The 72089-nt window shown below is 42.2% G+C and overlaps 2 protein-coding genes and 2 long non-coding RNA genes across 6 annotated transcripts; 1 reads left to right on the forward strand and 3 right to left on the reverse strand.

Moving 5' to 3' along the window:
• Positions 1-12359: 12359 nt before the first annotated feature.
• On the reverse strand, positions 12360-26569 carry LOC145423278 (secretory phospholipase A2 receptor-like). Of its 2 annotated transcripts, XM_080295556.1 has the most exons (7): positions 26345-26569; positions 16339-21580; positions 16064-16160; positions 15651-15835; positions 14903-15098; positions 14428-14757; positions 12360-13889 (listed from the first exon to the last, which is right to left on the reverse strand). In XM_080295556.1, exons 3-7 carry the CDS (start codon positions 16095-16097, stop codon positions 13708-13710), a joined length of 927 nt encoding a protein of 308 aa, XP_080151682.1. In that variant the 5' UTR covers positions 16098-16160; positions 16339-21580; positions 26345-26569; the 3' UTR covers positions 12360-13707. The 2 variants fall into 2 exon arrangements, with proteins under 2 accessions (XP_080151682.1, XP_080151681.1); XM_080295555.1 differs by having other exon boundaries at positions 16064-21580.
• An 8213-nt stretch (positions 26570-34782) lies between these two features.
• On the forward strand, positions 34783-36243 carry LOC145423280 (uncharacterized). The gene is made up of 2 exons (XR_013904362.1): positions 34783-35095; positions 35725-36243. It is a non-coding gene; the product is annotated as an uncharacterized LOC145423280 (long non-coding RNA).
• On the reverse strand, positions 36244-37113 carry LOC145423281 (uncharacterized). Its single transcript, XR_013904363.1, has 2 exons — positions 36809-37113; positions 36244-36651 (listed from the first exon to the last, which is right to left on the reverse strand). It is a non-coding gene; the product is annotated as an uncharacterized LOC145423281 (long non-coding RNA).
• Positions 37114-46594: 9481 nt separating this feature from the next.
• On the reverse strand, positions 46595-60837 carry LOC145423282 (secretory phospholipase A2 receptor-like). Of its 2 annotated transcripts, XM_080295558.1 has the most exons (8): positions 60606-60837; positions 50574-55841; positions 50299-50395; positions 49886-50070; positions 49138-49333; positions 48663-48992; positions 48033-48124; positions 46595-47456 (listed from the first exon to the last, which is right to left on the reverse strand). In XM_080295558.1, exons 3-8 carry the CDS (start codon positions 50330-50332, stop codon positions 47337-47339), a joined length of 957 nt encoding a protein of 318 aa, XP_080151684.1. In that variant the 5' UTR covers positions 50333-50395; positions 50574-55841; positions 60606-60837; the 3' UTR covers positions 46595-47336. The 2 variants fall into 2 exon arrangements, with proteins under 2 accessions (XP_080151684.1, XP_080151683.1); XM_080295557.1 differs by having other exon boundaries at positions 50299-55841.
• Positions 60838-72089: the final 11252 nt, after the last annotated feature.

Below are 72089 nucleotides of genomic sequence, written 5' to 3' on the forward strand. Positions count from 1 at the left end.
TATACAGTCGGGCTCTTTAAACTTACTTACTTAGCGTGTAATATCAGCCTCGGATCCTGCCGATCGTCATTCATCGAGGAGAAAAGACAGACAGCTAATCCACAGGAACTTCCTGGCTGACGTCTCACATTCGATGGCGTCTGGCACGTTGGAGAGGTGTGCGCTTCACGGATGAATCATGGTTCACATTGTTCAGGGCAGATGGCAGCTGAGAATGTCCCAGTTCTTGCATGGCCAGCATACTCACCGGACATGTCACCCATTGAGCATGTTCGGGATGTGCTTGACCGGCGTATACGACAGCGTGTACCAGTTCCCACGAATATCCAACAACCTCGCACAGCCATTGAAGTGGAGTGGACCAACATTCCACAGGCCACAACTGACAATCTGATAGACTCCATGCGACGATGTGTTGCACTGCATGAGGCAAATGGTGGTCACACCAGATACTGACCGGTTCTGGGTCCCCAGACCCCCAATAGCGCAAAAAACTGCACATTCCAGGGTGGCCTTTTGTTGTGGGCAGTCTGAGGTACACCTGTGCACTACTCATGATGTCAGATCAGCATCCTGATGTGGCACACCTGTGAGGTGGGATGGATTATCTCAATATAGCAGATGTGCCCACTACCACACATTTGGACTGATTTGTGACCACTGTTTGGGAGGGATGGTTATATTGTGTATCTGGAATGAATTTTAGGTCTCTACGTCCATCCCATGGGGAATGGGAGCAAAAACAAAAGTGTTGCGTTTATATTTTTGTTCAGTGTAACAAACAAAACTCCCTAATGGTCCCTACGCTTTCCTACACAAAATGAAAACCAAACAAAAGACAATTCTCTTACCTAACTTTCTACATGAAAAACAGGAGAAAACTTAATCAACAAAAATGGCTTCTCACGCCTACTAGGCTGCTGATGGATATTAAACTCACTGATCAGATTCCTGTAGCCAAATCCTATAATGCGGTCCCATGTGCTCTCTATGATGAAGTAAAAAGTCACATTCAGGACTTGTTAAAAAAGGACTTTATCCGCTGTTGGGGGGAAACTCTGTTAAAGACCCAGGAGAAATAAAGACACAATGAGACAAAGTTACTTTCTTTATCAAACGTGTACACGGGTGAGCTGCGAACAACTCACAACGTGAACAGAGGCTTGGCACTTTTTTATAGGAAAGACAGTGAGAACAGGATAAGAAAATACAAAACAGATAAAATAAACAACTCCATATGTGGCGCTAGTCTCGTCAGCAGAGAGCTGTGAGAAAGCTGTGAGAGATAAAACAATCTAAAACAATATGTCCCAAAACAGTGTCTTTGCTGAGAAAGTCTAAAAGGATAATTCTAAACTAATCTAACCATAGACAAAGGGCATCTTTGTACATTTAAAAGAAGGTAAAGAAACATAGAATAATTTTTCCTGTAACATTCCCTCCTGTTTTAACTTATTTTAAATGTATACAACAATTGTCTGTGAAGGTTATTTATTAAGTATCTTAAGCAATTTTTAATTTTCAAAATGTCAGCATAGCAGAAATGTAAATCATTTTGTCTAAAGAATAAAACAAATAAAATAATAAAAAGAACAAAGAAAATCATAGTAAATGAAATAACAAGAGGAATAATCAAGAGAAAACAATAAAACTAAACTACAAAAAATAAAGGATAAAAACCTTATATTTAAAACGAAAACTACAAAAAATAAAAGGATAAAAAGAAAAGAATATAAACTTTATGTTGTACCTGCATAACTACTAATGTGTTAATCAGTGCATGATCACTTGACAAGTCATTTTTAATCACCACGTCATTTATTAGCAGCTATTACAAGTTCTCCTCTAACAGAATTGCAACGGGATGCTGTTCTTCTTGAGGCACGGCAACATAAGCAGTCATTGTAGTTGTTATCATCTTTGAAATCATTACTCTTAGACATGGCGGTGTAGCTGCTCCAGATGTGTGGTCAGTGCATAAATGTCTCCTCGATCAGCTTGCAAACTCCTCCTTGTGATGCTGTTAGCAGGTCTAGAGTCAGTCTGTTCTGCAGCACCATCGTTCTGATGGCCTTCTGTTCTCCTGCTAAAGCCCGTCCCAGGGTCTTTGTCAAAGTTGATGTGTCGTAGCAGAGCATATCGGTTGATCTCCACATGATCCCGCACCTCGGCAGCTCCAATGCCGGGGATCAAGCTCTGTAACAATTTCACTCCTCCTCAGATGCGAAACTCTGGTTCCTTTACTGCTTGGTGCCGTCCGTGCACATCCTGTCTGGTGCTGAGTCTTTGTTTGTAGTGGCATCCGGTAGATAGGTGAGTAGGCAGCTCCCCCACTGCCCGCGATCCATTGTTCATCACACATACTGGCAGTTGTGCTGCGTTCAGTTTGTTCAGTAGAATTACATCAGGCAGTGGGTCTGAGACTTGGGGCCAGGTCAGTAGGTAGGTCTGTCCGGAACAGTGCACATTCGTGAGTGATGATGACCTCCAGGTTGCTTTTGCTGGGATGCTGTAGTTGGCCTTGGACCAAAGAGTACCGTAGCCTGGATGTGTTGCCAGGCCCAACAGGCACCAACTGCGATCTTCAGGTATGCTGTACGGCCACAGGCCAGACGTCTGTGAGGATAGGGGCATATTGGTACATGCATAGCAGTCAGTTTTGCTATTCAAGTGAGCTGTAGTGTTCATAAACTGCCACCAGAAATTAGTGGCGTATCCATGGGGAAACTCGGTGTACTGTCCTTTGTCATACAGTGTCTGCCTTTTCTTCATATAGCGTGACTTGTTGTCCCTCACGGAAGCAAAGATGAGGAGCCCGGCCAGGGTCAGGGCCGCTGCAGTTATTAAGAGCCACCACCTCATGACGACAGGACACACCCTCCTGTCGTGAGTAGACCCCCCGGCCAGGAAAGCTGACCCCTCCACCGGGCGAGATCACAACAATTGGGCGAGCCTGTGTCAGCTGTGTTTAGATGGCTTCACTTACTCGCCTGCAGTGACTCTGATGGATCCAGGATGGTCGTTCCGCAATTTTGCAAGCGGTCGGTGTAGTGAGAAGAACTTGGTATGGTCCCTCCCACCTGGGTGTGCTCCAGTTTTTCCTTTGGAGCACCTTGATCAGAACCCAGTCACCGGGCTTTAATCTGCAAGACACTTGATAGACATCATTACATTCTTCGTTATTTACAATCATCTCTTTATTTTCCTACAACTTAGACATACATTTTGCTACTGAAATTGTATCTGCCTTTTTCACTGGGTAGATTTCTGGCCACTTTGAGAATACATCTATAACCACTAGGGCGTATTTTTACCCTTGGCATTCATTTAGCTCAATAAAGTCCATATGGATTGTGTGAAAAAGATAAGGTGGTGTGGGAAAACGGCCTCTTTTATATTATATTTTTGACACGTCATGCACGTTCTGACAAATTGTTTTGCTGAGGTTTCAAAATTTACAGTGTAGAATTTACAGTGTAGAAATGAGAGTTGACAATACTGGTCAGTCCCCCCGTTGACAAATGCGTACAGCCATGAGTCACTAATGCCGCCATTTTGTGGAGGAATTTTGGCAACACTGGCTTGCCATAACACATCATTAAGTCGTTTGTCAGAACTGCACCGTGTTTTAGCCATTTTGCCTGCTCGGCTGTGCTTGCTGTTTTTTGTTCATTTTTCAACACATCCAGTGGAATCTGATGTGTGTTTACTGCCATCAATGTGATGTTTGTCTTTTGTGCCGCCTGTTTTGCTGCTCTGTCAGCAAAGTTATTGCCTGTAGCAATGAAAGAGCCATCAGTTTTGTCTGCTGCACATTTACACAATGCGAGTTGTCGTGGTAGATTTATTACAGTCAGTAGACGTTGTGAAAGGCTGGCATGCTGAACTGGTTTTCCAGTTGATGTAATCATTCCACTGTTATGCCAGAGCTTTGCGAAATGATGCACAGCAGAGAAAACATACTGGCTGTCTGTATAAATGTTTATTTGTTTATCTTTGTTTATTTCACATGCACGAATAACAGCTATCAGCTCAGCGCTCTGTGCAGAATATGAAGAAGAAAGTGGTTTCGCTTCTATTGTTCTACTATCTGTGGTTACTGCGTAACCTACACAATTTTGGCCTGTGCTGTAAGGTCAAATGCTGTTCTCCTAGCTTCCACACTTGCTGATCATAAGGTGGATCTAGGCCTGGAGGTTGTTTAAATGTCAGAATGTTGTGATACTCGGTCGGTTTCTGGAAAGTGGATGTGGCGGGTGTCATTTAGCATGCACTCAGGTGTAATACCAGAAAAGAATGGCATGACTGCTATCTTAAGTTCTGTCAGAGCGTCTCTACCTAGCAAATTTACTGGACACGACGGGTCATATATGCATTTAATAAAGCACCTGCGGCCACTTGCTGTATGTACTAGTTCTAAAGGGGCAGTTAATTGTTGTACAGTTGTGTGGCCTGAAGCTGACTTTACAACTAATTTGTCCTTTGAAAACTGTAAGTTCTTAAGTGGCTGCCTCAAAACTGTTTTGCATTATTTCTCTGTGGCCTACTCCTACAATCTCGTGGGAAGTGACCTTCCTCTCCACGGTTCTAGCAGGCGTTGTCTCTATGTTATCTGCTGTTTCTGCGTGGCTGTCTGCAGCCTTGGTGTTTGTGACTTTGCTCGCCTCTCTGTTCCTGATAGCCACCTGCGAATTAGTGTTTTAGTCTATTGTCAACACGTCAGCCTTATTTTTAAGTTACAGAATGCTTCTTCTTTTTTTGTCTTGGTTTGGGAGAATAGGTGCAACACTACATTTTCACTTAAGGCAGTTTTAAATAATTTCTAGTTTGTCAAACAATTCATGGATCTCACACATTTCAAACTTTCAAGTTAGGGTTGTTTCCCATTTATACATATATATATTTAACTTTGCATTGCTCACAGCTCATAGCTCACAGCTCTAAACCTAGGCATTTTTCAATCATATGCCTAATCACTATGTGTCACTGTGACTCTCAAGTATTGTCACAAGTTCGTTTAAATTCGTTTCCAAAACCAACAAAATAATCAAACAAAAACAAAAACATAAACGTGTCAGGACACAAAAGAAAAAAGAAAAAAAAATGCTTTTAATAGCATGCAGCTTATAACATGGTAGACTAATGTGCCTGTGTTAATTCAGCTCCATATTATTGTGTGAAGTTGCACTGGGTTGGGAGTGGTTTTGTGCGTGTCACATTTTTGGTGAGCCAATGGCTGGAATGGGGTTGGACTAATTAGAGGCAGGTGTACTTGATTGCACTGATACACTGGTCTTCTTATAGCCCACACTACAAACACTGCTGTGTCGTTTTGTCTTTCTGTGCAGGTATGTAATGTGATGAAATCAGATATGTTTGGGATGGATGGGTTTTGCGCTATGAATTTTATATTAAGTGTGTCGTTTTGTCTCTCTGTGCAGTCCAGGGCCTATTATATGCCACAGCCTAAAGGCAGCAGAGTTGCAGAGGCTTGAGTGACCACTGACTATATGCTTGCAGGGTGGTGGGTAGTGATGGGCAGATGAAGCCCCATGAAGCACTGAAGCTTTTCATCCAATTGGTTCACCCCAACGCGAAGCTTCATGAAGCTTCATTTGCTCTAGCAGGACACCTACTGGACGTAAAAATAATAGCTGGCATGAATTTGAAGAGTGTGGCATTTTGCACACAGCCTGTAAATGTCAACAACAAAAGGAGTGTGTAAAACATGTATATTGTAGTGATGGCAGTATACTGTGTATATTTATACTGGCAGTATGGGAAATGATTATTTGGAAATGCTTGAAATGGAAATGATCATTTACTGTGAGGTGAGGTGTGGTTGGGGTGTGGACAGTAGTTGTGCTTTTGTAACGTTGAGGTATGGACAGCTACACACTGAGGCTTTGAGCCTCAGTCCTGCCTGTTCACATTTTATTCTGTAAAAACTAAATTTTCACTGCTTTTATGACCTTTTTAGTGGGGAGAACATAGCTAGGATTTAATGATTTAACAAATCTTTTGAATCCTTTGTCCTCCACAATGCTAAATGGCTGTGAGTCCTCAATCACCATGCTAACCAGGTCTTCATCTATTTGAGATTGTTCTCCTGAGGAAAGACAATAAAGACAAAGCACAAATATAAATATCACACACGTAACTTATAACAGTTGTATAATATTGTTATATCATTTAGTAACATTACTGCATGCTATATTATCATTGCATTTGATGGCTCACCTGGTCTTGCTCCACAATCGGTGTTCCTCTTATTCTCATGCAAAGCTCTGTAGTGCCTAAGCATGGATGAGGTGTTGTTGTTATATCCCAGCTCCCTGGCACATAGCAAACACTTCACCTTGTACAAAAGTCAAGACAGCTCAACATAAATTGTATTGCACCATCAGTATCATGACAATACATCTTCTGTAGAAATTTACATACCTTGTTGGGAGGAATAAAATCAAAATGTTCCCACACAGGGGAGGACATCCTCCTCTTCTTAGCTGGCTCCATTCTCTCCTGACTTTCTCTCCTCACTCTCATAAACCTCCAAACTGTCTCCAGACTCTCTCTAACCGCAACTCTCCATCAAACACCCACATTTTGAATGAAGTCTGAGGGTTTATATCGCTGTCATATCTCGCGGCAAAGTTCGAACCACTTCATGAACCAGTCACGTGGTACAGCCGGGCAGCGAGGCTTCGGACGTCATCATTTTCAGCTCCTCCCATAAATGAAGCAAGCCTCGATACGCGCTTCGCGGAAACGCCCCCTCCATTACTCGACACACGCTCCGAAGCCTCGATACAGAACGTCACATCACTAGTGGTGGGTCTCCAAGGACAACTTCTAACCCTGTTAAAGGCAACATGTGGAGTGCAACTTGGCCGTGTGGCATAGCTGGCTCTGGCCTTGGGACTGTGTGTTTTTATACAATTCATAAGTGGGACACTGGACTGTTTTATCTTTTATCTCTTGATATATTTTTCGTCAATAAATTATCTTTTAGAATTTTATTGACTGTCATCTTTTTGCCCACGACTGAGACGGTTGGTCAGACCTAGAGTCTTTCTTTGGGTGTGTTACAGCAGCTTCTGCTCTAAAAGAAACAAATGAATAAAAAGAAAAGAAAATGTGTAACATGCTCATCAGCTTAGCAGTGTCTACATATTTAATTCAGCTTCTCAATCCTGTAGTTTTAGCTGTTGTCTACAGGGTTTTGCTTATTGGTTGTTATTATAGGTGTGCTCTATATCTCAGCAATGTGTCATTCTAGGATGATAAGTTTCAAGCTGGTCAAGTGCCTCTATGCACTTCATTGGTTTAGTTATTCTCTGTATTGTCTTCATCTCACATGTCATTACACTGAGTTTCAGCAAACCTTAAGCTTGATGCAGACTACTGCTTAACAATTATCCACCTCACATCATAACCGATTAAGGTGCCTCTTCATATTAATATTATGTCATTGTTAATATTATCCTTTGTCTTATATAACAGTAATAGCATATTATATTTTATCAGTGTGTACCACTATACTACTACTGAGCCAATTTGATAGTTAGGATCATCTTATTCAGCAAACAGATAATTTTGAATTCATCCAATCTGCGGTCACATTTGTTCTCTCTGTTGCATGGCGGACCAGGCAGGTCTATTATAATGTATTATTTATATTTTATTTTGTATCCATCAAGGGCTTCAGATGACCTGCAGAATCACCATTTTCCCAAGGTGGAGACAGTTACCTTTTCACACACTGTCATTGGCTGAACAGTGACACAGCCTTAATATACTTTATTTATGTTATTAAAATATTTTCGTGTGAATTATTTGCTTTATATTCATTTTATACATTGTGGGCATGGTCATCATGCCAACTGTGCTTCATTGATAATATCACTTTACAGGTTGTTATCCTTGCTATTATTAATTTCAAATACTCTAAAGATCATTTCTACTGTAATTTTCCCTTTGTTTATCTTTATTTCGTACTTTTTATATTTATATCTACTCAGTGGGGTCTGTTTTCAACCCTTTTAAACTACTTCAAACTACTGTGATCTCTAGTTTTCACTTAATAAGGGATTATTATGTTCTTCCTGATATGGGTGTTGCTGCAGATGCGGCTGCAGGAGTGAGTGATGGTTTACTAAAAAGATTGTGGGGACTGCACAGTGTCTCGTCTTCTGGTTTTACTAAACTGGCAGTTGAGTTCTGTTCTTCTGACTGTTTATATTTTGTTTTCTTAAATCTCTCAGTTTACAGACACTGTTTTTGTCCGGCGTCTGGACTTTTCTTTTCTCACCACTGCTCGTCAGCAGGAGTGAGTTTTAATTTCACTTGCTTGATTACCCATCTTATTTATGTATTTACTTATTTTTGTTTAAGTAATATATACACGATACAGGTGCTATCACCTTCGCTGGTATTAGAAACGAGAGTGGTTGCTCACACGCCCTTCTACTTTCGGACTATTTCCAAAAGCGGTGTGAACTTTACGAGACGGAACTCGACCGTTCTCTCAACTCACCAGCACGTCAGTGAACAGCAGTAAAAGAAAACACAGTAGGAGCAGCTCAGTCTCTTATTGGACCGTGAAAATTCAGCTTGCTCCGTTAATTAAAACAATACACACACACAAACAAACACACACACACACACACACTCTGCTTCGACGCGCGCGTGACCGGAACCCTTATGATAAGGGGAGCTCCCAGAGCTACTTACTCCCTAGACCCAGTCTAGACCCAGCTGGGGGAGCTACCCAGAGCTCCAAAGCTACCAGTCGACGAGCTTCCAAAGCTTCCAGTCGACGAGCTACTTCCGCTATTTTAAATTCCCTGAATTCAAAATGCGCTTTTACGCAAGATTGTGTCAGTGTGTCTGTATCTACCTGGTCAGTGTCGTTGGGTCTGGTCCACCTCGATCGGGCCCCACCACCGTGGGTCGCTTTCTAAGACGTTGGCCAAGACCCGAATTTTAACGCTCTTGGTCTTTTATCACACACCTGGTGTGTGAGCTGTCGACAGGCGAACAACGTGGACTGGTCACGGAGATGGGACACGATGGAGGCGATCCGGCTCCGAAGGACCAAGAAATGTTGGGGGAAAACTCTGTTAAAGACCCAGGAGAAATAAAGACACAATGAGACAAAGTTACTTTCTTTATCAAACGTGTACACGGGTGAGCTGCGAACAACTCACAACGTGAACAGAGGCTTGGCACTTTTTTATAGGAAAGACAGTGAGAACAGGATAAGAAAATACAAAACAGATAAAATAAACAACTCCATATGTGGCGCTAGTCTCGTCAGCAGAGAGCTGTGAGAAAGCTGTGAGAGATAAAACAATCTAAAACAATATGTCCCAAAACAGTGTCTTTGCTGAGAAAGTCTAAAAGGATAATTCTAAACTAATCTAACCATAGACAAAGGGCATCTTTGTACATTTAAAAGAAGGTAAAGAAACACAGAATAATTTTTCCTGTAACATCCGCAAATCAACCTCACCATATGCCTCTCCAATAGTGTGTGTGAGGAGGCGGGATGGAGGCCTGAGACTGTGTGTCGATTATAGGGGCCTCAATAAAAAGACCATTCCAGACAGACACCCTATTCCACGAATACAGGAAATCCTTGATGGACTTGGCGGTAATACGTGGTTTAGTGTGCTTGACCAAGGCAAAGCGTACTATCAAGGTGAAATCAGCGAAGACTTGAAAATATATACCACCTTCACAACACCCTGGGGGCTGTATGAATGGAATAGAATTCCATTTGGACTCACCAATGCGCCTTCAGCTTTCCAATGTAGTATGGAGGAAAGTTTAGAAGGCTTGAGGGACAAAATATGCACTCCATATTTAGATGATGTTTTAGTGTACAGTCAAACATTTGAGCAGCATATTGAAGATTTGAGATCAGTTCTCAAACGTCAGCAGGCTTGGGGCGTAAAACTAAGACCTGATAAATGTGACTTGTTTAAAAATGAGGACGGTTACAAAATGGATGAAAAAGAGGTACAAGCAGGATGAGCTTTGAAGGACAACCCACCGACAAACATTAAAGAGCTGAGAAAGCTTTTAGGATACTACCGAAGCTATGCACAAGATTTTTCAAGACATGCAATGTGACTATATGATTTACTCTCAGTTGACCACACCCAAACACCAGCGCGGTCAGCCAAGGCGGGGCATGCTGCACCCACCCAAAAAAATCATATGGAGTGACAGCCACCCAAAAAGCACTAGACTATTTGGTGGATGTTTTGACTAATCCACCCGTGATGGCTTATCTCAAGTTTGAGGAACCCTTCATTCTGCACATCGATGCATCAGAAGAAGGCCCTGGTGCAGTTTTGTACCAGAGGCAGGACAGTAAATTAAGAGTAATTGGATATGGATCAAGAACATTAACACAAGCTGAGAAGAACTACAGGTGGCACTCAGGGAAACTGGAGTTTTTGGCACTAAAATGGGCGGCGACTGAGCGCTTTAGAGACTATTTGTTATATGTTTCCTCAGTGACAGTATACAGTGACAACAACCCTTTAACCCAGGGGTGGGCAATCTCAGTCCACGAGGGCCGGTGTCCCTGCAGGTTTTAGATGTGTCCTCGAACCAACACAGCTGATTTAAATGGCTAAATTAGCTCAACATGTCCTGAAGTTCTCCAGAGGCCTGGTAACGAACTAATCATGTGATTCAGGTGTGTTGACCCAAGGTGAGATCTAAAACCCGCAGGGACACCGGCCCTCGTGGACTGAGATTGCCCACCCCTGCTTTAACCTATGTTTTAGGCACAGGTAAACTGAATGCGACAGGACACAGATGGGTTTCCGAGCTGGCTGATTTTAACATAACACTGAAATACAGACCTGGAAAAAGTAACGTGGATGCAGACTTTTTGTCCAGAACACCTTCTAGTATGAACTCATACATGTCAGAATGTACTGAGCTGTGTTCGCCTGAAGTGTTAAGCGCAGTACTGAATGCCATTGAAACACAGGAAGAACAACAACTGGATTGGATATCAGCTATAACGTGCAATCCAGAAGTAAATAAAATACTTAGAGAAACTCAGCCAGATGTGAGAATCACAACACAGGAGCTATTACAAGCTCAAAAGCAGGACTCTGCCGTAGCTTATGTTCTCAACTTAAAGAGCACAGGTGCAAGCTTTGACAAAACATCAGCGACCAAAAATCCTAAAGTAAAACAGCTACTACATGAGTGGAAAAAGCTGTTTATTTCAGATGATGGGTTGCTGATACGAAAGATTGTGACTTATACTCAGATTGTGATTCCAGAATCGAACAAAGAACTGGTGTACAAACACCTTCACTGCGAAATGGGTCACTTGGAGGTGGACCGTGTGATGAATTTGGCAAGGAGTAGGTTTTATTGGCTGAATATGTACAAAGATATTGAGTTTTTCATCACACGTGTGCAAATGTAATATTCAGAAAAAACCTACAGTTCAGCGTAGCGCCTCCATGTGTCACATGCCGGCTACTGCACCCCTTGAAATGGTTTCAATAGACTATGTCCATCTCGAAAAGAGCAGGGGAGGGTATGAGTATATTTTAGTGTTACAGGACAACTTCACCAAGTTTGCTCAAGTCTACTCTACACGCAACAAATCTGGCAAAACAGCAGCAGATAAAATTTTTAATGACTTTTCCTTGAAATTTGGTTTTCCTGGTAAATTGCATCATGATCAAGGCAGAGAAAAAGTGATTTGATTTGATTTTTGAGAATATGAAAACCATTTATTCAAACAGCTGCAGAAGTACAGAGGAATAGCTAATTCAAAGACTACACCCTACCATCCACAGGGAAACCCAGTGGAAAGGTTTAATCGCACCGTGCTGTGAATGCTGCGGACCCTGGATGAGGAAAAGAAAGAAAACTGGAGTGACTATGTAAACAAAGTTGTGCATGCCGATAATTGCACAACTAGTGACAGGATACTCGCCCTTTTATTTACTCTTTGGTAGACATCCACGTCTCCCTATTGATGTAATTTTTGGACTGAGTGAGACAAACAAATGCAAATCAGGATAATGATGAGCCGGCCCATCTCATAATATTCGTGCTGTCAGCTTTAATCTAGTTAAAATGACGCTAACGCCATAACCGCACCAATGTGCAAATCTCCGTTAGCAAGTTCGCCCCGTGCGTGGGGCTGACCTGCTTTTGTGAAGAATGCGCCATCTTTACAGCCTCAATCAGCTTCTAATTCTGCTTCTACTGCATCAAACACTCAGTGGCTGTCTGTAAAGTGTGTTACGATTTCAAAATTGGGGATGGAGACAAGAGAAAAAAACCACAATAACAACACTGGTCCGGCCGGGTTAAGTCAAACGATGATTTTAATAGTCACACGCGTGGGAGATGGACACTGTATGCAGACAGCCTCAGATCTCAAAATGGTGGAGCATTGATCAAACTCTTATAGCCTCTGGTGCCCCCACCTTATCATAAAAGCCTAAACATTCACATGCTTTCTCTCACACGGCGCCTAAGCTACGACCTTGGCTCCCCGTTTATCTGCTCCTGCTGAGATGGGGCAGAAAACTCCAGCATATTCTGTTTTCTTCTAATCAGACAAATAAGGCGATGACTTTCTGCGAACAGTATTTCTTATAACTCAGCAGTATAATGCATCATAAAACAATATCATTCATCCACAATAAATCAGCAGTCTAATGTAATGCAAATCAGTTTAACAGATGCAATAGTTATCAGCTTCTTCTAATTCAGGAGAATAATGCAAACTAAAACTACATAATAATTCACAATCTTTAATTAGGGGTATAACATGGCATAAAATAATATTATAGTCTAACAAGTGCAACAGCGAAAAACCGCATGTATTAAAATTACAGTGAACTGTCACCAAATACCCAGCAAACGTCTTGTGTTTTAAATGTTAACAGGTAAGAATAAAACTATGTAAAACTATGCAAAGACATCATAATTAGATTTTTGTTTTGTTTGGATGATGATATTCACACAAAGCATAGAATAATATGATAATATGGCACAATAGCACTTGAAAGGTCAAAGGCGAAAGCAACAATTCTTGAACTATTTTCACACGATGCTCTTCTTCTTCGTTTCCTCGTCCTTGTGGAAGACCGATCCATCTGAGTGCTTCCTCCAGCTCAGTTTGACGTCTCCCTGTACTCCCTGCTCCTTCAGCTTCTGTTGGATCTGACACACACAAATACTTAACATTACTCAGACAATAATATACACTAAATTCTTCAGAATCTATTTTTAAGAGAAGATATTTAAATTTACCTGACTCAGCCTAAGGTACATGAGCTGAAGGAGGTGTTTGTGCAAACAAGCATGACAAAACATTTTGTGTAGACAACTTTAATACACAGATGAAATCATCTCTAATAGTCAGTGTTTTGAATATTGAAGAAAAATGTATTTATATGCTGTAATAAAGCACTTGTTTAGTGATCAAGTAGAAGTAATACGCTGCTTTAAGTTTGATTTGAGAAAAATTCTTGTTTCTATATTGTTGTGAAGCAGATACAGTCGACTGGCAGTTTCAGTGACACATCACGAGGACAGACCCAGAAGTAGTGAGAGTCTTAAGTTGTTCACACAGTCGTGCAACTGAATCCAGCCAGATTGTTAGGTCCACATTCAGTGTTGTGATAAAGCTGCAATTCAGTGAGAGCTTCAATTTTTAAATACATGCACACATACACAGATGTATGTGTGCATGTATAATCTCTCTCTCATGTATATTAATAAATAAACATGACTTGCCTGGTTCAGCGTGGCTACCATCACATCAGGGTGGGTCAGATCCAGACCGGAGTTTATCAGGTTCACTTTCACCACTTCCTTGTAAACAGGTGCTTTTAAAATAAGAACAAATTGTTACATCCTTCATCAGCTCTATCTTTCACTTGCATTTTCATATTCTGCTTTTAAATGCATAATTTACTTGCAATAAAAAACTTATGAGTGCCAAAATCTCAGATTAACCTTCCTGGTGTGTTGTTTGCTGTTTTAATTTTATATATAAGCGACAACCAGAAAACAGAAATGGCCCATTTGTTATGACCCATCCTGTCATACTAATATTCACAATAATTTTACAGTGTTCACTTCAAACCTCTGAACTGAACACAACGGTTGATGCAGCTTCCATCACAACACTGAATGTGGGTCTGGCAGAATAAACTGTGTGACCACTTGAGGTTTCTGGGTGACAAAATGTGAAGCCAGCAGCTAGGAGCTCACTGTACAGGACTGTTTTCTCACATACAGTTACTTTCACATATTGAGCAGCTGCCACCACAACAGCGGATGTACAGCAAGAACCTTTTACATTAGGGTGTAGTTTGTAAATTGTGACCAATAGCAGCCAATGATTCAGGTAGTAATGCTTACCAACATTGCAAACAAACTCCTTCTGTGAGCCACAGGCCCAGTCCTCCCAGTTTGCATTTTGTTCAAAGTTTGCTGCCACGCAAGGCTCTGGTCCATTGGGTTCATTTGTTTGCCAATATGTAAATGAGGAGTTACTTCCATCCATCCACTTCCAGGACTCTGTGAAAAGGCCGATCCACACCCTTATCCCTGGAGGTACCAGGTCATCTATCTCCTGGTTCTCTGTCATGTTCCTCACACTGGCCAGGTCGGTGTAATGAAGTCTGCAGTAGCTCTGGGCGTTCGCCCATGACGCTATAATGTCAATGAAGACAAATGTCCTAGTCGACCCTGAAAACAGACCATACTCAAGTGCTGTGTACAACTGTAAATGCATTTGTAAGTCTAAACAATTAGGCCGTTGTTGAAACATCAATAAAAGCACAGAACAGGACCTGTTTTGTTCTAAGCTTCTAGTTAAGTTGAAAATCCTCACCTGTGTTATTAGAGCAGACGAATCTGAACACATTCGTACAAGGGTCATAAAACCACGGTCCATCAAGCATAAATACGCAGTATTCTATAACCCATTGGTTATCTGGTTGTCCAGGTGACCAGTTTCTGAACTCACTGGTTTCTGACGTTGACCACTGCCAGCCAACGATGTCATCATACAGCCCGATCCAGGCTCTCTGAAAGCACCAGTGGGTTTGTTTCATTAGACATAAAATATATGAGTTAGGCTGTCAGATTATCAGTAAGCACTGATATATACAGTATAAAACATTTCACATCTTGTGATATTTTGTAATTTAGTTCTTTAATTTTTTCCATTTTTATTTATAAAGATTAATACAAATTAAGAAAATCTCAATTAATTTGTAGATTTTTGCATCACAATTTTTCTGTCAAAAACATTTTCCACTTGACAAAAATTATATTCAAATATTTGTAAGTTCACAAGATCCTAACGCTAACCTTATTCAATTCAATTCAAAATGGTTCATAATAATTCAGTTTTATTTTTATAAAAGCAAATCACAACAACTGTTGCCTCAATCTGCTTTATTATACTGTAAAGTCAACGATCAGATCACCCCATGTGAGCACTTGGCAACAGTGAGAAAAGAAAAGTGATCTTTCAAGAAAATATAGTTTAAATATAGTTCAGTACCATAAAATTTAAATAATGTGCAAAAACCTAAAGTCCTACTGTCACAAAAAAAGCCAGAAAAATAATTTACATTGCCGTTTGTCATGGTGGTCATTTTGCTTAAATCTACTGTGCTGGTCAGCATCTGCACATCCTGCATGTCGTCTATAGTAGCCAGGTCTATGTATTTGTCTCTGCAGTAACTCAGCGCTTCAGTCCAGTTCTTCTGTTCATAAACAAACTGGTAGTGATGTTTGGAGGCGATGGCACACAGGCCTGCAAACACAGTAAATAAATGAGTTTAGCTTCAATGCATTTCTGTGTAATCTATTCTGTTGGCAGAAAATTTGTGTCAGGAGTAAATATAACGCACTAATGCATCATCTTTTTCATTTCTGTGAAGAAAAACAATGAAAGTTGAAGTCCCTTAGAGTTACAGTAATAATCTTCATCACAAGGATCACACTTAAATATGATGATGGAAACGTAATAATTCAGACTTGCCTGATGCCGCTATGATGAACAGAGCTTTTTCCATTCTTGTATGTTCCCTGCTTTCTCCTTTGGTCCGACTGTTGTGACATGACTTCTCATCTTCATCCTCATGCAAAAGGATTATGCAAGTTACTTCCAAGGACGCGATGGATGCATGTGTGTGTGCAGAAGTCAATTCAAAACAAGTCAAATCAGTTTTCCTTAAAGTCAATCATTTGCATGAGGGCGTCCTAGCTAATTAGGACATAAAGGGGGCGATCGTGGCTCAAGAGTTGGGAGTTCACCTTGTAATCGGAAGGTTGCTGGTTCGAGCCCCGGCTCGGACAGTCTTGGTCGTTGTGTCCTTGGGCAAGACACTTCACCCGTTGCCTACTGGTGGTGGTCAGAGGGCCCGGTGGCGCCAGTGTCCGGCAGCCTTGCCTCTGTCAGTGCGCCCCAGGGTGGCTGTGGCTACAATGTAGCTGCCATCACCAGTGTGTGAATGTGTGTGTGAATGGGTGGATGACTGGATATGTAAAGCGCTTTGGGGTCCTTAGGGACTAGTAAAGTGCTATACAAATACAGGCCATTTACCATTTTTTACCATTTTAAAGGAAACCTACTTACACCCCATCTAGAAAAACATGGATGGAACAGAAGTAATAAGATTCACAGATATTTTATATACACTTTTATACCACTTCATGAAAAAGGTAAAGCCCTCAAATCACACAAGCACGAATATCATGAGATGGGCCGGCTCAAAACTGTGTTAAGGGTTCAAATATCGAGGAGGGATACAGGAGGGATTCAAAATCCCGTGTGGGGAGATGAACGGTCACACACTCAGCGTCGATCTCCACCCAATAATACACAAGCAGTTGTTTTTATAGCATCAGGGTATTATTGATGGCGCCCCCTCATGCGTCAAAGCAGATACAATACATGCATAACTTCCAAAACCACAAATGTTCTGGTAACGACTTTTGACACAGTTTGAGAAGAACATTTTCTTCACCTCCAAGCCAGGTGCTTCCAGCTCATATACCAATATAAACAAATAAAAGACAATAATGAATAACCTGGTTATTCAAATAGCCTCATCCAGACAGCTCCTCAAAATAACCACCAAGAAATGCACACTTTACAGAGAAAACAAAGACATTTCAGAAGTACACTTCCTGACTTATTCTGAGTCATCTGTTACCAAGCAAACTCAAACGCAGCAGGTTGCTGAATACCCTCAGGCCTTTATTCAGGCCAGTTTCTAGATTATATGTGATATATGTATTGTAAGCATGTATGCAATCCTTCCATAGCTCTAGGCCACTTTGCTCAATAGATCGGCCGGACATCGCGCCGGATGAAGCTTCTGACCATCAATTAACTGACCGAGCTTCAACTCTTTAACCCTTTAAGACCTACCATAGAACCAAGTCCATCAGAGCTTATATTATATTTTTACCTGCTGTGGAGCCATGTTTGGGAGCATTTCAAGTTGCTATACATCAATACAACCATTACAGCCTAAATTTTAATAATATGTCTGCATTAAGTGCATAGATAAATAAATAAATAAATAAATCGTTTTTTTTTAACATATATTTCTAGTTAGAGAAATTTAAGAGGCTTATCCCTCAAAACTGTAAATACAAAAAAGTTGCACAAAATAGTTTCCCACCACTTCATAGTTTTACTTTTGAAATACACCAATTATTATACACTGCAGGAAAAACGAAAATTAGAGTACCACTTCCCCTGCCGGTGGCAGACGCCCTCAGACGTCGGTGCGTTGGTGTTTCTTTGTGTCCGGGGGTGGGCGTCCAGGTACACACCGGCTCACTCCTTGGCGGCCGCTTATCGGGGCCTGGAGCCTGGGGCTCGCTCGGGCCACTTCGGGGGTGGGGTGCCCCCGGCCTCTCGGCCTGGGGCTCGGTCACTCAGGCACGGCTGGCTGCTGGCAGGGCTCACGGGCACGTCACTGCAACCCCCCCTGGCTTCTGCTCCGCTGCTGCTGAGTGAGCCCTCATCTGGGACTCTCCTCAGCTCTTTCCGGGACAGTGGCGCGGCTGCCCCTCTGTTGGTCTTCCTTGGTCTCTTGTGTTCTGGGGGCCTCTGGATGTCTGGAGTTTTGATCTCCTGCATACCTGCTTCATGCCCTGGAGGACGGGGCTGTGGCCCCCCCACACCCTCTAGCAGATCATTACATGAAGGAACCTTTTAAAAAAACAAGCGCGTCCATGCTCACAGGTGTACGCACCTTCCCCCAGTCAAGTCTGTCCCGTATTCAGCAAGTGAAAATAAAATAAACAATAAAGGGTGAATCAAATGGACCATTACGGCAAGGCTGGGATGGTCAATTTGGTAAAGTAAATCCGTTGGGCATCTTTCTTCACCTTTAGACAATAATTCTGATGCGAAAGAGCCAAACGGGACAGGCAAAAAAAAAGGGAAAAAAAAGGGGAAAAAAAAGATATTGAGTTCTTCATCACACGTGTGCAAATGTAATATTCAGAAAAGACCTACATTTCAGCGTAGGGCCCCCATGTGTCACATGCCAGCTACTGCACCCTTTGAAATGGTTTCAATAGACTAAAATACATCATGATCAAGGCAAGCAAAAAACCGCATGTATTAAAATTACAGTGAACTGTCACCAAATACCCAGCAAACGTCTTGTGTTTTAAATGTTAACAGGTAAGAATAAAACTATGTAAAACTATGCAAAGACATCATAATTAGATTTTTGTTTTGTTTGGATGATGATATTCACACAAAGCATAGAATAATATGATAATATGGCACAATAGCACTTGAAAGGTCAAAGGCGAAAGCAACATTTCTTGAACTATTTTCACACGATGCTCTTCTTCTTCGTTTCCTCGTCCTTGTGGAAGACCGATCCATCTGACTGCTTCCTCCAGCTCAGTTTGACGTCTCCCTGTACTCCCTGCTCCTTCAGCTTCTGTTGGATCTGACACACACAAATACTTAACCTGGGACCTGGGAAATTGTCAACCAGCGGCCGCTCAGGGTTAATTGATCCCTTACACTGACCACAGGAGCCCCTTAAACAACTATGCCCCAAGTGTGGTCCTTTGCTGGGCCTGACAACCTTGTTAGTTTGAGAACCATGAGTGACTGTTTTCAAATCAGGCCTTCTTCCCTTTCGATACGCTTTCCGCTTAAGTGCCAGTTTCACACAATCAGCAACCACATGGCCAGGCTTGTGGCAGAAGAAACACAGTTTTGTTTTGGGTCTCGAAACCACAACTTTTTCAGCCTTGTTAGCTGGCTCCCTCCTAGCTCTCCAAGATGTGTTACCGTGAGAAGGGATGTCACATTCCACCGCGTTTGTTTTATGAGTTAGGGTAAACCCATCCGCCAGTATGGCAGCCTGCTGTAGAGTGGAAACCCTTTGCTCACTTAAATAACACGAAATAGACTCAGGAACAGAGTTTTTAAAATCCTCCACAAGCTTGAGCTCACGTAACGACCCCAAACTGTTAACCTGGCTTGCAGAGCACCACCTACCAAAAAGCTTTGCCTTCTCCCGAGCAAAGTCAAGGTAGGACTGACCCTGTGCCAACTCCAAACCTCGAAAGTTCTGCCTATAGGCCTCAGGCACAAGTTCATAGGCTTGGAGGACGGCACTTTTAATCTTTTCATAAACTAGGCTGTCTTGCCTAGACAGACCAAAGCAAGCTTCCTGAGCCTTACCTGTGAATTTACACAGCAACATCACCCCCCACACGTCTTCAGGCCACTGTAATGCAGTTGCTATGCTTTCAAATACACTGAAGAAGCTCTCAACACTGGATTCACAGAAAACGGGAACCAGGTGGATGTTATTACTTACAAACGAGCTTCTAGGCACCTGTGCACTTATGGCTGCATCAGCCATTTTAGGGGCCGGAGAAGGGTTAGAAAACACACCCTAATTAAGACACAACCACACCTCTCTGCCAACTCACTCCAAAACTACACAACTTAGTTTAAATGACCAACTTACCTCTTACAGTTTACACAATAAACAAACACAACTTACCCAGTTCCTAAGCACAACAAACTTTATCTTCTGGAGCGTGCCGGGCTCGAGGCAACTTGAAAGGCGAAACTTCAGCGACTGGAGCCCTGAATTGCCTACCCCCAACAGGGAACTAATCCCCGCCCAGGATTACTCCGAAAATAAAAAAGGCAAAACAAAAAAAAGAGTGCCCGAAGGAAGAACTTAAAACAAAGCTCAGCTGGACACTCACCTAACTAAACTGGGAAGTTGAATCTCCAAAGGTAAAAAACAGCCAGATAATCAAAAACCAATTCCAACTCAAAACTCCCTTTTCAACGATCCCGGACGAGCCCCCACTTGTTACATTCCCCCGAGGGGTCTAGGCGGTGAGGGGGAAGTAACAAAAGGTGTCCAGGTCAGAAAAAGGAGTCAAGGAGGCAAAAGGGTTAAATTAAAGAGTTTTATTGAAGTAGCTCAACTAAGAGAGACGGACAAGCCGCTATCACCATTTAAGAAAAACAAACAAAACTCAGGCGTTGGTCAATAAAGCAAAGTCAAAAGGAAAGCGCAGCTCACTAGCTGCAATCACCACAAAACACAGACAGCTCACTAGATGCAAACACCACAAAACACACACAGCTCACTAGCTGCAAACACCACAAAACACACACAGCTCACTAGCTGCAAACACCACAAAACACACACAGCTCACTAGCTGCAAACACCACACAAAATGGCACTCTGGCCCAGAGCTCACCTTTCCCTGGGCTTAAATACTTTTAATTACTGATGTGAGTCAGCTGTGTTACAGGGAAAGGTGGCACCTCAGGCAGAAGAGGTGGTGGGACACGCCCACACAGGCACCTTCAGGAGGAGGCCCTGCTAGGGCCGTAACACTCAGACAATAATATACACTAAATTCTTCAGAATCTATTTTTAAGAGAAGATATTTAAATTTACCTGACTCAGCCTAAGGTACATGAGCTGAAGGAGGTGTTTGTGCAAACAAGCATGACAAAACATTTTGTGTAGACAACTTTAATACACAGATGAAATCATCTCTAATAGTCAGTGTTTTGAATATTGAAGAAAAATGTATTCATATGCTGTAATAAAGCACTTGTTTAGTGATCAAGTAGAAGTAATACGCTGCTTTAAGTTTGATTTGAGAAAAATTCTTGTTTCTATATTGTTGTGAAGCAGATACAGTCGACTGGCAGTTTCAGTGACACATCACGAGGACAGACCCAGAAGTAGTGAGAGTCTTAAGTTGTTCACACAGTCGTGCAACTGAATCCAGCCAGATTGTTAGGTCCACATTCAGTGTTGTGATAAAGCTGCAATTCAGTGAGAGCTTCAATTTTTAAATACATGCACACATACACAGATGTATGTGTGCATGTATAATCTCTCTCTCATGTATATTAATAAATAAACATGACTTGCCTGGTTCAGCGTGGCTTCCATCACATCAGGGTGGGTCAGATCCAGACCGGAGTTTATCAGGTTCACTTTCACCACTTCCTTGTAAACAGGTGCTTTTAAAATAAGAACAAATTGTTACATCCTTCATCAGCTGGTATACAATGTACTCACAATTCGAAGTTTTTAACTCCGGATCCGAGCTGGCCGAGTGAGATCTTGAGGGAGAACAAAGGGAAGCGGCGGCCTAGAGGGAAGCGAGCCGGCGTCAGGAACAGGCTGAGAGCTCGTGCACACCGCACACCTGTGCCTAGCATCCTGCTCGCCAATGTCCAGTCACTGGAGAACAAGCTTGACGACCTCAGGGCCAGCATAAAGTTCCAGAGAGACATTCGGGACTGCAATCTCCTCTGCTTCACCGAGACATGGCTGAACCCAGCGGTGCCGGACCACGCCATCCAGCCGGCCGAGTTCTTCTCGGTTCACCGCATGGACAGGACACGGGACTCGGGGAAGTCAAGGGGAGGCGGCGTGTTTTTAATGGTGAACAACAACTGGTGCAACAGTGCGAACGTTGTTCCTCTCACACGCTCCTGCACACCAAATCTGGAACTACTGTCCATCATGTGTCGTCCTTTTTATCTACCTCAGGAATTTACATCGGTCATTGTAAGTGCCGTTTATATTCCACCACAAGCGGACACGGTCACCGCCTTATGCGAGCTGCATGAGGCACTCACACAGCACCAGACACAACACCGGGACGCTGTGCTTATTGTGACGGGGGACTGTAATAGCGCCAACCTCAAACGCGCAGCGCCGAACTTTTATCAACACATCACCTGCCCCACCAGAGGTGAAAGGACACTGGACCACTGCTACACTACGGTCAAGGACGGCTACAAGGCACAATCCCGCCCTCCGTTTGGCAAATCTGATCACGCCGCCATCTTCCTCATGCCAAAATACAAACAAAGGCTGAAACAGGAAGTTCCGGTTCAGAGGAAGGTCGCGCGCTGGACGGATCAATCAGTGGCCGCGTTACAGGACGCACTCGATGACGCAGACTGGGCCATGTTCAGAAACAGCTCCGATGATGACGTCAACGTGTTTACGGAAGCGGTTGTGGGATTCATCGGGAAACTAGCGGACGATACCGTGGAGACAAAGACTATCACAATGTTTCCCAACCAGAAGCCGTGGGTGGATAAAACCATCCGCGACGCTCTGAGATCCCGCACCGCTGCCTACAACACGGGACTCACGACGGGGGACATGGACCCGTACAAAGCCGCGTCATATAACGTGCGGAGGGCGGTAAAAGAGGCGAAGCAGCGCTACGGGAGGAAACTAGAGTCACAACTCCAACAGAGTGACTCTATTCAATTCAATTTCAATTCAATTTTTCTTTATTGTCCCACAAGGGGAAATTAGTTTAGCAGCAGGAGGATAAGAACAACAGAACAATACTATAAAACAATAATAACAATAATAATGATAGAAAATTCAAGGACAATTATTTGCCATTAAGGAGACAAGACGCAGTAGGGATAAAAGAGACCTGGAGTCTTTTAGTCCTCCTCGGAGGTACTCTAAAACGGCGGCCGGAAGGCAACAACTCAAACTCACTGTGAAGTGGATGGTTCACACAATTAATAATAGAATGAGCCTTTCTAAGCACGTTTCTATTGTAAATGGCCAAAAGTCCATCTTGCCAGCGCCCTGAAATTTTGCTAGCGGTTTTTACCAGAAGTCCCAACCGATTCTTATTCTTCACCGTCAGGTTACCAAACCAGGCAGCGATACAAAAAGACATCACAGATTCGATAAAACTTCTATAAAACAAAGACAACATCTCAGATGAGACATTAAAAGATCTCATTTTCCTTAAAAAGAACAGTCTTTGTAGGAGCCTGTGGCGGGGACTAAGGACAATAACGGACTATAAAGCACCAACAACCGGTATGACGAGCGCGGCCGTGACTCTGGCAGACGAGCTGAACACTTTCTATGCTCACTTCGAGGCTGCAGCTAAGGACTCCAACGATGCTAATGCTAGCGGCGCTAACGGCTGCAGACAGGAAGATACTGCCAGCACCGGAAACGTGCTCGTCATCTCCGAGCATGAAGTAAGGAGAGCCTTCAAGAGAGTGAACACCAGGAAAGCAGCAGGACCAGACGGCATCCCAGGTCGTATCCTAAGAGACTGCGCATACCAGCTAGTTCCTGTGTTCACTGAGATATTCAACATCTCTTTATCTCAGTCGGTGATCCCCACATGCTTCAAAGAGTCCATCATTGTTCCTGTCCCGAAGAAACCCCACCCTGCTTCTCTCAATGACTATCGCCCTGTAGCCCTCACCTCAGTAGTGATGAAGTGCTTTGAACGCCTGGTCAGAGACTTCATCATTTCTTCACTACCAGACACACTGGACCCACTACAGTTCGCTTACCGTCCAAATCGTTCCACAGACGATGCCATCTCTCATCTCCTCCACACATCACTCACTCACTTGGACACTAGAAGGGGGAATTATGTTAAAATGCTCTTCATAGACTACAGCTCTGCATTTAACACCATAATTCCCTCCACACTCACCACCAAGCTGGAGCATCTGGGACTCAGCTCATCTATGTGTCAGTGGATCTCCAACTTCCTAACTGGCAGACGACGGGCAGTAAGGATGGGCGGACATGTCTCAGCCTCCACCACTCTCAGCACTGGAGCCCCCCAGGGGTGTGTTCTGAGCCCCCTGCTGTACTCTCTGTACACATATGACTGCGTGGCCACTACCAGCTCCACCACCATCATCAAGTTTGCTGACGACACCGTCGTGGTGGGCCTGATCTCTGATAACAACGAGACGGCCTACCTGAAGGAGATTAGGAATCTGGAGAACTGGTGCCAGAGGAACAACCTCCTTCTAAACGTCAGTAAGACAAAGGAGCTGATAGTGGACTTCAGCACTAAGCAGGAGAGGAACTACCAGACCCCTGTCATCAACGAGTGCCCAGTGGAGAGAGTGGACAGCTTCAAATACCTCGGAGTTCACATCACGCAGGACCTGTCATGGTCCTGTCACATCAACTCCGTGGTGAAAAAGGCCCGACAGCGTCTCTACCACCTCAGACGCTTGAGAGACTTCCAACTGCCCTCCAAGGTGCTCAGGAACTTTTACTCGTGCACCATAGAGAGCATCCTGACGGGAAACATCTTAACCTGGTTCGGGAACAGCACCATGCAGGACAGACGAGCTCTACAGAGGGTTGTGCGGTCAGCTGAGCGCACCATCCGCTCCGAGCTCCCTGACCTGCACTCAATCTACAGCAGGCGGTGCTGGACCAAGGCCAGGAAGATGGTGAAGGACCTCAGCCATCCCAACAACAGACTGTTCTCTCTGTTGAGGTCAGGAAAGCGATTCCGCTCCCTGAAGACCAACACAGAGAGACTGAGGAGGAGCTTCTTCCCGCAGGCGATACGGTCTCTCAATCACACCACAACACAGTACTGACCCACACATATGGTTCTTACACACACACTGGACTTTCTGGACATTGTTTTCACTTCATCACTTAAATCACTGCTGCTGTTATTGTGTATATATTTATTTTTACTTCTTGTGTATTTTGTTCATACATTCTTATATAGTTCTATATTGTGTATTTTGTTGTACAGTTATTTTATTTTCAATTTAATTTATATATTTTATCTTATTCTTTCCCAGTGTGTTGTACAGTTATTTCATTGTTAACCTTAATTTATATTTTATTCCTTCCTAGTTAAATTTACCCTTTTTAATTTTTCATATTTATTTCCTATCTTATTCATAGCCTTTTCCTTTTTTGTTTTCTTTAGGTCACGAGCAGTTGTCCAAGCATTTCACTACATATCGTACTGTGTATGACTGTGTACGTGACAAATAAAAATTTGAATTTGAATTTGAATTTGAGCTCTATCTTTCACTTGCATTTTCATATTCAGATTTTAAATACATAATTTACTTGCAATAAAACACTTATGAGTGCCAAAATCTCAGATTAACCTTCCTGGTGTGTTGTTTGCTGTTTTAATTTTATATATAAGCGACAACCAGAAAACAGAAATGGCCCATTTGTTATGACCCATCCTGTCATACTAATATTCACAATAATATTACAGTGTTCACTTCAAACCTCTGCTGATGTGTAATATAAACAACAATATAAGGTGGAACACAGCGTGTCTCTTTAGAAAAATGACTACACAGTAAATAGTGCTGGGTGTCGTCACTGATTTCTATAATCGATTCGATTCAGATTCAGTTTTGATTCAGTCAGAAATATTATAATTCTGATCATTTACCAGTACATATCCATATTTTTAAATCTGTGTATAAAAACAAAGCTGACACTGTGAGACTTCATCAGAGGCATCACAGCAGCTGCTTTTGTGTCAGAGTAACTGAGGACAAAATACAGAAAACCAAAGTTACAGAGGTTTTGTTAGAGACACAATTTGACATAATTTTAAAACGTTTACATTTCTTTGCTATTAAACAGCAGAAACGAGGCTTTCTTGTTAAAGGTCATTTTGGAAAAAAACCTTAAAATGAAACAAAGGCCAACAGCACTGAACACAACGATTGATGCAGCTTCCATCACAACACTGAATGTGGGTCTGGCAGAATAAACTGTGTGACCACTTGAGGTTTCTGGGTGACAAAATGTGAAGCCAGCAGCTAGGAGCTCACTGTACAGGACTGTTTTCTCACATACAGTTACTTTCACATATTGAGCAGCTGCCACCACAACAGCGGATGTACAGCAAGAACCTTTTACATTAGGGTGTAGTTTGTAAATTGTGACCAATAGCAGCCAATGATTCAGGTAGTAATGCTTACCAACATTGCAAACAAACTCCTTCTGTGAGCCACAGGCCCAGTCCTCCCATTTTGCATTTTCTTCAAAGTTTGCTGCTTCCAGGACTCTCTGAAAAGGCCGATCCACACCCTTATCCCTGGAGGTACCAGGTCATCTATCTTCTGGTTCTCTGTCATGTTCCTCACACTGGCCAGGTCTGTGTAATGAAGTCTGCAGTAGCTCGTTATAATGTCAATGTAGACAAATGTCCTAGTCGACCCTGAAAACAGACCATACTTAAGTGCTGTGTACAACTGTAAATGCATTTGTAAGTCTAAACAATTAGGCCGTTGTTGAAACATCAATAAAAGCACAGAACAGGACCTGTTTTGTTCTAAGCTTCTAGTTAAGTTGAAAATCCTCACCTCTGTTATCAGAGCAGACGAATCTGAACACATTCGTACAAGGGTCATAAAACCACGGTCCATCAAGCATAAATACGCAGTATTCTATAACCCATTGGTTATCTGGTTGTCCAGGTGACCAGTTTCTGAACTCACTGGTTTCTGACGTTGACCACTGCCAGCCAACGATGTCATCATACAGCCCGATCCAGGCTCTCTGAAAGCACCAGCGGGTTTGTTTCATTAGACATAAAATATATGAGTTAGGCTGTCAGATTATCAGTAAGCACTGATATATACAGTATAAAACATTTCATATCTTGTGATATTTTGTAATTTAGTTCTTTAATTTTTTCCATTTTTATTTATAAAGATTAATACAAATTAAGAAAAAAATGGTTCATAATAATTCAGTTTTATTTTTATAAAAGCAAATCTTCTATAGTAGCCAGGTCTATGTATTTGTCTCTGCAGTAACTCAGCGCTTCAGTCCAGTTCTTCAGCTCATAAACAAACTGGTAGTGATGTTTAACATCTGAGGCGACGGCACACAGGCCTGCAAACACAGTAAATAAATGAGTTTAGCTTCAATGCATTTCTGTGTAATCTATTCTGTTGGCAGAAAATTTGTGTCAGGAGTAAATATAACGCACTAATGCATCATCTTTTTCATTTCTGTGAAGAAAAACAATGAAAGTTGAAGTCCCTTAGAGTTACAGTAATAATCTTCATCACAAGGATCACACTTAAATATGATGATGGAAACGTAATAATTCAGACTTGCCTGATGCCGCTATGATGAACAGAGCTTTGTCCATTCTTGTATGTTCCCTGCTTTCTCCTTTGGTCCGACTGTTGTGACATGACTTCTCATCTTCATCTTCATGCAAAATGAATATGCAAGTTACTTCCAAGGAGGCGATGGATGCATGTGTGTGTGCAGAAGTCAATTCAAAACAAGTCAAATCAGTTTTCCTTACAGTCAATCATTTGCATGAGGGCGTCCTAGCTAATTAGGACATAAAGGAAACCTACTTGCACCCCATCTAGAAAAACATGGATGGAACAGAAGTAATAAGATTCACAGATATTTTATATACACTTTTATACCACTTCATGAAAAAGGTAAAGCCCTGAAATCACACAAGCACGAATATCATGAGATGGGCCGGCTCAAAACTGTGTTAAGGGTTCAAATATCGAGGAGGGATACAGGAGGGATTCAAAATCCCGTGTGGGTAGATGAACGGTCACACACTCAGCGTCGATCTCCACCCAATAATACACAAGCAGTTGTTTTTATAGCATCAGGGTATTATTGATGGCGCCCCCTCATGCGTCAAAGCAGATACAATACATGCATAACTTCCAAAACCACAAATGTTCTGGTAACGACTTTTGACACAGTTTGAGAAGAACATTTTCTTCGCCTCCAAGCCAGGTGCTTCCAGCTCATATACCAATATAAACAAACAAAAGACAATAATGAATAACCTGGTTATTCAAATAGCCTCATCCAGACAGCTCCTCAAAATAACCACCAAAAAATGCACACTTTACAGAGGAAACAAAGACATTTCAGAAGTACACTTCCTGACTTATTCTAAGTCATCTGTTACCAAGAAAACTCAAACGCAGCAGGTTGCTGAATACCCTCAGGCCTTTATTCAGGCCTGTTTCTAGATTATATGTGATATATGTATTGTAAGCATGTATGCAATCCTTCCATAGCTCTAGGCCACTTTGCTCAATAGATCGGCCGGACATCGCGCCGGATGAAGCTTCTGACCATCAATTAACTGACCGAGCTTCAACTCTTTAACCCTTTAAGACCTACCATAGAACCAAGTCCATCAGAGCTTATATTATATTTTTACCTGCTGTGGAGCCATTTTTGGGAGCATTTCAAGTTGCTATACATCAATACAACCATTACAGCCTAAATTTTAATAATATGTCTGCATTAAGTGCATAGTCATTACATAAATTGCAAAAAAGTGCAATAAACTACAAAAGAATTTAAAATCGTTTTTTTTAACATATATTTCTAGTTAGAGAAAATTAAGAGGCTTATCCCTCAAAACTGTAAATACAAAAAAGTTGCACAAAATAGTTTCCCACCACTTCATAGTTTTATTTTTGAAATACACCAATTATTATACACTGCAGGAAAAACGAAAATAAATATTATAGTGCAAATTTGCAAAAAAGCCGCATATGCATCAAAATAAACTATTTCCAGCTGTGCATTATGAGTCCTAAGCATCCCAGAAACGACACAGAAAGTCATAAAGTCAAAGATAACTTTTAAAAACACCAGTATAGGCTCATGAGGCCCTGATGGTAAAAAACTACATTTCTGCAAAAATGACATCACTTCCGGTTTTCGGGCAGGTAATGGTGGACATGCGATAGTTCATGCTGATGTCTATTCCAACATAGGAAGTGTTACAAACAGCTGATCGGCAAAGCGTGTTTCTGGAATATTATGTTTTTGTTGCTGCAAGTGCTTTTTATGCAGTTTTTGCAAAGCTATATGTGGAAGGAAACTGTGACCGAGGACAAGCTGATGGCATGAGATGTAATTACAGCTCCTCCGGTTTCATATGGAAAAAAATTATTGTGCTAGCTTACGTGGTTGCAGTGCTACTGGGATTTAAAAATAGTTACGCAAAACGGAGCGTGCCCGCTCTGATTGGTTTTAAAGGGTTAAAAGCACCAAAATGCAATGTGTATAAAATGATTACAGTTGCTCCTGCAATGAAAGATTATTATGTGATTATGCTAACACCTGAAATACAGACTTTAATGTAATATCAACAGCTCCAATAAATGCTTTAATGCAATGATTGTTATGTGGTTCTAATGCAATAATAATGACTTAATGCAAGGTTAATTAATGCAATGATAATACAGATAACAAGTAACAGTGAAATAATTTGTTTTATCCCACAACTGGAAGGTCCATGTCTGTAGGTTCAGCTGTGTCTCCCTCCTGTGTTTTGTTTCCCTTTGTGTATATAAGTGTGTCTTCTGTCGGGATGAGAATATTATTTTACTGTTACTATTCATAACCATTATTATTACTGTTGCATCACTTATGATTTATCATTTCATTAGAGCATTTATTGAAACTGTTGATGTTACATTAAAGTCTGTATTTCAGGTGTGAGCATAATTACATAACAATCTTTCATTGCAGGTCCAACCGTAATCATGTTATGCACATATTGCATTTTTGTGCTAATTAAAGAGTTGAAGGTCTGTCAAGTTAATTAATGGTTTGCTCCTCAAAGTACAGCTATTGAAAGGATTGCACGCATGCTTACAGTACAATTTACCACATATTATACATGCTGTCCAAAGATGGAATAAAGGCCTGTGTGCCCTGTGGTATTGAAGTTTGCCTGGTAACAGATGACGCAGAGGGAGGTCATGCACTAAGGTTAAAACACAGACACACAGTCTGCCTGAATACACATTCACAAATAAGTGAAGTGCAGTAAGTGATATAACAGGAAGCATCTGGCGGGTGGCGGAGGAACAGAGGAAGGAACTGTTCTTTTTTTAGAATATGTCCTTGGCAGAATTACTGGAACATGCATGTGTTTTTTATCTGCGTTGATGCATATTACTCGTCATCAACTATGTTATATATATGACACCCCATTTATTGTTCGGAGGAGATCAAGGCTGATGTTTTGCAGAGCTCATCTTCCCACATATATGTGTTTTAATAAAATCATTGTTTTGACGCACAATGGACCTTCAGTCGTATGTCTCTTTCCTCAAATACGAATCAGGACACTTCTCTCAGTGCTTGTTGTTGGTTCATCTGCTTTTCATGCCCTGTGTTTCATGTTTTCTTGTTTGTTTTGTTAGTTATCCCAGTTCAGGGGTCCGTTCTTCGTACCTCGCTTACTACATCCAAGATCAAATGACACATCCAAGATCAAATCATCGCGCTAACTTTGAGCTCGCTATTCCAGTTCTTCAAACACACCTGTTGTTGACGATTAGTACAGCTGGATGAAGTAATGTGAGATCACTGGGTGGCTTAACAGGGGCTACGCATCGAAAGTAGAAACATTGATCGGCAACCCTTTGATTGGTCGGCGAAAATGTCGAAGGAGCGCGCTCAGTATTTTTCTGCAGCAGAGGAAGAACTCTTGATTGAGGGATTTCAGGAGTTTCAGAGTTTAATTAAAACGCAAGGGAACACTGCAAAGGCTGCAGAAGCAAGGAGAGAGGGCTGGCAGGAAGTTGCTGACAAATTAAACTCGTAAGTAATTTAATAATAGAAATAATAATGGATTGGATTTATATAGCACTTTTAAAGGCACCCAAAGCGCTTTACAATACCACTATTCATTCACTCCCACATTCACACACTGGTGGAGGCAGCTACGGTTGTAGCCACAGCTGCCCTGGGGCAGACTGACAGAGGCGAGGCTGCCATATCGCGCCATCGGCCCCTCTGGCCAACACCAGTAGGCGGTAGGGTAAATTTATTATATTACACTATATTATATTATATTATATTACATTATATTATATTATATTATATTATATCCTCTTTCACATTAGAGCCACGACAGGACCCACTAGAACATGGGAACAAGTAAAAGTGGAATATAAGAATATTCTACAGAATGGTAATATCTCCAAATGGAAGTTTTTCCTCCTAGCAAGGAAATACAGGTGCAGCAGTCAGAGTATTGCTGAAAGGGATCTCCTGAGAAATCTTAAGAGATTTCTATTGCTTTTAGTCTCTTGAAAAGAGACCCTGAAATAATCTGTTTGTTTATAACAGCAACCAAGAAAAGGGCAGAGCAAAAAAAGACAGGTGGTGGTTGATAGGTTTGTAGCCTGAACTTATTCGCTGGAACGTTGACGACAATACAATTACACAACAAAGCAAGACACGAAGTAGGCAAAGTTCTTCAGCCGTTCCTTCGCTTGACCCCAGTTGCTCTCGTCCATTTTCCCGTAACACTGCTCTTTTATTGAGGTTACATGAATATGCATAGGTTCATTAACATATGACGTCTACATACACACAAAGAGTACCTTGCCTGTGTGTGTGTGTGTGTGTGTGAGGTCAAGATGTGACCCTGTGAAGACTCTCCAAAGCTGGTGCCAGGAGTCTAGCGGGTCCGTCTGAACAAAGGGCTCTTATACTTAAAGAGATGTACGTGTGTTTGCTATACCATATATCAATAAGAGAAGATACGACCTCTCCTAGGAGGTGTGTGATCTATGCCAGAACACTCTGTAGAGGAGTGAACGCACTCCCGTCTTCATGCTACACAGAGTTGTTACAGACCTCCTAGGATGAGACATTCTTTCAATCTACAAATGATTATATACTTCTAAGCATATATGAGTAAATATTTCTAAGCATAAATGACAATCAACAATACAAAACCTAACATTCCCCCTTTTGACAATTATGCTAGAAAAGTTCCCAGTTATGAATACCTCATGTCTGACAGTTTCAATACAAACCTTTTTATACTCAGCATATGTCAAATCACCCTAGATTACTGAAAAAGTACACAGTTTAACAAATGTGTTTGCAGTTATCCCATTCCTCATTGATCTCATCCAATGGCAAACTGCCATCCTCGAACTCCCTCTGCGCTGTCGATGGAGCTTGGCACGCTCCCCTCATCCTTCAGGTGTCCGTCTGTTGTCCACAATCTCCTCTGTTGGTCTCTGGAAATCCCCTTTGGCACAGCTCTCATTCCAACGCAGTTTCATGGTCCTTGCTGTGGCTCCAAAGTCTGGTCTCATGATGGGCCCCAACCAGCTCGACCTTTGACCTCAACCACTGCCTGGGCTGTCAGCTATGCCTGGAATGGTTCTTGCTTCTCACTGGGCCTCTTAAGATTTCTCAGGAGATCCCTTTCAGCAATACTCTGACTGCTGCACCTGTATTTCCTTGCTAGGAGGAAAAACTTCCATTTGGAGAGCATGTCAACAATCATCAAACCACATTTTTTAGTTCAGTGAACTTCACTTATAGGCCATCAAAGCCTCATCTGAACACGGATGTACGACTTGCATAGGTTTAATACCTGTAAATAAACGGTTAATCATAGAAAACATTATTTCATGTTAATCCTGGACCCCTCCTCTTGACTCATGGACACTCCCACGAGTCAACCCATCAAACCTGGATCCCTGTCCTAAAGAAAAAGGTTAGCTAGATCATGTCCCAGGCAACATCAGGGCATCTCCGCTGGAGTAGCTCCGTAACCCTGCAATAAAAGATGTTAGCGTGTTTTGCATATTAAGTTTGCTTAACACCTGGCTCTCCCAGGAGCCTGCATACACACCATCGTGGCCTGGAAAGCAAAATCTGGAAGTGAAATCAAACTTCACACTTGTAAATAATTGTATCATAAAAGTAATAAAGCATTCAACATCAGCAAGACAAGTGTCATGTGCAGGTTTTCCCAAATCAGTAAACTACAACTATTACCCTAATTTGCCTCAGACATGGATCATCCCATGTGCTCAGTTAACATTAATGTAATCGGTGACTGCCCTTAAGCAAAGTCACTCCACTCATATATTACTATGGGCTCAAAAGTGGCCAGCAAATGAGCCCATATTAAACTATCCCATAAACACTGCATCTCTTATTTGTTTTTCCTCATGTCACTTGTCCGCTTCTGCTGAATCCTCTACATGCATTCTTAGAAAAACAAACATTAGCAATACACATTGACTGTGGTCAGACGCAGGTCGACAGGTTCCAGAGGTGCCATAAAAAGACCATAAAGTTAGCCATCCATTGCTGTGGAAAGAAGTGACACTAGTTTTCAACACAGGAAATTTCTCACATGTTATTCACATCATCAAAGTAACCTTCACATTATCCCAACAACACAGTGTAACAGCACCACCACTCATGACCTGGAAACACAGTTTCTTCACATATAAACCCAGAAATCCTGTAGTAGGAAAAAACATCAACCAGTTGTCCTGGTATAAATCACGTGATCAAACCACATGAAGAACTGTAATGCTGTAGAAAAGAAAATGCAAATGTTAGCGCTGCGCAGGTGTATACACACTTTCTCACAGTTTCCTCTGTGAGCAACACAAGGTAGTGAATAACACCCCTGGTAGATGCACAGACACAGAAAGTGGCACTTAAAAGGTTAAATCATCACGCAACCTCGAATGTTGCTGTCATCTTTCTGCTCCTGTAAAAGGAAATACACATAGATTCATCTGCACCTTTGTCAGGTGGGGGTTAACTCCGCACAGTCGTGTTACATCAGTAAAGTCTTGTCAGCTTTTGTCAGCTTTTACCAGTCAGTCAGTCAGTTTTTTTTCTTTCACTCATTCATTCATACATTCATTCTTTCTTTCTTTGTTGATAGTCGAACCTATCGTCGCATTTAGTTTCCACTCTCAGCAAAATGACGTCATTTCAAAAGAAAAAGAACTTTAGCTCGGAATACATCGCTGAATCCTTTTTGGACAGGAACTTACTTTCTAATTGTCCCAAATAAGTGGCTTTCTCCAGAGCCCATTTTAATGTGGAGAAACTCGTAACAATTTCCTCGACGACGTGTCGTACAGCACTTTCTGTTCTAATCGTGCAGATCTGCTCAAACGACAGAGATTATCGAACAAAACTTTCAGTGCACTGTGAAAGTATCAAAATAAAAAAGCCTTGTTAAGTCATGACACAAGCTCCTCATCTCAGGAGGGTAAATCATACCATTAGCATGGTTTATCATACCATCATACTAATTGGCAGGCTCAACTTCACAACAAAAGGAAAAATTTTCAGCTAGATTCACTCCAAACCAACCATCAGCTGCACAACACACAACATAACCCTAATGTCCTATTAGCTATGAGTTTAATCCCCAGGTCTGTGCTCTTCACTCATTTAGGCCACAGATTTTATTCCGTTTTCCTTTTTCCCTTCATCCTAAAACATGTGACATGGTGTCATGAACTTCACAAAGGAAGTTTGTTCTGACGTATCCAGAATTGTGTATCTAGGTACAGGATTCACTCGCACATCAAAATAGGGCTTCGGAGTTGACGTCACGCCGCAATGCATTGTGGGAGCGCGGCGGCATTTTCGGGGTCTACGAATCAAATCAAACACACTGTGTTGGAACGACGATTACAAGATGCTTAAAAGCAGCTTAAAAGAGAATGGACTGTATAGAGACCGATTGCGTCCAGAGGCGAAGCGGCGGTACTTGCAGAAAATAGCCTGCATTGGAAATGTGGACCCGTATGAAATACGGCCGTGGAGTAGAAACCCTGAAGACCAACCGCTATTGACGTAGCCTGATATATTTCATACCTTATCTGTGGAGTCAGCGCGTACAAGTCGTCATTCAATCAAAGGTAAGTCAGTTCGAGTACAGCGAGTGAAATGCGTTTGATTTCCCTGCAAACATTCAGATTACTGCAGCATAAATTCATTCATGAGGGGAAATTACAGTGAGAACATGTGGAGACTGTTAGGTGGATAACATAGTGAGTTCAGTGCATTGATGAGACACTGTCCTGAAGGATTTAGTTATTCTCTATGGTTAAAGAAATTGCAATGATTTATTAATGTTTATTATAAATAATTCTAATTATACATCTTGCTTCCATATTTGTATCTTGTGTCACTGAAAATACATTTTATTTTAATTTTATACTTTGATTAATGACCTGCAGAATCTCCTTAACATATTAAGTGATTCATAATTGTCACTTTATGCTTTCTCCATCTCTAAAGTGATGACATCCTTGCATTACATACTTTAGGTTCATTTTCTGCAGGCAGGTTTCTGACAGAACAGACAGATTTAGACTATAACATGCAGCGTTCTATAGATGGACACATAAAGAAATGAAAAATGACATGTATGTGCTAACTTTCTTGACACTTTGTTACATTTATGATAAAGTAGATTAAACACATTTGTGTCGGCCTTGGCTCATAGTTCTTGTCTTTAAATGAACTTTGTCTGTGTGTGTTTCAGGTGCTGCACTCTAAGACTGAATGAACCAGCATTGCAGCCATGGGTCACTGTGAGCATCACAGGGAAGGTTGAAGCCGCCCGCTGCACCTGTATGGCCGGAGTCGCAGAGACCTGCACCCACGTCGCTGCTCTTCTGTCTAAAGTAGACGGAACAGTGTTGATCCGTGGCACAAGGACTGTTACAGATGAACCTGCATACTGGGTTTTGCCTGGTAATAATACCAAGATACACCCAGAGGTTGGCCATAAGATAGACGACTTCTCTTCAGCTGCCCAAAAAAAGGCTCTTGATCAAAACATACACAGACCATCTGTAGTGACGGGTAAAAGGAGCCGTCCTCAAAAAAGAAAAACCCCACCTGCTACTGTGGAGGAGTTGTCACTGCTATAATGCCATCATGTTTTATCTAGGGGTCTAGATGTATGCCTGTAGTGCACTGCTGTGTAAATAATTTGCATTTACTGAATATGTACTGACTGAGTCCCACTGTTCAAAAGTTGAATAAAGAAACTAAATTATTTTGCCTTTTTTTTTTTTATTAAAACCACTTTATAGAACATCACATCAGTAACAGTGTAGAATCCATGTCATTTACAGTTTACAAATGACAAAATGTTTACACCAAATCATGAGTGTTTACATGATATCACCCACTACTAACATTACTTTATTTACTGTATCTTTTGAAAAAATAACAGCACAAGACTTAAGAACATTTAACAGGAGCAGGTTTCATTCTTCTCTGGTTTTATTATCACACTGTTCACCAAACGCAGCAAACCTTCACCATCTTATCCAGAAGGGTCACCTCTTCACCCTCACATGGAAGAAGTAATCTGATTGGCATGGTGGTTTGTTTGAAGCAGGTCCCTCGTGTAGCGCTGGAAACCAGTCATGATGTTTCATCCATTTCATCGGCTGGTTTGCTGCAATAATGCCAAATAATTAGCAACTCTATAAATAGACGGTAGTTCTGCAAAATCACTCAGTAGGATGTTTGTTCTAATTTGCTATGAGCTCAGAGCGCATCGAAAATGAAACTAATAGGCTATAAAGAGAGATATGAACATATTTAGAACTTACCGGAATGAAACTGTCTGGAGCACCAACAGATATTTGGAGATGGAAGAGAGCTGCACGTCAGCTCGTCTCACAGCTGCTATCCAGGCTAGACGCCTTCGTTTGGTAACATCGATACACGAGCTGCCTCATGTCGCTTCCAGGTTGGGAAAGCATAAAAAGACAATCCAACCTTATTCCCGTGCCGGTCGTAAGATCGAACATTGCAGCCGAGCACACAGCAAGTACGAACCATGGCTATGCTATCGCTCCTAGCTTAGACCCCCAAAATGGTGAATCGGGCCAAAATCCTTTCCACGCCCACCCCCGTGACATCACGCTCCGAAGCCCTATAGGAAACTCAGTGTTTTAGAGTCTCCACTCAACACACAACAAACTCCAACACATCTCATTCACTCGTGCTAAAATTCAGTCACCTTTCCTTAATCTAAGAACGATCAACTAATTTGCATATCAGCTATTAACCCACTAAGTTGACAGGACAACAGAAATGCACGTTCAAAATGTTATCACAAAAATAGAATTTCCCTCATACAGTAAATTACTTGTGCTGCATCAATCAAGCAGCAAGCATTTCCCAATTTACTATATCAACGACTAAATTTATTGTCTGATCACTGGTTGGTCAAACCAGAATCTTTTTTTTTTTTCCACAAAAGTTAAACTGTTGTCCTGCAACCTAGAGAGTTAATTGTCAGCATTGGATAAATTCAGTATTTGATAACAAGTGTCTGTTAAATTCACACTATTTTAAACACTGACGAGAGATAACAAGCTAATTTTCATTGCATGTGTGTTTGTGTTATTAGGCAGGTTTAATCAATGTCTGTGGAGCTGCATCTCCAGCAGGGCATGTTCTTAAAGCTGCCTTTCCTACACACTTCTCTGCTATTATTTGACCATTTCTTAACTAATGTGCTATGAGTCCACTGGTCTTTGCATCACACGAGGTGACTTGGACAAGATGATAAACAGACTCACATGCTTAAGATGTTGTGTAATCTTCATGAGCTCTCTTGTGTTTGTAAGTGTTAGTAGGGTTAATGCATGTTCTGCTTGTGTGTGTGATTTTGTATATGTTTCTTTTTTTGCAGTGTTTCAGACTCCTTCACAATTTTCCAACTTAAGCAGTCAGTTTTCTTTTCCCCAGGTTTGCTAACCCAAATTTTGATTTCCCACATTAAATAACAGCATTCCTCTGTGTTTCCACTTACTCTCACTCTGTTGTCCTCTCCCACTTTGACAGTCCAACAGCCGGCAGTTCTCCTTCAACTTTGTCCTGTGTTTCACTGTCTCTTCTTGCCATTTTACTGCAAGGTGGCAAATGTCAAACTCCAACAGTCTCCTCAGTTCTCCTCAAACGTTCTTTTCACATGCACAGTGAATTTGCAGCTTCTTGTAAACACAGTGCCATTCATCCGATCAGGCAGGATGATGGGTTTGCTCTTCTTCTCCGATGCTGTTTGTCCACACTGCTGCTGCTTGCTGGGACTCTTTGCTCAGGACTTTGCTGCTGTCTCTTTATCTGCCATGTTATTGCTCTTTGGAGCTGCATTCCTTGTCTTCAGGGAGGAGTGAGAGCTTGCTTGTGAGGTTGAGAAACACATGGCGCTGTAAATAAGTCAGCCAGAAACTTGGCCTGCATGTTTCCAATGATGTTAAACTATAACTTTCTTCCGACCGCTGCATGTGGAAAATTGATTCAGGTCTGCTTTTCACCTGAAAGTGACAAACTAACAAACTAAGACATTTTCATTATTATCATCACTGCTTAATCAACACACATCTCTCTCTCTCTCTGTGTGTGTGTTTTTGTGAACAATCCTTTCTTAAAAGCAGAAAATGAAATTGTAGTTGTTTTTGGCTAATCAACACAAAACCTTTTTCCTATGTTTTTTTTTCATCTACAATACAAATTCTTTCTTCTTCACTCTTTTTTTCTTTCTTTACAATAGCTGGTGACCCGCAGAATCAGCGCTCTCACAATCAGAGGCAATTACTTTTACACAGCGCACAAAAACACTGTGACGTCAGACACATTCACACTCACTTTGTCAGTTGCATAAATAAATCATATGGCTGATGATATGTGCCATGGTGATCCATAGGCAGGATCACAAGTTTATCTAATTATTTTTAACTCAACAAAACAAATAAACAAAAACATGATGCTGATGCTATGAACACTCCACACACATGAGTCAAGATGCAGGAAAACTGCTCACGGAAACGCTGCACACTCCAGTTATCACAGTTATCATAGCTCTGTTTCCCTCTCTTTGAGTAGTCCTCAGACAGCTCTCGATCTGATAATGTGTAGCTTGCTCATCAGCTCAGAAGAGACCGCAACGCAACCTCACACAGTGGTTGTGTGCTTTGCCCACAGTGGCAAAGACTTGCACTTTCATATTCAATTCAGCTTCTCCATCATGTACTTTTAGATGTTTCATACAGGGTTCAGCATATTAGTTGTTTTCACAGGTGTGCTCTATATCTCAACAATGGCTCATAATAAGACGACAGTCTTTCACACAGGTCAAGTGCCTCTATGCACATCATTAGTTTAAATATTTGCCTATATCACTTCACCTCATATGTCATTGTACTGAATTTGAGCAACCACAAGCTTAATGCAGATTACTTTTAGCAATTATCCACCTCAATTAAATCTATGGTCTGGCACACAGGCTGTTGTCGAACAGGGCAAGCTAAAGAATAAACATTTTGTGTCAGCAAGGGGTGGGGGAAAGCCATTCACCAGAGCATATCTTAAGTGCTGCTGATGTGGGCTGGCCTTCTCCACACGCTCTTCACAACAACAGCTGCTGACGTCACAGACCACGTGTTCTGCTCCGCACACACTCACACAACAACAACAACAACGACGACGGCAACAACGACAACAACACAAAATAGGCCTATCGTCCAGCATAGTCTGGACCCCGCGGAACTTCTCAACGTCCCACAAAGTGGCGGAGAACTCACCTCTCGCTGCACAAAGTAGCGAGGAACCTCTCGCTGCACAAAGTGGCGGAGAACTCACCTCTCGCTGCACAAAGTAGCGAGGAACCTCTCGCTGCACAAAGTAGCAAGGAACCTCTTGCTCCACAAAGTAGCGAACTTCTCAACGCCCCACAAAGTGGCGGAGAACTCACCTCTCGCTGCACAAAGTAGCGAGGAACCTCTCGCTGCACAAAGTAGCAAGGAACCTCTCGCTCCACAAAGTGGCGGAGAACTCACCTCTCGCTGCACAAAGTAGCGAGGAACCTCTTGCTCCACAAAGTAGCAAGGAACCTCTTTCTCCACAAAGTAGCGAACTTCTCAACGCCCCACAAAGTGGCGGAGAACTCACCTCTCGCTGCACAAAGTAGCGAGGAACCTCTCGCTGCACAAAGTGGCGGAGAACTCACCTCTCGCTGCACAAAGTAGCGAGGAACCTCTTGCTCCACAAAGTAGCAAGGAACCTCTTTCTCCACAAAGTAGCGAACTTCTCAACGCCCCACAAAGTGGCGGAGACTGCACAACCACACGGTTATAGAGTCGGGCTCTTTAAACTTACTCGGCGTTGCTTAGCGTGTAATATCAGCCTCGGATCCCGCCGATCGTCATTCATCGAGGAGAAAAGACAGACAGCTAATCCACAGGAACTTCCTGGCTGACGTCAGTCTGTCAACGTGTCCCTCCTCCCCTCGGTGAATGTCGATTCCAGGGAGCCGGCTCTCGAAGGACCAATTAATGATAGGTTTGTAGCCTGAACCTATTCGCTGGAACGTTGAAGACAATACAAATACACAACAAAGCAAGACACGAAGTAGGCAAAGTTCTTCAGGTTTCTTGTGCACGGGAGAGACCGGACAAACGCCGTTCCTTCGCTTGACCCCAGTTGCTCTCGTCCGTTCTCCCGTAACACTGCTCTTTTATTGAGGTTACATGAATATGCATAAGTTCATTAACATACACTGAACAAAAATATAAACGCAACACTTTTGTTTTTGCTCCCATTCCCCATGGGGTGGACATAGAGACCTAAAATTCATTCCAGATACACAATATAACCATCCCTCCCAAACAGTGGTCACAAATCAGTCCAAATGTGTGGTAGTGGGCACATCTGCTATATTGAGATAATCCATCCCACCTCACAGGTGTGCCACATCAGGATGCTGATCTGACATCATGAGTAGTGCACAGGTGTACCTCAGACTGCCCACAACAAAAGGCCACCCTGGAATGTGCAGTTTTGTCTCACAGCAAAATGCCACAGATGCCACAAGCAATGAGGGAGCGTGCAATTGGCATGCTGACAGCAGGAATGTCAACCAGATCTGTCGCCCGTGCATTGAATGTTCATTTCTCAACCATAAGCCGTCTCCACAGGCGTTTCAGAGAATATGGCAGCACATCCAACCGGCCTCACAACCGCAGACCTCGTGTAACCACACCAGCCCAGGACCTCCACATCCAGCAGGTTCACCTCCAAGATCGTCTGAGACCAGCCACCCAGACAGCTGCTGGAACAATTGGTTTGCACAACCAAACAATTTCTGCACAAACTGTCAGAAACCGTCTCAGGGACGCTCAACTGCATGCCCGTCGTCCTCATCGGGGTCTTGACCTGACTCCAGCTCGTCGCCGTAACAGACTTGTGTGGGCAAATGCTCACATTCGATGGCGTCTGGCACGTTGGAGAGGTGTGCGCTTCACGGATGAATCATGGTTCACATTGTTCAGGGCAGATGGCAGCTGAGAATGTCCCAGTTCTTGCATGGCCAGCATACTCACCGGACATGTCACCCATTGAGCATGTTCGGGATGTGCTTGACCGGCGTATACGACAGCGTGTACCAGTTCCCACGAATATCCAACAACCTCGCACAGCCATTGAAGTGGAGTGGACCAACATTCCACAGGCCACAACTGACAATCTGATAGACTCCATGCGACGATGTGTTGCACTGCATGAGGCAAATGGTGGTCACACCAGATACTGACCGGTTCTGGGTCCCCAGACCCCCAATAGCGCAAAAAACTGCACATTCCAGGGTGGCCTTTTGTTGTGGGCAGTCTGAGGTACACCTGTGCACTACTCATGATGTCAGATCAGCATCCTGATGTGGCACACCTGTGAGGTGGGATGGATTATCTCAATATAGCAGATGTTCCCACTACCACACATTTGGACTGATTTGTGACCACTGTTTGGGAGGGATGGTTATATTGTGTATCTGGAATGAATTTTAGGTCTCTACGTCCATCCCATGGGGAATGGGAGCAAAAACAAAAGTGTTGCGTTTATATTTTTGTTCAGTGTAACAAACAAAACTCCCTAATGGTCCCTACGCTTTCCTACACAAAATGAAAACCAAACAAAAGACAATTCTCTTACCTAACTTTCTACATGAAAAACAGGAGAAAACTTACCGTAATTGTCGGGCTATAAGCCGCTACTTTTTGCACAAGCTTTGAACCCTGCGGCTTTTAGTCAGGTGCGGCTTTTCTATAGATTGTCCATGATTTTTGTGATATCGTAAGACGATTTGTTTTGTTTGTTCCGCTGTTGTACGGCACTACGTTGCCTGGCGGAAGGATCGGGGTTCAAGAGTGGTATGTTGGTCACATGTCCATCCGCCAGGCAACATAGTGCCGTACAAGTAGCGCGAAAAACAAACTTCAAAGTAGCGCTACGTGTTCAGCGGGAGTCGTGGATGACGAGCGGCGATAAACTTGCGAAAAGCAAGTTGTGCCCAACTCTACCGGTGGATTCTGACAGCGTGGAAAAGTGTGCAAACATCCACGATCACCAACGGATTTCGAAGGGCTGGACTGCTGCATGATGAAGAGGAGGACACCGCCACGGCCCTTCAGAGGGTGTTCGACTCCGACACTGACAATGACAATGAGGATTATCTTTGGTTTTGAAAGTGACAACGAAGGAAAGAAGCTGAGAGTGGATGACGAAGCCATCCTGAGCCTGTTCGTTTCCGACACTGGAGAAGAGGACTTTGGTGGTTTTAGTGCGCAGGAAGATGGTGGTGAATGACTGACTTTTCTTCTTGTTAAAGCCGTGTCACTGCACCTGAGCCTAAAAGGTAGTCCGAATCTATTTTTCTGGTGTGCTGTAGGTTACTGTTATGTACTACATTTGTTACTCATTTATGAAGCACAGCACATGTGCAAATATGTACCCATAACTTGATTTTCAAAATATTAATAAAAGGGGTGTGTCTCCAAACAGCCATCTCTTTCCTGACAATTCGCTTTGTGCATATTCTCTTACATATGATAAGTCAATATTGAAACACCTGCGGCTTTTGGTCAGGTGCGGCTAATGTATGTACAAAACAGGATTTTCCCCTGATTTTAGCTTGTGCGGCTAATATTCAGGTGCGCTTTGTAGTCCAGGAAATACGGTAATCAACAAAAATGGCTTCTCACGCCTACTAGGCTGCTGATGGATATTAAACTCACTGATCAGATTCCTGTAGCCAAATCCTATAATGCGGTCCCACGTGCTCTCTATGATGAAGTAAAAAGTCACATTCAGGACTTGTTAAAAAAGACTTTATCCGCTGTTGGGGGAAAACTCTGTTAAAGACCCAGGAGAAATAAAGACACAATGAGACAAAGTTACTTTCTTTATCAAACGTGTGCACGGATGAGCTGCGAACAACTCACAACGTGAACAGAGGCTTGGCACTTTTTTATAGGAAAGACAGTGAGAACAGGATAAGAAAATACAAAACAGATAAAATAAACAACTCCATATGTGGCGCTAGTCTCGTCAGCAGAGAGCTGTGAGAAAGCTGTGAGAGATAAAACAATCTAAAACAATATGTCCCAAAACAGTGTCTTTGCTGAGAAAGTCTAAAAGGATAATTCTAAACTAATCTAACCATAGACAAAGGGCATCTTTGTACATTTAAAAGAAGGTAAAGAAACACAGAATAATTTTTCCTGTAACATCCGCAAATCAACCTCACCATATGCCTCTCCAATAGTGTGTGTGAGGAGGCGGGATGGAGGCCTGAGACTGTGTGTCGATTATAGGGGCCTCAATAAAAAGACCATTCCAGACAGACACCCTATTCCACGAATACAGGAAATCCTTGATGGACTTGGCGGTAATACGTGGTTTAGTGTGCTTGACCAAGGCAAAGCGTACTATCAAGGTGAAATCAGCGAAGACTTGAAAATATATACCACCTTCACAACACCCTGGGGGCTGTATGAATGGAATAGAATTCCATTTGGACTCACCAATGCGCCTTCAGCTTTCCAATGTAGTATGGAGGAAAGTTTAGAAGGCTTGAGGGACAAAATATGCACTCCATATTTAGATGATGTTTTAGTGTACAGTCAAACATTTGAGCAGCATATTGAAGATTTGAGATCAGTTCTCAAACGTCAGCAGGCTTGGGGCGTAAAACTAAGACCTGATAAATGTGACTTGTTTAAAAATGAGGACGGTTACAAAATGGATGAAAAAGAGGTACAAGCAGGACGAGCTTTGAAGGACAACCCACCGACAAACATTAAAGAGCTGAGAAAGCTTTTAGGATACTACCGAAGCTATGCACAAGATTTTTCAAGACATGCAATGTGACTATATGATTTACTCTCAGTTGACCAAACACCAGCGCGGTCAGCCAAGGCGGGGCATGCTGCACCCACCCAAAAAAATCATATGGAGTGACAGCCACCCAAAAAGCACTAGACTATTTGGTGGATGTTTTGACTAATCCACCCGTGATGGCTTATCCTAAGTTTGAGGAACCCTTCATTCTGCACATCGATGCATCAGAAGAAGGCCCTGGTGCAGTTTTGTACCAGAGGCAGGACAGTAAATTAAGAGTAATTGGATATGGATCAAGAACATTAACACAAGCTGAGAAGAACTACAGGTGGCACTCAGGGAAACTGGAGTTTTTGGCACTAAAATGGGCGGCGACTGAGCGCTTTAGAGACTATTTGTTATATGTTTCCTCAGTGACAGTATACAGTGACAACAACCCTTTAACCCAGGGGTGGGCAATCTCAGTCCACGAGGGCCGGTGTCCCTGCAGGTTTTAGATGTGTCCTCGAACCAACACAGCTGATTTAAATGGCTAAATTAGCTCAACATGTCCTGAAGTTCTCCAGAGGCCTGGTAACGAACTAATCATGTGATTCAGGTGTGTTGACCCAAGGTGAGATCTAAAACCCGCAGGGACACCGGCCCTCGTGGACTGAGATTGCCCACCCCTGCTTTAACCTATGTTTTAGGCACAGGTAAACTGAATGCGACAGGACACAGATGGGTTTCCGAGCTGGCTGATTTTAACATAACACTGAAATACAGACCTGGAAAAAGTAACGTGGATGCAGACTTTTTGTCCAGAACACCTTCTAGTATGAACTCATACATGTCAGAATGTACTGAGCTGTGTTCGCCTGAAGTGTTAAGCGCAGTACTGAATGCCATTGAAACACAGGAAGAACAACAACTGGATTGGATATCAGCTATAACGTGCAATCCAGAAGTAAATAAAATACTTAGAGAAACTCAGCCAGATGTGAGAATCACAACACAGGAGCTATTACAAGCTCAAAAGCAGGACTCTGGCGTAGCTTATGTTCTCAACTTAAAGAGCACAGGTGCAAGCTTTGACAAAACATCAGCGACCAAATATCCTAAAGTAAAACAGCTACTACATGAGTGGAAAAAGCTGTTTATTTCAGATGATGGGTTGCTGATACGAAAGACTGTGACTTATACTCAGATTGTGATTCCAGAATCGAACAAAGAACTGGTGTACAAACACCTTCACTGCGAAATGGGTCACTTGGAGGTGGACCGTGTGATGAATTTGGCAAGGAGTAGGTTTTATTGGCTGAATATGTACAAAGATATTGAGTTTTTCATCACACGTGTGCAAATGTAATATTCAGAAAAAACCTACAGTTCAGCGTAGCGCCTCCATGTGTCACATGCCGGCTACTGCACCCTTTGAAATGGTTTCAATAGACTATGTCCATCTCGAAAAGAGCAGGGGAGGGTATGAGTATATTTTAGTGTTACAGGACAACTTCACCAAGTTTGCTCAAGTCTACTCTACACACAACAAATCTGGCAAAACAGCAGCAGATAAAATTTTTAATGACTTTTCCTTGAAATTTGGTTTTCCTGGTAAATTACATCATGATCAAGGCAGAGAATTTGAAAACCATTTATTCAAACAGCTGCAGAAGTACACAGGAGCTAACTCAAAGACTACACCCTACCATCCACAGGGAAACCCAGTGGAAAGGTTTAATCGCACCGTGCTGTGAATGCTGCGGACCCTGGATGAGGAAAAGAAAGAAAACTGGAGTGACTATGTAAACAAAGTTGTGCATGCCGATAATTGCACAACTAGTGACAGGATACTCGCCCTTTTATTTACTCTTTGGTAGACATCCACGTCTCCCTATTGATGTAATTTTTGGACTGAGTGAGACAAACAAATGCAAATCAGGATAATGATGAGCCGGCCCATCTCATAATATTCGTGCTGTCAGCTTTAATCTAGTTAAAATGACGCTAACGCCATAACCGCACCAATGTGCAAATCTCCGTTAGCAAGTTCGCCCCGTGCGTGGGGCTGACCTGCTTTTGTGAAGAATGCGCCATCTTTACAGCCTCAATCAGCTTCTAATTCTGCTTCTACTGCATCAAACACTCAGTGGCTGTCTGTAAAGTGTGTTACGATTTCAAAATTGGGGATGGAGACAAGAGAAAAAAACCACAATAACAACACTGGTCCGGCCGGGTTAAGTCAAACGATGATTTTAATAGTCACACGCGTGGGAGATGGACACTGTATGCAGACAGCCTCAGATCTCAAAATGGTGGAGCATTGATCAAACTCTTATAGCCTCTGGTGCCCCCACCTTATCATAAAAGCCTAAACATTCACATGCTTTCTCTCACACGGCGCCTAAGCTACGACCTTGGCTCCCCGTTTATCTGCTCCTGCTGAGATGGGGCAGAAAACTCCAGCATATTCTGTTCTCTTCTAATCAGACAAATAAGGCGATGACTTTCTGCGAACAGTATTTCTTATAACTCAGCAGTATAATGCATCATAAAACAATATCATTCATCCACAATAAATCAGCAGTCTAATGTAATGCAAATCAGTTTAACAGATGCAATAGTTATCAGCTTCTTCTAATTCAGGAGAATAATGCAAACTAAAACTACATAATAATTCACAATCTTTAATTAGGGGTATAACATGGCATAAAATAATATTATAGTCTAACAAGTGCAACAGCGAAAAACCGCATGTATTAAAATTACAGTGAACTGTCACCAAATACCCAGCAAACGTCTTGTGTTTTAAATGTTAACAGGTAAGAATAAAACTATGTAAAACTATGCAAAGACATCATAATTAGATTTTTGTTTTGTTTGGATGATGATATTCACACAAAGCATAGAATAATATGATAATATGGCACAATAGCACTTGAAAGGTCAAAGGCGAAAGCAACATTTCTTGAACTATTTTCACACGATGCTCTTCTTCTTCGTTTCCTCGTCCTTGTGGAAGACCGATCCATCTGACTGCTTCCTCCAGCTCAGTTTGACGTCTCCCTGTACTCCCTGCTCCTTCAGCTTCTGTTGGATCTGACACACACAAATACTTAACATTACTCAGACAATAATATACACTAAATTCTTCAGAATCTATTTTTAAGAGAAGATATTTAAATTTATCTGACTCAGCCTAAGGTACATGAGCTGAAGGAGGTGTTTGTGCAAACAAGCATGACAAAACATTTTGTGTAGACAACTTTAATACACAGATGAAATCATCTCTAATAGTCAGTGTTTTGAATATTGAAGAAAAATGTATTTATATGCTGTAATAAAGCACTTGTTTAGTGATCAAGTAGAAGTAATACTCTGCTTTAAGTTTGATTTGAGAAAAATTCTTGTTTCTATATTGTTGTGAAGCAGATACAGTCGACTGGCAGTTTCAGTGACACATCACGAGGACAGACCCAGAAGTAGTGAGAGTCTTAAGTTGTTCACACAGTCGTGCAACTGAATCCAGCCAGATTGTTAGGTCCACATTCAGTGTTGTGATAAAGCTGCAATTCAGTGAGAGCTTCAATTTTTAAATACATGCACACATACACAGATGTATGTGTGCATGTATAATCTCTCTCTCATGTATATTAATAAATAAACATGACTTGCCTGGTTCAGCGTGGCTTCCATCACATCAGGGTGGGTCAGATCCAGACCGGAGTTTATCAGGTTCACTTTCACCACTTCCTTGTAAACAGGTGCTTTTAAAATAAGAACAAATTGTTACATCCTTCATCAGCTCTATCTTTCACTTGCATTTTCATATTCTGCTTTTAAATACATAATTTACTTGCAATAAAAAACTTATGAGTGCCAAAATCTCAGATTAACCTTCCTGGTGTGTTGTTTGCTGTTTTAATTTTATATATAAGCGACAACCAGAAAACAGAAATGGCCCATTTGTTATGACCCATCCTGTCATACTAATATTCACAATAATTTTACAGTGTTCACTTCAAACCTCTGAACTGAACACAACGGTTGATGCAGCTTCCATCACAACACTGAATGTGGGTCTGGCAGAATAAACTGTGTGACCACTTGAGGTTTCTGGGTGACAAAATGTGAAGCCAGCAGCTAGGAGCTCACTGTACAGGACTGTTTTCTCACATACAGTTACTTTCACATATTGAGCAGCTGCCACCACAACAGCGGATGTACAGCAAGAACCTTTTACATTAGGGTGTAGTTTGTAAATTGTGACCAATAGCAGCCAATGATTCAGGTAGTAATGCTTACCAACATTGCAAACAAACTCCTTCTGTGAGCCACAGGCCCAGTCCTCCCATTTTGCATTTTGTTCAAAGTTTGCTGCCACGCAAGGCTCTGGTCCATTGGGTTCATTTGTTTGCCAATATGTAAATGAGGAGTTACTTCCATCCATCCACTTCCAGGACTCTGTGAAAAGGCCGATCCACACCCTTATCCCTGGAGGTACCAGGTCATCTATCTCCTGGTTCTCTGTCATGTTCCTCACACTGGCCAGGTCGGTGTAATGAAGTCTGCAGTAGCTCTGGGCGTTCGCCCATGACGCTATAATGTCAATGAAGACAAATGTCCTAGTCGACCCTGAAAACAGACCATACTTAAGTGCTGTGTACAACTGTAAATGCATTTGTAAGTCTAAACAATTAGGCCGTTGTTGAAACATCAATAAAAGCACAGAACAGGACCTGTTTTGTTCTAAGCTTCTAGTTAAGTTGAAAATCCTCACCTGTGTTATTAGAGCAGACGAATCTGAACACATTCGTACAAGGGTCATAAAACCACGGTCCATCAAGCATAAATACGCAGTATTCTATAACCCATTGGTTATCTGGTTGTTCAGGTGACCAGTTTCTGAACTCACTGGTTTCTGACGTTGACCACTGCCAGCCAACGATGTCATCATACAGCCCGATCCAGGCTCTCTGAAAGCACCAGCGGGTTTGTTTCATTAGACATAAAATATATGAGTTAGGCTGTCAGATTATCAGTAAGCACTGATATATACAGTATAAAACATTTCATATCTTGTGATATTTTGTAATTTAGTTCTTTAATTTTTTCCATTTTTATTTATAAAGATTAATACAAATTAAGAAAATCTCAATTAATTTGTAGATTTTTGCATCACAATTTTTCTGTCAAAAAGATTTTCCACTTGACAAAAATTATATTCAAATATTTGTAAGTTCACAAGATCCTAACGCTAACCTTATTCAATTCAATTCAAAATGGTTCATAATAATTCAGTTTTATTTTTATAAAAGCAAATCACAACAACTGTTGCCTCAATCTGCTTTATTATACTGTAAAGTCAACGATCAGATCACCCCATGTGAGCACTTGGCAACAGTGAGAAAAGAAAAGTGATCTTTCAAGAAAATATAGTTTAAATATAGTTCAGTACCATAAAATTTAAATAATGTACAAAAACCTAAAGTCCTACTGTCACAAAAAAAGCCAGAAAAATAATTTACATTGCCGTTTGTCATGGTGGTCATTTTGCTTAAATCTACTGTGCTGGTCAGCATCTGCACATCCTGCATGTCGTCTATAGTAGCCAGGTCTATGTATTTGTCTCTGCAGTAACTCAGCGCTTCAGTCCAGTTCTTCTGTTCATAAACAAACTGGTAGTGATGTTTGGAGGCGATGGCACACAGGCCTGCAAACACAGTAAATAAATGAGTTTAGCTTCAATGCATTTCTGTGTAATCTATTCTCTTGGCAGAAAATTTGTGTCAGGAGTAAATATAACGCACTAATGCATCATCTTTTTCATTTCTGTGAAGAAAAACAATGAAAGTTGAAGTCCCTTAGAGTTACAGTAATAATCTTCATCACAAGGATCACACTTAAATATGATGATGGAAACGTAATAATTCAGACTTGCCTGATGCCGCTATGATGAACAGAGCTTTTTCCATTCTTGTATGTTCCCTGCTTTCTCCTTTGGTCCGACTGTTGTGACATGACTTCTCATCTTCATCCTCATGCAAAAGGATTATGCAAGTTACTTCCAAGGACGCGATGGATGCATGTGTGTGTGCAGAAGTCAATTCAAAACAAGTCAAATCAGTTTTCCTTAAAGTCAATCATTTGCATGAGGGCGTCCTAGCTAATTAGGACATAAAGGGGGCGATCGTGGCTCAAGAGTTGGGAGTTCACCTTGTAATCGGAAGGTTGCCGGTTCGAGCCCCGGCTCGGACAGTCTTGGTCGTTGTGTCCTTGGGCAAGACACTTCACCCGTTGCCTACTGGTGGTGGTCAGAGGGCCAGGTGGCGCCAGTGTCCGGCAGCCTCGCCTCTGTCAGTGCGCCCCAGGGCAGCTGTGGCTACAATGTAGCTGCCATCACCTGTGTGTGAATGGGTGGATGACTGGATATGTAAAGTGCTTTGGGGTCCTTAGGGACTAGTAAAGTGCTATACAAATACAGGCCATTTACCATTTTTTACCATTTTAAAGGAAACCTACTTACACCCCATCTAGAAAAACATGGAAGGAACAGAAGTAATAAGATTCACAGATATTTTATATACACTTTTATACCACTTCATGAAAAAGGTAAAGCCCTCAAATCACACAAGCACGAATATCATGAGATGGGCCGGCTCAAAACTGTGTTAAGGGTTCAAATATCGAGGAGGGATACAGGAGGGATTCAAAATCACGTGTGGGGAGATGAACGGTCACACACTCAGCGTCGATCTCCGCCCAATAATACACAAGCAGTTGTTTTTATAGCATCAGGGTATTATTGATGGTGCCCCCTCATGCGTCAAAGCAGATACAATACATGCATAACTTCCAAAACCACAAATGTTCTGGTAACGACTTTTGACACAGTTTGAGAAGAACATTTTCTTCACCTCCAAGCCAGGTGCTTCCAGCTCATATACCAATATAAACAAATAAAAGACAATAATGAATAACCTGGTTATTCAAATAGCCTCATCCAGACAGCTCCTCAAAATAACCACCAAGAAATGCACACTTTACAGAGAAAACAAAGACATTTCAGAAGTACACTTCCTGACTTATTCTGAGTCATCTGTTACCAAGCAAACTCAAACGCAGCAGGTTGCTGAATACCCTCAGGCCTTTATTCAGGCCTGTTTCTAGATTATATGTGATATATGTATTGTAAGCATGTATGCAATCCTTCCATAGCTCTAGGCCACTTTGCTCAATAGATCGGCCGGACATCGCGCCGGATGAAGCTTCTGACCATCAATTAACTGACCGAGCTTCAACTCTTTAACCCTTTAAGACCTACCATAGAACCAAGTCCATCAGAGCTTATATTATATTTTTACCTGCTGTGGAGCCATTTTTGGGAGCATTTCAAGTTGCTATACATCAATACAACCATTACAGCCTAAATTTTAATAATATGTCTGCATTAAGTGCATAGATAAATAAATAAATAAATAAATAAATCGTTTTTTTTTAACATATATTTCTAGTTAGAGAAATTTAAGAGGCTTATCCCTCAAAACTGTAAATACAAAAAAGTTGCACAAAATAGTTTCCCACCACTTCATAGTTTTACTTTTGAAATACACCAATTATTATACACTGCAGGAAAAACGAAAATTAGAGTACCACTTCCCCTGCCGGTGGCAGACGCCCTCAGACGTCGGTGCGTTGGTGTTTCTTTGTGTCCGGGGGTGGGCGTCCAGGTACACACCGGCTCACTCCTTGGCGGCCGCTTATCGGGGCCTGGAGCCTGGGGCTCGCTCGGGCCACTTCGGGGGTGGGGTGCCCCCGGCCTCTCGGCCTGGGGCTCGGTCACTCAGGCACGGCTGGCTGCTGGCAGGGCTCACGGGCGCGTCACTGCAACCCCCCCTGGCTTCTGCTCCGCGGCTGCTGAGTGAGCCCTCATCTGGGACTCTCCTCAGCTCTTTCCGGGACAGTGGCGCGGCTGCCCCTCTGTTGGTCTTCCTTGGTCTCTTGTGTTCTGGGGGCCTCTGGATGTCTGGAGTTTTGATCTCCTGCATACCTGCTTCATGCCCTGGAGGACGGGGCTGTGGCCCCCCCACACCCTCTAGCAGATCATTACATGAAGGAACCTTTTAAAAAAACAAGCGCGTCCATGCTCACAGGTGTACGCACCTTCCCCCAGTCAAGTCTGTCCCGTATTCAGCAAGTGAAAATAAAATAAACAATAAAGGGTGAATCAAATGGACCATTACGGCAAGGCTGGGATGGTCAATTTGGTAAAGTAAATCCGTTGGGCATCTTTCTTCACCTTTAGACAATAATTCTGATGCGAAAGAGCCAAACGGGACAGGCAAAAAAAAAGGGAAAAAAAAGGGGAAAAAAAAGATATTGAGTTCTTCATCACACGTGTGCAAATGTAATATTCAGAAAAGACCTACATTTCAGCGTAGGGCCCCCATGTGTCACATGCCAGCTACTGCACCCTTTGAAATGGTTTCAATAGACTAAAATACATCATGATCAAGGCAAGCAAAAAACCGCATGTATTAAAATTACAGTGAACTGTCACCAAATACCCAGCAAACGTCTTGTGTTTTAAATGTTAACAGGTAAGAATAAAACTATGTAAAACTATGCAAAGACATCATAATTAGATTTTTGTTTTGTTTGGATGATGATATTCACACAAAGCATAGAATAATATGATAATATGGCACAATAGCACTTGAAAGGTCAAAGGCGAAAGCAACATTTCTTGAACTATTTTCACACGATGCTCTTCTTCTTCGTTTCCTCGTCCTTGTGGAAGACCGATCCATCTGACTGCTTCCTCCAGCTCAGTTTGACGTCTCCCTGTACTCCCTGCTCCTTCAGCTTCTGTTGGATCTGACACACACAAATACTTAACCTGGGACCTGGGAAATTGTCAACCAGCGGCCGCTCAGGGTTAATTGATCCCTTACACTGACCACAGGAGCCCCTTAAACAACTATGCCCCAAGTGTGGTCCTTTGCTGGGCCTGACAACCTTGTTAGTTTGAGAACCATGAGTGACTGTTTTCAAATCAGGCCTTCTTCCCTTTCGATACGCTTTCCGCTTAAGTGCCAGTTTCACACAATCAGCAACCACATGGCCAGGCTTGTGGCAGAAGAAACACAGTTTTGTTTTGGGTCTCGAAACCACAACTTTTTCAGCCTTGTTAGCTGGCTCCCTCCTAGCTCTCCAAGATGTGTTACCGTGAGAAGGGATGTCACATTCCACCGCGTTTGTTTTATGAGTTAGGGTAAACCCATCCGCCAGTACGGCAGCCTGCTGTAGAGTGGAAACCCTTTGCTCACTTAAATAACACGAAATAGACTCAGGAACAGAGTTTTTAAAATCCTCCACAAGCATGAGCTCACGTAACGACCCCAAACTGTTAACCTGGCTTGCAGAGCACCACCTACCAAAAAGCTTTGCCTTCTCCCGAGCAAAGTCAAGGTAGGACTGACCCTGTGCCAACTCCAAACCTCGAAAGTTCTGCCTATAGGCCTCAGGCACAAGTTCATAGGCTTGGAGGACGGCACTTTTAATCTTTTCATAAACTAGGCTGTCTTGCCTAGACAGACCAAAGCAAGCTTCCTGAGCCTTACCTGTGAATTTACACAGCAACATCACCCCCCACACGTCTTCAGGCCACTGTAATGCAGTTGCTATGCTTTCAAATACACTGAAGAAGCTCTCAACACTGGATTCACAGAAAACGGGAACCAGGTGGATGTTATTACTTACAAACGAGCTTCTAGGCACCTGTGCACTTATGGCTGCATCAGCCATTTTAGGGGCCGGAGAAGGGTTAGAAAACACACCCTAATTAAGACACAACCACACCTCTCTGCCAACTCACTCCAAAACTACACAACTTAGTTTAAATGACCAACTTACCTCTTACAGTTTACACAATAAACAAACACAACTTACCCAGTTCCTAAGCACAACAAACTTTATCTTCTGGAGCGTGCCGGGCTCGAGGCAACTTGAAAGGCGAAACTTCAGCGACTGGAGCCCTGAATTGCCTACCCCCAACAGGGAACTAATCCCCGCCCAGGATTACTCCGAAAATAAAAAAGGCAAAACAAAAAAAAGAGTGCCCGAAGGAAGAACTTAAAACAAAGCTCAGCTGGACACTCACCTAACTAAACTGGGAAGTTGAATCTCCAAAGGTAAAAAACAGCCAGATAATCAAAAACCAATTCCAACTCAAAACTCCCTTTTCAACGATCCCGGACGAGCCCCCACTTGTTACATTCCCCCGAGGGGTCTAGGCGGTGAGGGGGAAGTAACAAAAGGTGTCCAGGTCAGAAAAAGGAGTCAAGGAGGCAAAAGGGTTAAATTAAAGAGTTTTATTGAAGTAGCTCAACTAAGAGAGACGGACAAGCCGCTATCACCATTTAAGAAAAACAAACAAAACTCAGGCGTTGGTCAATAAAGCAAAGTCAAAAGGAAAGCGCAGCTCACTAGCTGCAATCACCACAAAACACAGACAGCTCACTAGCTGCAAACACCACAAAACACAGACAGCTCACTAGCTGCAAACACCACAAAACACACACAGCTCACTAGCTGCAAACACCACAAAACACACACAGCTCACTAGCTGCAAACACCACAAAACACACACAGCTCACTAGCTGCAAACACCACACAAAATGGCACTCTGGCCCAGAGCTCACCTTTCCCTGGGCTTAAATACTTTTAATTACTGATGTGAGTCAGCTGTGTTACAGGGAAAGGTGGCACCTCAGGCAGAAGAGGTGGTGGGACACGCCCACACAGGCACCTTCAGGAGGAGGCCCTGCTAGGGCCGTAACACTCAGACAATAATATACACTAAATTCTTCAGAATCTATTTTTAAGAGAAGATATTTAAATTTACCTGACTCAGCCTAAGGTACATGAGCTGAAGGAGGTGTTTGTGCAAACAAGCATGACAAAACATTTTGTGTAGACAACTTTAATACACAGATGAAATCATCTCTAATAGTCAGTGTTTTGAATATTGAAGAAAAATGTATTCATATGCTGTAATAAAGCACTTGTTTAGTGATCAAGTAGAAGTAATACGCTGCTTTAAGTTTGATTTGAGAAAAATTCTTGTTTCTATATTGTTGTGAAGCAGATACAGTCGACTGGCAGTTTCAGTGACACATCACGAGGACAGGCCCAGAAGTAGTGAGAGTCTTAAGTTGTTCACACAGTCGTGCAACTGAATCCAGCCAGATTGTTAGGTCCACATTCAGTGTTGTGATAAAGCTGCAATTCAGTGAGAGCTTCAATTTTTAAATACATGCACACATACACAGATGTATGTGTGCATGTATAATCTCTCTCTCATGTATATTAATAAATAAACATGACTTGCCTGGTTCAGCGTGGCTTCCATCACATCAGGGTGGGTCAGATCCAGACCGGAGTTTATCAGGTTCACTTTCACCACTTCCTTGTAAACAGGTGCTTTTAAAATAAGAACAAATTGTTACATCCTTCATCAGCTGGTATACAATGTACTCACAATTCGAAGTTTTTAACTCCGGATCCGAGCTGGCCGAGTGAGATCTTGAGGGAGAACAAAGGGAAGCGGCGGCCTAGAGGGAAGCGAGCCGGCGTCAGGAACAGGCTGAGAGCTCGTGCACACCGCACACCTGTGCCTAGCATCCTGCTCGCCAATGTCCAGTCACTGGAGAACAAGCTTGACGACCTCAGGGCCAGCATAAAGTTCCAGAGAGACATTCGGGACTGCAATCTCCTCTGCTTCACCGAGACATGGCTGAACCCAGCGGTGCCGGACCACGCCATCCAGCCGGCCGAGTTCTTCTCGGTTCACCGCATGGACAGGACACGGGACTCGGGGAAGTCAAGGGGAGGCGGCGTGTTTTTAATGGTGAACAACAACTGGTGCAACAGTGCGAACGTTGTTCCTCTCACACGCTCCTGCACACCAAATCTGGAACTACTGTCCATCATGTGTCGTCCTTTTTATCTACCTCGGGAATTTACATCGGTCATTGTAAGTGCCGTTTATATTCCACCACAAGCGGACACGGTCACCGCCTTATGCGAGCTGCATGAGGCACTCACACAGCACCAGACACAACACCGGGACGCTGCGCTTATTGTGACGGGGGACTGTAATAGCGCCAACCTCAAACGCGCAGCGCCGAACTTTTATCAACACATCACCTGCCCCACCAGAGGTGAAAGGACACTGGACCACTGCTACACTACGGTCAAGGACGGCTACAAGGCACAATCCCGCCCTCCGTTTGGCAAATCTGATCACGCCGCCATCTTCCTCATGCCAAAATACAAACAAAGGCTGAAACAGGAAGTTCCGGTTCAGAGGAAGGTCGCGCGCTGGACGGATCAATCAGTGGCCGCGTTACAGGACGCACTCGATGACGCAGACTGGGCCATGTTCAGAAACAGCTCCGATGATGACGTCAACGTGTTTACGGAAGCGGTTGTGGGATTCATCGGGAAACTAGCGGACGATACCGTGGAGACAAAGACTATCACAACGTTTCCCAACCAGAAGCCGTGGGTGGATAAAACCATCCGCGACGCTCTGAGATCCCGCACCGCTGCCTACAACACGGGACTCACGACGGGGGACATGGACCCGTACAAAGCCGCGTCATATAACGTGCGGAGGGCGGTAAAAGAGGCGAAGCAGCGCTACGGGAGGAAACTAGAGTCACAACTCCAACAGAGTGACTCTATTCAATTCAATTTCAATTCAATTTTTCTTTATTGTCCCACAAGGGGAAATTAGTTTAGCAGCAGGAGGATAAGAACAACAGAACAATACTATAAAACAATAATAACAATAATAATGATAGAAAATTCAAGGACAATTATTTGCCATTAAGGAGACAAGACGCAGTAGGGATAAAAGAGACCTGGAGTCTTTTAGTCCTCCTCGGAGGTACTCTAAAACGGCGGCCGGAAGGCAACAACTCAAACTCACTGTGAAGTGGATGGTTCACACAATTAATAATAGAATGAGCCTTTCTAAGCACGTTTTTATTGTAAATGGCCAAAAGTCCATCTTGCCAGCGCCCTGAAATTTTGCTAGCGGTTTTTACCAGAAGTCCCAACCGATTCTTATTCTTCACCGTCAGGTTACCAAACCAGGCAGCGATACAAAAAGACATCACAGATTCGATAAAACTTCTATAAAACAAAGACAACATCTCAGATGAGACATTAAAAGATCTCATTTTCCTTAAAAAGAACAGTCTTTGTAGGAGCCTGTGGCGGGGACTAAGGACAATAACGGACTATAAAGCACCAACAACCGGTATGACGAGCGCGGCCGTGACTCTGGCAGACGAGCTGAACACTTTCTATGCTCGCTTCGAGGCTGCAGCTAAGGACTCCAACGATGCTAATGCTAGCGGCGCTAACGGCTGCAGACAGGAAGATACTGCCAGCACCGGAAACGTGCTCGTCATCTCCGAGCATGAAGTAAGGAGAGCCTTCAAGAGAGTGAACACCAGGAAAGCAGCAGGACCAGACGGCATCCCAGGTCGTATCCTAAGAGACTGCGCATACCAGCTAGTTCCTGTGTTCACTGAGATATTCAACATCTCTTTATCTCAGTCGGTGATCCCCACATGCTTCAAAGAGTCCATCATTGTTCCTGTCCCGAAGAAACCCCACCCTGCTTCTCTCAATGACTATCGCCCTGTAGCCCTCACCTCAGTAGTGATGAAGTGCTTTGAACGCCTGGTCAGAGACTTCATCATTTCTTCACTACCAGACACACTGGACCCACTACAGTTCGCTTACCGTCCAAATCGTTCCACAGACGATGCCATCTCTCATCTCCTCCACACATCACTCACTCACTTGGACACTAGAAGGGGGAATTATGTTAAAATGCTCTTCATAGACTACAGCTCTGCATTTAACACCATAATTCCCTCCACACTCACCACCAAGCTGGAGCATCTGGGACTCAGCTCATCTATGTGTCAGTGGATCTCCAACTTCCTAACTGGCAGACCACAGGCAGTAAGGATGGGCGGACATGTCTCAGCCTCCACCACTCTCAGCACTGGAGCCCCCCAGGGGTGTGTTCTGAGCCCCCTGCTGTACTCTCTGTACACATATGACTGCGTGGCCACTACCAGCTCCACCACCATCATCAAGTTTGCTGACGACACCGTCGTGGTGGGCCTGATCTCTGATAACAACGAGACGGCCTACCTGAAGGAGATTAGGAATCTGGAGAACTGGTGCCAGAGGAACAACCTCCTTCTAAACGTCAGTAAGACAAAGGAGCTGATAGTGGACTTCAGCACTAAGCAGGAGAGGAACTACCAGACCCCTGTCATCAACGAGTGCCCAGTGGAGAGAGTGGACAGCTTCAAATACCTCGGAGTTCACATCACGCAGGACCTGTCATGGTCCTGTCACATCAACTCCGTGGTGAAAAAGGCCCGACAGCGTCTCTACCACCTCAGACGCTTGAGAGACTTCCAACTGCCCTCCAAGGTGCTCAGGAACTTTTACTCGTGCACCATAGAGAGCATCCTGACGGGAAACATCTTAACCTGGTTCGGGAACAGCACCATGCAGGACAGACGAGCTCTACAGAGGGTTGTGCGGTCAGCTGAGCGCACCATCCGCTCCGAGCTCCCTGACCTGCACTCAATCTACAGCAGGCGGTGCTGGACCAAGGCCAGGAAGATGGTGAAGGACCTCAGCCATCCCAACAACAGACTGTTCTCTCTGCTGAGGTCAGGAAAGCGATTCCGCTCCCTGAAGACCAACACAGAGAGACTGAGGAGGAGCTTCTTCCCGCAGGCGATACGGTCTCTCAATCACACCACAACACAGTACTGACCCACACATATGGTTCTTACACACACACTGGACTTTCTGGACATTGTTTTCACTTCATCACTTAAATCACTGCTGCTGTTATTGTGTATATATTTATTTTTACTTCTTGTGTATTTTGTTCATACATTCTTATATAGTTCTATATTGTGTATTTTGTTGTACAGTTATTTTATTTTCAATTTAATTTATATATTTTATCTTATTCTTTCCCAGTGTGTTGTACAGTTATTTCATTGTTAACCTTAATTTATATTTTATTCCTTCCTAGTTAAATTTACCCTTTTTAATTTTTCATATTTATTTCCTATCTTATTCATAGCCTTTTCCTTTTTTGTTTTCTTTAGGTCACGAGCAGTTGTCCAAGCATTTCACTACATATCGTACTGTGTATGACTGTGTACGTGACAAATAAAAATTTGAATTTGAATTTGAATTTGAGCTCTATCTTTCACTTGCATTTTCATATTCAGATTTTAAATACATAATTTACTTGCAATAAAACACTTATGAGTGCCAAAATCTCAGATTAACCTTCCTGGTGTGTTGTTTGCTGTTTTAATTTTATATATAAGCGACAACCAGAAAACAGAAATGGCCCATTTGTTATGACCCATCCTGTCATACTAATATTCACAATAATATTACAGTGTTCACTTCAAACCTCTGCTGATGTGTAATATAAACAACAATATAAGGTGGAACACAGCGTGTCTCTTTAGAAAAATGACTACACAGTAAATAGTGCTGGGTGTCGTCACTGATTTCTATAATCGATTCGATTCAGATTCAGTTTTGATTCAGTCAGAAATATTATAATTCTGATCATTTACCAGTACATATCCATATTTTTAAATCTGTGTATAAAAACAAAGCTGACACTGTGAGACTTCATCAGAGGCATCACAGCAGCTGCTTTTGTGTCAGAGTAACTGAGGACAAAATACAGAAAACCAAAGTTACACTGGTTTTGTTAGAGACACAATTTGACATAATTTTAAAACGTTTACATTTCTTTGCTATTAAACAGCAGAAACGAGGCTTTCTTGTTAAAGGTCATTTTGGAAAAAAACCTTAAAATGAAACAAAGGCCAACAGCACTGAACACAACGGTTGATGCAGCTTCCATCACAACACTGAATGTGGGTCTGGCAGAATAAACTGTGTGACCACTTGAGGTTTCTGGGTGACAAAATGTGAAGCCAGCAGCTAGGAGCTCACTGTACAGGACTGTTTTCTCACATACAGTTACTTTCACATATTGAGCAGCTGCCACCACAACAGCGGATGTACAGCAAGAACCTTTTACATTAGGGTGTAGTTTGTAAATTGTGACCAATAGCAGCCAATGATTCAGGTAGTAATGCTTACCAACATTGCAAACAAACTCCTTCTGTGAGCCACAGGCCCAGTCCTCCCATTTTGCATTTTCTTCAAAGTTTGCTGCTTCCAGGACTCTGTGAAAAGGCCGATCCACACCCTTATCCCTGGAGGTACCAGGACATCTATCTTCTGGTTCTCTGTCATGTTCCTCACACTGGCCAGGTCTGTGTAATGAAGTCTGCAGTAGCTCGTTATAATGTCAATGTAGACAAATGTCCTAGTCGACCCTGAAAACAGACCATACTTAAGTGCTGTGTACAACTGTAAATGCATTTGTAAGTCTAAACAATTAGGCCGTTGTTGAAACATCAATAAAAGCACAGAACAGGACCTGTTTTGTTCTAAGCTTCTAGTTAAGTTGAAAATCCTCACCTGTGTTATTAGAGCAGACGAATCTGAACACATTCGTACAAGGGTCATAAAACCACGGTCCATCAAGCATAAATACGCAGTATTCTATAACCCATTGGTTATCTGGTTGTCCAGGTGACCAGTTTCTGAACTCACTGGTTTCTGACGTTGACCACTGCCAGCCAACGATGTCATCATACAGCCCGATCCAGACTCTCTGAAAGCACCAGCGGGTTTGTTTCATTAGACATAAAATATATGAGTTAGGCTGTCAGATTATCAGTAAGCACTGATATATACAGTATAAAACATTTCATATCTTGTGATATTTTGTAATTTAGTTCTTTAATTTTTTCCATTTTTATTTATAAAGATTAATACAAATTAAGAAAAAAATGGTTCATAATAATTCAGTTTTATTTTTATAAAAGCAAATCTTCTATAGTAGCCAGGTCTATGTATTTGTCTCTGCAGTAACTCAGCGCTTCAGTCCAGTTCTTCAGCTCATAAACAAACTGGTAGTGATGTTTAACATCTGAGGCGACGGCACACAGGCCTGCAAACACAGTAAATAAATGAGTTTAGCTTCAATGCATTTCTGTGTAATCTATTCTGTTGGCAGAAAATTTGTGTCAGGAGTAAATATAACGCACTAATGCATCATCTTTTTCATTTCTGTGAAGAAAAACAATGAAAGTTGAAGTCCCTTAGAGTTACAGTAATAATCTTCATCACAAGGATCACACTTAAATATGATGATGGAAACGTAATAATTCAGACTTGCCTGATGCCGCTATGATGAACAGAGCTTTGTCCATTCTTGTATGTTCCCTGCTTTCTCCTTTGGTCCGACTGTTGTGACATGACTTCTCATCTTCATCTTCATGCAAAATGAATATGCAAGTTACTTCCAAGGAGGCGATGGATGCATGTGTGTGTGCAGAAGTCAATTCAAAACAAGTCAAATCAGTTTTCCTTACAGTCAATCATTTGCATGAGGGCGTCCTAGCTAATTAGGACATAAAGGAAACCTACTTGCACCCCATCTAGAAAAACATGGAAGGAACAGAAGTAATAAGATTCACAGATATTTTATATACACTTTTATACCACTTCATGAAAAAGGTAAAGCCCTGAAATCACACAAGCACGAATATCATGAGATGGGCCGGCTCAAAACTGTGTTAAGGGTTCAAATATCGAGGAGGGATACAGGAGGGATTCAAAATCACGTGTGGGGAGATGAACGGTCACACACTCAGCGTCGATCTCCACCCAATAATACACAAGCAGTTGTTTTTATAGCATCAGGGTATTATTGATGACGCCCCCTCATGTGTCAAAGCAGATACAATACATGCATAACTTCCAAAACCACAAATGTTCTGGTAACGACTTTTGACACAGTTTGAGAAGAACATTTTCTTCGCCTCCAAGCCAGGTGCTTCCAGCTCATATACCAATATAAACAAACAAAAGACAATAATGAATAACCTGGTTATTCAAATAGCCTCATCCAGACAGCTCCTCAAAATAACCACCAAAAAATGCACACTTTACAGAGGAAACAAAGACATTTCAGAAGTACACTTCCTGACTTATTCTAAGTCATCTGTTACCAAGAAAACTCAAACGCAGCAGATTGCTGAATACCCTCAGGCCTTTATTCAGGCCTGTTTCTAGATTATATGTGATATATGTATTGTAAGCATGTATGCAATCCTTCCATAGCTCTAGGCCACTTTGCTCAATAGATCGGCCGGACATCGCGCCGGATGAAGCTTCTGACCATCAATTAACTGACCGAGCTTCAACTCTTTAACCCTTTAAGACCTACCATAGAACCAAGTCCATCAGAGCTTATATTATATTTTTACCTGCTGTGGAGCCATTTTTGGGAGCATTTCAAGTTGCTATACATCAATACAACCATTACAGCCTAAATTTTAATAATATGTCTGCATTAAGTGCATAGTCATTACATAAATTGCAAAAAAGTGCAATAAACTACAAAAGAATTTAAAATCGTTTTTTTTAACATATATTTCTAGTTAGAGAAAATTAAGAGGCTTATCCCTCAAAACTGTAAATACAAAAAAGTTGCACAAAATAGTTTCCCACCACTTCATAGTTTTATTTTTGAAATACACCAATTATTATACACTGCAGGAAAAACGAAAATAAATATTATAGTGCAAATTTGCAAAAAAGCCGCATATGCATCAAAATAAACTATTTCCAGCTGTGCATTATGAGTCCTAAGCATCCCAGAAACGACACAGAAAGTCATAAAGTCAAAGATAACTTTTAAAAACACCAGTATAGGCTCATGAGGCCCTGATGGTAAAAAACTACATTTCTGCAAAAATGACATCACTTCCGGTTTTCGGGCAGGTAATGGCGGACATGCGATAGTTCATGCTGATGTCTATTCCAACATAGGAAGTGTTACAAACAGCTGATCGGCAAAGCGTGTTTCTGGAATATTATGTTTTTGTTGCTGCAAGTGCTTTTTATGCAGTTTTTGCAAAGCTGTATGTGGAAGGAAACTGTGACCGAGGACAAGCTGATGGCATGAGATGTAATTACAGCTCCTCCGGTTTCATATGGAAAAAAATTATTGTGCTAGCTTACGTGGTTGCAGTGCTACTGGGATTTAAAAATAGTTACGCAAAACGGAGCGTGCCCGCTCTGATTGGTTTTAAAGGGTTAAAAGCACCAAAATGCAATGTGTATAAAATGATTACAGTTGCTCCTGCAATGAAAGATTATTATGTGATTATGCTAACACCTGAAATACAGACTTTAATGTAATATCAACAGCTCCAATAAATGCTTTAATGCAATGATTGTTATGTGGTTCTAATGCAATAATAATGACTTAATGCAAGGTTAATTAATGCAATGATAATACAGATAACAAGTAACAGTGAAATAATTTGTTTTATCCCACAACTGGAAGGTCCATGTCTGTAGGTTCAGCTGTGTCTCCCTCCTGTGTTTTGTTTCCCTTTGTGTATATAAGTGTGTCTTCTGTCGGGATGAGAATATTATTTTACTGTTACTATTCATAACCATTATTATTACTGTTGCATCACTTATGATTTATTATTTCATTAGAGCATTTATTGAAACTGTTGATGTTACATTAAAGTCTGTATTTCAGGTGTGAGCATAATTACATAACAATCTTTCATTGCAGGTCCAACCGTAATCATGTTATGCACATATTGCATTTTTGTGCTAATTAAAGAGTTGAAGGTCTGTCAAGTTAATTAATGGTTTGCTCCTCAAAGTACAGCTATTGAAAGGATTGCACGCATGCTTACAGTACAATTTACCACATATTATACATGCTGTCCAAAGATGGAATAAAGGCCTGTGTGCCCTGTGGTATTGAAGTTTGCCTGGTAACAGATGACGCAGAGGGAGGTCATGCACTAAGGTTAAAACACAGACACACAGTCTGCCTGAATACACATTCACAAATAAGTGAAGTGCAGTAAGTGATATAACAGGAAGCATCTGGCGGGTGGCGGAGGAACAGAGGAAGGAACTGTTCTTTTTTTAGAATATGTCCTTGGCAGAATTACTGGAACATGCATGTGTTTTTTATCTGCGTTGATGCATATTACTCGTCATCAACTATGTTATATATATGACACCCCATTTATTGTTCGGAGGAGATCAAGGCTGATGTTTTGCAGAGCTCATCTTCCCACATATATGTGTTTTAATAAAATCATTGTTTTGACGCACAATGGACCTTCAGTCGTATGTCTCTTTCCTCAAATACGAATCAGGACACTTCTCTCAGTGCTTGTTGTTGGTTCATCTGCTTTTCATGCCCTGTGTTTCATGTTTTCTTGTTTGTTTTGTTAGTTATCCCAGTTCAGGGGTCCATTCTTCGTACCTCGCTTACTACATCCAAGATCAAATGACACATCCAAGATCAAATCATCGCGCTAACTTTGAGCTCGCTATTCCAGTTCTTCAAACACACCTGTTGTTGACGATTAGTACAGCTGGATGAAGTAATGTGAGATCACTGGGTGGCTTAACAGGGGCTACGCATCGAAAGTAGAAACATTGATCGGCAACCCTTTGATTGGTCGGCGAAAATGTCGAAGGAGCGCGCTCAGTATTTTTCTGCAGCAGAGGAAGAACTCTTGATTGAGGGATTTCAGGAGTTTCAGAGTTTAATTAAAACGCAAGGGAACACTGCAAAGGCTGCAGAAGCAAGGAGAGAGGGCTGGCAGGAAGTTGCTGACAAATTAAACTCGTAAGTAATTTAATAATAGAAATAATAATGGATTGGATTTATATAGCACTTTTAAAGGCACCCAAAGCGCTTTACAATACCACTATTCATTCACTCCCACATTCACACACTGGTGGAGGCAGCTACGGTTGTAGCCACAGCTGCCCTGGGGCAGACTGACAGAGGCGAGGCTGCCATATCGCGCCATCGGCCCCTCTGGCCAACACCAGTAGGCGGTAGGGTAAATTTATTATATTACACTATATTATATTATATTATATTATATTATATCCTCTTTCACATTAGAGCCACGACAGGACCCACTAGAACATGGGAACAAGTAAAAGTGGAATATAAGAATATTCTACAGAATGGTAATATTTATCACTTATATTGCTTTTAGTCTCTTGAAAAGAGACCCTGAAATAATCTGTTTGTTTATAACAGCAACCAAGAAAAGGGCAGAGCAAAAAAAGACAGGTGGTGGTTGATAGGTTTGTAGCCTGAACTTATTCGCTGGAACGTTGACGACAATACAATTACACAACAAAGCAAGACACGAAGTAGGCAAAGTTCTTCAGCCGTTCCTTCGCTTGACCCCAGTTGCTCTCGTCCATTCTCCCGTAACACTGCTCTTTTATTGAGGTTACATGAATATGCATAGGTTCATTAACATATGACGTCTACATACACACAAAGAGTACCTTGCCTGTGTGTGTGTGTGTGTGTGTGAGGTCAAGATGTGACCCTGTGAAGACTCTCCAAAGCTGGTGCCAGGAGTCTAGCGGGTCCATCTGAACAAAGGGCTCTTATACTTAAAGAGATGTACGTGTGTTTGCTATACCATATATCAATAAGAGAAGATACGACCTCTCCTAGGAGGTGTGTGATCTATGCCAGAACACTCTGTAGAGGAGTGAACGCACTCCCCTCTTCATGCTACACAGAGTTGTTACAGACCTCCTAGGATGAGACATTCTTTCAATATACAAATGATTATATACTTCTAAGCATATATGAGTAAATATTTCTAAGCATAAATGACAATCAACAATACAAAACCTAACATTCCCCCTTTTGACAATTATGCTAGAAAAGTTCCCAGTTATGAATACCTCATGTCTGACAGTTTCAATACAAACCTTTTTATACTCAGCATATGTCAAATCACCCTAGATTACTGAAAAAGTACACAGTTTAACAAATGTGTTTGCAGTTATCCCATTCCTCATTGATCTCATCCAATGGCAAACTGCATCCTACGAGCAAACAAATGAATTGTTAATGGTCAAAAGAGAAATTAACATTTTCAAAAACATCCCAGCTCTGCGGTGATCACTCATCATCTGTGCAGAGTGGTTTGAGTTCTGCAGGGCGTCATGAATGTCTCTTCCAGTTGTTTCCATCACTGTCCATAGGACCAGAGTTCAAATGTATGTAGAATAAACATTCAAACATACCAGTTGGTTTTGTTGTTTGTCAACATGGGTCTCAGCTATCTCCAAAGAAGTGACACTAGTTTTCAACACAGGAAATTTCTCACATGTTATTCACATCATCAAAGTAACCTTCACATTTTCCCAACAACACAGTGTAACAGCACCACCACTCATAACCTGGAAACACAGTTTCTTCACATATAAACCCAGAAATCCTGTAGTAGGAAAAAACATCAACCAGTTGTCCTGGTATAAATCACGTGATCAAACCACATGAAGAACTGTAATGCTGTAGAAAAGAAAATGCAAATGTTAGCGCTGCGCAGGTGTATACACACTTTCTCACAGTTTCCTCTGTGAGCAACACAAGGTAGTGAATAACACCCCTGGTAGATGCACAGACACAGAAAGTGGCACTTAAAAGGTTAAATCATCACGCAACCTCGAATGTTGCTGTCATCTTTCTGCTCCTGTAAAGGGAAGCACACACAGACTCATCTCCACCTTTGTCAGGTGGGGGTTAACTCCGCACAGTCGTGTTACATCAGTAAAGTCTTGTCAGCTTTTGTCAGCTTTTACCAGTCAGTCAGTCAGTTTTTTTTCTTTCACTCATTCATTCATACATTCATTCTTTCTTTCTTTGCTGATAGTGGAACCTATCGTCGCATTTAGTTTCCACTCTCAGCAAAATGACGTCATTTCAAAAAGAAAAAGAACTTTAGCTTGGAATACATCGCTGAATCCTTTTTGGACAGGAACTTACTTTCTAATTGTCCCAAATAAGTGGCTTTCTCCAGAGCCCATTTTAATGTGGAGAAACTCGTAACAATTTCCTCGACGACGTGTCGTACAGCACTTTCTGTTCTAATCGTGCAGATCTGCTCAAACGACAGAGATTATCGAACAAAACTTTCAGTGCACTGTGAAAGTATCAAAATAAAAAAGCCTTGTTAAGTCATGACACAAGCTCCTCATCTCAGGAGGGTAAATCATACCATTAGCATGGTTTATCATACCATCATACTAATTGGCAGGCTCAACTTCACAACAAAAGGAAAAATTTTCAGCTAGATTCACTCCAAACCAACCATCAGCTGCACAACACACAACATAACCCTAATGTCCTATTAGCTATGAGTTTAATCCCCAGGTCTGTGCTCTTCACTCATTTAGGCCACAGATTTTATTCAGTTTTCCTTTTTCCCTTCATCCTAAAACATGTGACATGGTGTCATGAACTTCACAAAGGAAGTTTGTTCTGACGTATCCAGAATTGTGTATCTAGGTACAGGATTCACTCGCACATCAAAATAGGAAACTCAGTGTTTTAGAGTCTCCACTCAACACACAACAAACTCCAACACATCTCATTCACTCGTGCTAAAATTCAGTCACCTTTCCTTAATCTAAGAACGATCAACTAATTTGCATATCAGCTATTAACCCACTAAGTTGACAGGACAACAGAAATGCACATTCAAAATGTTATCACAAAAATAGAATTTCCCTCATACAGTAAATTACTTGTGCTGCATCAATCAAGCAGCAAGCATTTCCCAATTTACTATATCAACGACTAAATTTATTGTCTGATCACTGGTTGGTCAAACCAGAATCTTTTTTTTTTTTCCACAAAAGTTAAACTGTTGTCCTGCAACCTAGAGAGTTAATTGTCAGCATTGGATAAATTCAGTATTTGATAACAAGTGTCTGTTAAATTCACACTATTTTAAACACTGACGAGAGATAACAAGCTAATTTTCATTGCACGTGTGTTTGTGTTATTAGGCAGATTTAATCAATGTCTGTGGAGCTGCATCTCCAGCAGGGCATGTTCTTAAAGCTGCCTTTCCTACACACTTCTCTGCTATTATTTGACCATTTCTTAACTAATGTGCTATGAGTCCACTGGACTTTGCGTCACACGAGGTGACTTGGACAAGATGATAAACAGACTCACATGCTTAAGATGTTGTCTAATCTTCATGAGCTCTCTTGTGTTTGTAAGTGTTAGTAGGGTTAATGCATGTTCTGCTTGTGTGTGTGATTTTGTATATGTTTCTTTTTTTGCAGTGTTTCAGACTCCTTCACAATTTTCCAACTTAAGCAGTCAGTTTTCTTTTCCCCAGGTTTGCTAACCCAAATTTTGATTTCCCACATTAAATAACAGCATTCCTCTGTGTTTCCACTTACTCTCACTCTGTTGTCCTCTCCCACTTTGACAGTCCAACAGCCGGCAGTTCTCCTTCAACTTTGTCCTGTGTTTCACTGTCTCTTCTTGCCATTTTACTGCAAGGTGGCAAATGTCAAACTCCAACAGTCTCCTCAGTTCTCCTCAAACGTTCTTTTCACATGCACAGTGAATTTGCAGCTTGTTGGACACACAGTGCCATTCATCCGATCAGGCAGGATGATGGGTTTGCTCTTCTTCTTTGATGCTGTTTGTCCACACTGCTGCTGCTTGCTGGGACTCTTTGCTCAGGACTTTGCTGCTGTCTCTTTATCTGCCATGTTATTGCTCTTTGGAGCTGCATTCCTTGTCTTCAGGGAGGAGTGAGAGCTTGCTTGTGAGGTTGAGAAACACATGGCGCTGTAAATAAGTCAGCCAGAAACTTGGCCTGCATGTTTCCAATGATGTTAAACTATAACTTTCTTCCGACCGCTGCATGTGGAAAATTGATTCAGGTCTGCTTTTCACCTGAAAGTGACAAACTAACAAACTAAGACATTTTCATTATTATCATCACTGCTTAATCAACACACATCTCTCTCTCTCTCTGTGTGTGTGTTTTTGTGAACAATCCTTTCTTAAAAGCAGAAAATGAAATTGTAGTTGTTTTTGGCTAATCAACACAAAACCTTTTTCCTATGTTTTTTTTTCATCTACAATACAAATTCTTTCTTCTTCACTCTTTTTTTCTTTCTTTACAATAGCTGGTGACCTGCAGAATCAGCGCTCTCACAATCAGAGGCAATTACTTTTACACAGCGCACAAAAACACTGTGACGTCAGACACATTCACACTCACTTTGTCAGTTGCATAAATAAATCATATGGCTGATGATATGTGCCATGGTGATCCATAGGCAGGATCACAAGTTTATCTAATTATTTTTAACTCAACAAAACAAATAAACAAAAACATGATGCTGATGCTATGAACACTCCACACACATGAGTCAAGATGCAGGAAAACTGCTCACGGAAACGCTGCACACTCCAGTTATCACAGTTATCATAGCTCTGTTTCCCTCTCTTTGAGTAGTCCTCAGACAGCTCTCGATCTGATAATGTGTAGCTTGCTCATCAGCTCAGAAGAGACCGCAACGCAACCTCACACAGTGGTTGTGTGCTTTGCCCACAGTGGCAAAGACTTGCACTTTCATATTCAATTCAGCTTCTCCATCATGTACTTTTAGATGTTTCATACAGGGTTCAGCATATTAGTTGTTTTCACAGATGTGCTCTATATCTCAACAATGGCTCATAATAAGACGACAGTCTTTCACACAGGTCAAGTGCCTCTATGCACATCATTAGTTTAAATATTTGCCTATATCACTTCACCTCATATGTCATTGTACTGAATTTGAGCAACCACAAGCTTAATGCAGATTACTTTTAGCAATTATCCACCTCAATTAAATCTATGGTCTGGCACACAGGCTGTTGTCGAACAGGGCAAGCTAAAGAATAAACATTTTGTGTCAGCAAGGGGTGGGGGAAAGCCATTCACCAGAGCATATCTTAAGTGCTGCTGATGTGGGCTGGCCTTCTCCACACGCTCTTCACAACAACAGCTGCTGACGTCACAGACCACGTGTTCTGCTCCGCACACACTCACACAACAACAACAACAACGACGACGGCAACAACGACAACAACACAAAATAGGCCTATCGTCCAGCACAGTCTGGACCCCGCGGAACTTCTCAACGTCCCACAAAGTGGCGGAGAACTCACCTCTCGCTGCACAAAGTAGCGAGGAACCTCTCGCTGCACAAAGTAGCGAGGAACCTCTTTCTCCACAAAGTAGCGAACTTCTCAACGCCCCACAAAGTGGCGGAGACTGCACAACCACACGGTTATACAGTCGGGCTCTTTAAACTTACTTACTTAGCGTGTAATATCAGCCTCGGATCCTGCCGATCGTCATTCATCGAGGAGAAAAGACAGACAGCTAATCCACAGGAACTTCCTGGCTGACGTCTCACATTCGATGGCGTCTGGCACGTTGGAGAGGTGTGCGCTTCACGGATGAATCATGGTTCACATTGTTCAGGGCAGATGGCAGCTGAGAATGTCCCAGTTCTTGCATGGCCAGCATACTCACCGGACATGTCACCCATTGAGCATGTTCGGGATGTGCTTGACCGGCGTATACGACAGCGTGTACCAGTTCCCACGAATATCCAACAACCTCGCACAGCCATTGAAGTGGAGTGGACCAACATTCCACAGGCCACAACTGACAATCTGATAGACTCCATGCGACGATGTGTTGCACTGCATGAGGCAAATGGTGGTCACACCAGATACTGACCGGTTCTGGGTCCCCAGACCCCCAATAGCGCAAAAAACTGCACATTCCAGGGTGGCCTTTTGTTGTGGGCAGTCTGAGGTACACCTGTGCACTACTCATGATGTCAGATCAGCATCCTGATGTGGCACACCTGTGAGGTGGGATGGATTATCTCAATATAGCAGATGTGCCCACTACCACACATTTGGACTGATTTGTGACCACTGTTTGGGAGGGATGGTTATATTGTGTATCTGGAATGAATTTTAGGTCTCTACGTCCATCCCATGGGGAATGGGAGCAAAAACAAAAGTGTTGCGTTTATATTTTTGTTCAGTGTAACAAACAAAACTCCCTAATGGTCCCTACGCTTTCCTACACAAAATGAAAACCAAACAAAAGACAATTCTCTTACCTAACTTTCTACATGAAAAACAGGAGAAAACTTAATCAACAAAAATGGCTTCTCACGCCTACTAGGCTGCTGATGGATATTAAACTCACTGATCAGATTCCTGTAGCCAAATCCTATAATGCGGTCCCATGTGCTCTCTATGATGAAGTAAAAAGTCACATTCAGGACTTGTTAAAAAAGGACTTTATCCGCTGTTGGGGGGAAACTCTGTTAAAGACCCAGGAGAAATAAAGACACAATGAGACAAAGTTACTTTCTTTATCAAACGTGTACACGGGTGAGCTGCGAACAACTCACAACGTGAACAGAGGCTTGGCACTTTTTTATAGGAAAGACAGTGAGAACAGGATAAGAAAATACAAAACAGATAAAATAAACAACTCCATATGTGGCGCTAGTCTCGTCAGCAGAGAGCTGTGAGAAAGCTGTGAGAGATAAAACAATCTAAAACAATATGTCCCAAAACAGTGTCTTTGCTGAGAA

The sequence above is a fragment of the Astatotilapia calliptera genome, chromosome 20, assembly GCF_964374335.1.
Source record: "Astatotilapia calliptera chromosome 20, fAstCal68.1, whole genome shotgun sequence".
In the NCBI taxonomy this organism is placed as follows: Eukaryota; Metazoa; Chordata; class Actinopteri; order Cichliformes; family Cichlidae; genus Astatotilapia; species Astatotilapia calliptera.

What these genes read in the sequence shown, in the direction of transcription:
- LOC145423278 (XM_080295556.1), bottom strand. Translation starts at nt 16,097, where the DNA reads ATGGAAAAAGCTCTGTTCATCATAGCGGCATCAG. An exon ending in GTTCATCATAGCGGCATCAG is followed by an intron (nt 15,836 to 16,063) that starts GCAAGTCTGAAT and finishes CTGTGTTTGCAG; the next exon opens with GCCTGTGTGCCATCGCCTCC. An exon ending in GGAGTTTGTTTGCAATGTTG is followed by an intron (nt 13,890 to 14,427) that starts GTAAGCATTACT and finishes TTATTTTAAAAG; the next exon opens with CACCTGTTTACAAGGAAGTG.
- LOC145423282 (XM_080295558.1), bottom strand. Translation starts at nt 50,332, where the DNA reads ATGGAAAAAGCTCTGTTCATCATAGCGGCATCAG. An exon ending in GTTCATCATAGCGGCATCAG is followed by an intron (nt 50,071 to 50,298) that starts GCAAGTCTGAAT and finishes CTGTGTTTGCAG; the next exon opens with GCCTGTGTGCCATCGCCTCC. An exon ending in CGTCTGCTCTAATAACACAG is followed by an intron (nt 48,993 to 49,137) that starts GTGAGGATTTTC and finishes GTCTGTTTTCAG; the next exon opens with GGTCGACTAGGACATTTGTC.